This window comes from Paralichthys olivaceus, chromosome 12 (assembly GCF_024713975.1).
Source record: "Paralichthys olivaceus isolate ysfri-2021 chromosome 12, ASM2471397v2, whole genome shotgun sequence".
NCBI lineage: Eukaryota > Metazoa > Chordata > Actinopteri > Pleuronectiformes > Paralichthyidae > Paralichthys > Paralichthys olivaceus.
This window is the reverse complement of record NC_091104.1, coordinates 18,790,344-18,862,432: the sequence shown is the minus strand read 5'-3', so window position 1 is coordinate 18,862,432 and position 72,089 is coordinate 18,790,344. Positions and strand designations below refer to the sequence as shown.

General features: G+C 40.9%; 1 protein-coding gene across 2 annotated transcripts; it reads left to right on the top strand.

Moving 5' to 3' along the window:
* Window positions 1–23,697: 23,697 nt before the first annotated feature.
* On the top strand, window positions 23,698–46,415 carry kiz (kizuna centrosomal protein). Of its 2 annotated transcripts, XM_020084644.2 has the most exons (15): window positions 23,698–23,919; window positions 24,414–24,476; window positions 25,040–25,202; window positions 26,442–26,513; window positions 27,793–28,393; window positions 28,523–28,757; window positions 31,841–31,960; window positions 32,670–32,834; window positions 34,026–34,176; window positions 36,214–36,370; window positions 36,836–36,898; window positions 38,194–38,286; window positions 38,730–38,799; window positions 45,327–45,373; window positions 46,114–46,415. In XM_020084644.2, exons 1-15 carry the CDS (start codon window positions 23,846–23,848, stop codon window positions 46,215–46,217), a joined length of 2,178 nt encoding a protein of 725 aa, XP_019940203.2. In that variant the 5' UTR covers window positions 23,698–23,845; the 3' UTR covers window positions 46,218–46,415. The 2 variants fall into 2 exon arrangements, with proteins under 2 accessions (XP_019940203.2, XP_069392017.1); XM_069535916.1 differs by lacking the exon at window positions 24,414–24,476.
* Window positions 46,416–72,089: the final 25,674 nt, after the last annotated feature.

The following is a 72,089-nucleotide window of genomic DNA, read 5'->3' as shown; positions in this document are numbered from 1 at the left end:
TCTTTCCATTTCCAGAAAAACTGTGTTTTGTTTTCCCAAATAGCTGCGTTGTTGCCATGACTCGGGTCATCCGTCCATCCGACCATCCATCCATCCCCAGTGCATGTGTCTATTGAATGTAAATGACAGCTCAATGTCTATACTGTCACAAAAGGGCCACAGTAAAGTGGAGGGCGATGGAACAACAGTGTGAGGGCTCCTCTGTGGAGCGCTGGCAGTGCCATCTGTGGGGATGGGTAAACAGGAAACACACACAATGATATTATAAGGCGTTCTCTCTCTCTCCTCGCTTTTGTGATTAATGGCAGTGATATCCGTCAAGCCGTTTCACCATATTTAACACTGTTACAGCAGTTTGCAGCTGTTGTATTTTTTCCCCAGGGCGAGGAGAGTGAACGAGAGAGCACGAGCGAGAACGTCAAGGGAGAGCACCACAGTTAAAAATGCAGAATAATCACAGTGGAATATTATTTTAGCACATTATTAACACACAGCAAAATGCATAAAGACAATTTAGTGCCATTTGACATGAAACCAGCCAAGACAAGTCAAACAAAAAGAATCGCATCGCTCCGAACTAAGCCGTGAGACAAGGCCTCTTATTGGTTGGGTGGGATCAGTGGAACTCCAGGTCAGGCAATGAGCTTGGGGAGTCAATTAAAGGAGTTCCTCCTTAATAGGGCTGTGATGTGGAATCATCACAGTGTTACCTTGGCTCTCGCTCGAGGTGGCCAGATCTCTTTTGTGACATGAGCCAAGTAAATAAATAGCCAAATGAGGGCACACAAAAGCAGCGGCAATATCCCAGGGCACCTATTATGCAAGGGGTAGGGGAAAATTATGCCCACAACAAATTACTAATGATGAGCCAGTGATGTCTTGTTAAGCGACATTGTTTTCCCTTAGATCCCTTTGTGTCTGTGCCACGTTCTCCATTTAACGAGACACACAAAAACACAGCCGAGCGGCTCAGCGATACTCTCCCTTTCTTCTCTCCCCTTCTTCTCTTTTTCCGCCATTCGCTCGTCCTTCTTCCTCCTCCTCCTCTCCGTCTCTCCTTTGCAGTTAACTTGTGTCTGTGCCTCTGTTTTCCCTTCCCCTCACATCCGCTGCCACTCAGAGGGCCTGATTTGGCGCATGAGAACATGCTAGAGTGGGGCTGCTCAGCAGGGAAGGGCCTTTTGATGCAGACCCCCCTGGGATACATCCACTGAACCAGCAGTACGTATCACAGATGTGACAGCTTTCATCTAACAGTTAACTTTTCCTAATTAAAGTCCCAAGTCTAATTACACACCAGCCTATCTGATATTTCTGAGGTGGTCAGAGCAGTTTTAGGGGCAGAGCCCATCAAAGATCTGAACACTGGTGATTGGAGGGGTGGGTGTGTTTTTTTGTGTTTTTTTGGGAAGGAAACGGAGCCTTGCGTGTGCCCTGTGTGGGCTCACCTGGGTGTGGGGGGCCGTGAATGCCAAATGGCACGGCCTCATCTCATTTGCAAAGATGCTGCCCCTGAATGTGAATGTGCAATTATGAATGAGGGAAGGAAAAAACGGCTACAAGAAAAAAACATTCCATAATTAGCAAGGCAACTCCAAGCACAAGCAATGGAAATTAGTCCTGGTGTAATAAATTAGCCTGTGCATACATTACATGAGACGAACACCCTTGGGGCCTCGTATTAGCAGTTTTGGCCGCACACGCCTGTGTATTTAAATAAAGCAGTCGCTCCTCCATCGCAGGCCCCAGTCGCACACATTTCTCTTCAAAACCTCAATTTATCTACAACTCGTCCTCCCAGTGTCAGCTGGGTGTGGTCTCTTTGTCTCCATGATACCACACGGGCTACTGCATGCTGCAGCCTCAATTCTCTGCCAGGCTTCATGGGTTTGTAATCACTGGATATTTTCTATTTTACATTGATTAGAGTTACCCATTTCTCCCTCGCTATTTTCTCCAGCTCTGATAAACAAATGTGAAATTAGAACCAGTTGAGATGAGCTGGGGGAAAGAAATTTGCATCAAAATAATACAGTGTGCGACTAACGGACCAAAATCAGATAGCAGCAACAAAAGCTGGCAAATTGCGAATTAAAAGGCATGATGTAAATGGTATTTTGTCATTAAGCTGCAGCAGCCATTTTGAGGGCGGCGGGGGTTGGATGTAGTGTCGGTGGAGGGGGTGGGGGAGAGGGGGGCAGGCCGCCGGTTGTGATGAGTCTTATCCAGAGTTGATTATTCATACTTGTCCTTCTGCTTGAATTAAAGCAAGAGTGCTGGAGCCAGTTAAAGCCAAATACTTGAATGGCTAGTGAACTCTCACCTCCGCACGCATCCATTTAGCTCACAAATGAAAGCCAAGTACAGTCGGTGGGAAAGCCATAATGGGCCTTTCTTCTTGCAGAGTGTGGCCATTACATACTAATTTCTTCTGGAGGCTCTTCAGGAATTTAAACACTTGGCTGGAGCTGCTGGGTCTTGTGCGAGACGAGCGGAATGCCACAATGCCAGCGCGCAAGGTGTTAGTGTCGGTCGCACTCGTGGTCGACTGACCACAATTGTGAGCATGTTTGGATGACGACCTGTGCCTTTTATGCTGTTTAACCTTTGATGGCTTCTTTATTTGAACCTTTCAATTAGTGTCTATATATGCAGAGTTGGTATGGTCCAACTGTCGTACTGGAAACAGTCAAGTCAAAGTAATGACACATTGCACAATAACATGTACAAAATTCTTAAAACATTATAATTGATAATATCAGTGAAATAATATAATACTTTCATTCCAACAATACTTTAAACACAAGTACAGTTTGAAGGTAATAAAAGAATAATCTCTTTTGATGGAGCGTACTCAATACATCCATAACTCCTTATTCAGATTTTCAATCTATATAACATCCATATTAAACATAGTAGTACAACTGCAGGAAGCCATTGTTAACACATGTACCCTTCACTATTCTGACAATAAAGAAACTCTGCTCTCCAACATTTGCTCCAATGTCAGCTGGTTCAAATCCACATGGTGTAAGAACCTGACCTCAACATATTGTGTATTTATAAATCAAACATGTCCTTGGTGAGTTGCTGTGGACCTACCCATCCATTACCATTATCAACCAGCCCACATTGTTGATGAATGGTATTTTTGCGCCAGATTACCCACTGCACATCAGTAGCACCCAGGAGGCAGTGATTTAATTATGCAATTAGTGTGGTGGATGATTAAATGGCTTAATTAATAGAGGCAGATTGGAAATTTGGCTAGAGTCGACAATATTTAGCTAGCTCACGAGTTTGTGTGGATCTTTCAATAATTAGTCTTTAGCCCTTTTGTTCATTGTAATGCATTGGTATGATAAGTGTGGTGATGGTGAAGACAGCCACTGAAAGACTTCAATGCACAACAACAGTTGCATTCATTTGGCTATTGTGAATTTCAAGTGACAGTCTTTTCAACATGGCTTTCCACTATAATGGCCAAAATATTTCTGGTAGCGACTTTTTAACTCGCTAATGACTCCACTCAGTGAATCAATAAATATGATTATCTATCATTGCGACAAATGTCACTGGCTTCGCCTCTCATGCGGGCTCAGCTGTTCCGAGGGAAAGAGCAGGATTTCACACTTCATGGCTGCTTTGGAGTCATTAGATTTCTGTGTTCCCGGCTTTTCTCCTGTGGTTTGAGACTGGATCTTCTGACAGGATTTTCCTCAGGTCGGGGCTTTTGTTGTATTTACTGGATTAGTTCAGCTCTGAGCTCTCTAACACAGCATAGTGTACACTTGCCCGTTTGATTGACGGCTTGCAGGGACTGGGCGAGCAAGTTATTTACTGTTTGTTTGCTCGCGCACGGAGATATAAGGAGATACCAGATCGTGAGGTGAAGTCAATGGTGAGTTACACGGGCCTTTGTCAATCACAAATAGTTGTGGCAAAGGCACAATCATCGGAGCATGTCGTCTCCTGACTCGAGCAGTGCTTGCCGTGAGTGCATATTGTTTGCAGCACTTGACACTAGAGCGTGAGGCTGAGAGAAGCTGCTCACTGGCCCTCAGAAGCATGATGTTGTCTTGTATGTGGAGAAAGACGACCCCGTCGACAAGGATGCTACTCAGCATAATTGCCACCAGTGTATAGCAATTGGTGTTATTTCTTCTTTGACATTGTGGCAAGAGTTTTGCTAAAATAGTTGTTTTTGTTTGCTCCTGTCTGGAGTGCTGCTTTAATGCTTCTTATTCACACATTCTGAAAAGAAACATTGTGACAGAAGTGAATAGTTGACTTTTTAAGTTTAACTCCTTGTTGCACTATAAAAGCAACATGCACTTTGAAGTTTGAGGAGTGCTGTGTAAATCCTTTTTAAGGATCAATTTAGCAAATGGGAAGTTTCTATTAATTTACCACAGTATATGGCTATTGTGCCCTGCCAATCAAACTGCCAATACAGCATTTCAGTCGTCAGATACTTCTGACTGCTCAGAGCGTGAATGCAATACAGTAGATATAATTACACTATTTTAATCACACATACTCAGCAGTCATAATCAAAAGGACAATTACTAAGTGTGCAATTTTCCATTTGTCTATAAAAAATTGCACTAATAGAGGTGTTAAAGATGGATATAATTATTTGCTTTTCATTTTGCATGGTTGCGTTATCGCTTTCTATTTTGAATAGTCTCTCAGTAGAATTGGGCTCTATCCATCCACTTTCAAACTCAGATCACACTGTGGTCACTGCTGCAAATATATAATACATATAAATAATTAAAGCCACAGGTCACAGTGTTTATTTATTCATAAAATAAATAGAATTTAAAAAAAAATTCTCTATTGATTGTTTCCTGCTTTCATAAATATTATTTATAGCTGCATACTTATTATGTCTTTCATTCAGGTCTGCGTTGAAATGCAGTTGATGATGAAGTGAAACTAAGATACATGCAATATATGTGACTCCTGAATTTTAGTGACACAAAGAGAATCAATTCAATTAATATATCAGGCAAAATACCAATTTTTGTTTTTAATAAAATACAAAATACTAATAATATATACTGCACAAAATCAATAATCCAGGACTTCCGATTCTGTAAAATTCTATAATTTCAAATATATTAAAATACTAATACGTCAATTAAACAAATTGTGGGTGGACTACCAAAGAAGCACAACACTTAAACTACTATGAATGAAATAATAAAATATATAAAATAAATAATAAATTGAATGTATCATTTTTAATTGCAGTATCAAAGATCCACAGATAAAAATCGAGTTTCTTAGCATACTATTGAAGTCAGAAGAAGAGGAAGTAAGTGCACTCAGACAGACTCAGATAAGATTATTCCAGTATTATTGTTACAGTAAGGCAATTTTAAAAATGTTTTTATGTTTGGATCAGAGTGAGCACATATGCTGCGAACGCCTTGTGCGAACTCGGAGCAGATTCCCCCTGTGTTGCTGCCACTGTCAGCCGCCTGTCTGTCAGCCTGCCATGCTGTGATTGAGACATCAACCTAATCCATGTTTACACTGTCCTGCCCGTGTCACGCCTAGCTGTTAACCACACAGAATTAGGCTGTGTTTGACATCTCCTGCAACCTGCTACTTGAACCCACCATCGACGTCGGGCTCAAAGAGCAGTTTAAGGTGCTCTGTAAGTATTGTCGAGGGCCGAGAAAGCAAAAAAAATAAAGAAAGCAGGAGGCTGTAAGGGGGGGGGGATCCTGGGCGGATGGCGTGGGGGGTGTTGGGGAGGTGGAAGGCAGAAGGAGAAACGATGGATGGCCACGGGTAAGTGCCACTCCTTGAATATCCTCACTCCGGCTCCCTTCCCACTCCTGCCTCTCTCCCCCCGTCCTTCACTCTCCTCATGTCTCTCCTCCTCCCATCTCTCTCTCCCCCATTCTCTCTATCTTCCGCTGCTTCCCTCTCTCTGTTGCTTACTCAGAGAAGCTGCCAGTGTTTGCTTCTCCTTATCCAGGTTTCTAATCCGCCGCCAGTGAAAAGAGTCCACTAAATAGGTGCCTCCGAAAAAGGGGAGGGGGGGAGCGAGGGGACAGGCAGAACCATTAGAGGAGAGTTTATCAGAGTCGCTCAATCTGTTATCACTCCTGTCCCTCTGTCCCTCCCGCCAGCTACCACCTCCCTCCCTTGTCACCGAGCTACTGATTATAGCCCCCACCAGTCCACACACACACATATAGAGCCCACCTCTGAGTATGTTTGCGCATGTCTGCTCAACAGCTTTGTTGGTGCGCCTTGCCATAAGTGAGTGCGTATGTTATTGTGTAGCGAGGGCCCCATCAATTTCAGCACCACCTGAAAATGGCTGCAGCCAGGAATAAATAAAAGCCCCCCTTCTTTTCATCAAGGGTGTACTCTCAGTTAACTTCTTGTACCTGATCACAAAGGGCCCGAGAAATAACATCCAATGTGGAGTATTTCACTGGAAGCCGGAGAGGAGACACCGAGTGTCTCTGAGGGCACTTTTGAGGAGTGAAGCGGATGCTCTAAAATATGCCGCCGCCGTTTTGTTGGCACGGGTGCCACTGGGACTGAGAGGGGAGCGCTAGAGTTTACCTAAGGGATAAATGTCAGAGGATCAGCTAAATTAGATCCTGCCTGTATTAAGACATCAACGGCTGCTGAAGTGTGTATAGTGCATGTGTGTGTGTGTGCTCCCTCTCTCTCTGTGTGTGTGTGTGCTCTGGTGTGTGGACCCCTGCTCTCAGCTAGACTGCAGTCCAGGCTAAAATGGAGCTCAAAACTGAAGTGGCAGAATAAGCTGTTTCCTAGAGTTCTGTCTAGTGCAGAACAAACCAGTGAAGAGAGATGGTCCTCCTCTCTTATGTCACACTGCGCCACTCGTCGTCGACGGCTAAATGAACTGCACCATGAATAACGTTGTGTAATAAGAGATACTGGCTGTTTTAATAATAATCTTCAGAAGTAACAGTGCAGAAAGGGAGCTGCTAGTGTGAAATACATTTACTGCAACATACTGACACTTGAAGTCAGTTAGCTATAAGACTCTTCAGTCCAGTGATAGAAGGTGCAGCAGAGCTCCTTGACCACTATAGCTGCAGGCAGCACAGGCCTATCTTTATTTGTCACTACGGTTATATAGGTGGACAGGTGTAAGTAGTGCTGTGGCCCCACTGCATGAGACAGGGAATATGTACCCCAGGCCTTGAGCGTAGTATGTTGACTATAGTCTCTGGAGCCCCTTTTCCACTGACCAAAACACCCACTAGCATCTGGCTGTTGGCATCTGGCTGAGGTGACTCTGCACTAGACAGGTTTTTATCGGCTCCAGCTCTGATTGGATGGCAGCGATGGAAACGTGACACCTGGGTTAACACGCTAATTTCTTCTTCTTTATTTTGGCAGTCAAGACGCTAAAGCTCCACAAGTTTCATACAGTTCCATAATGAACCAAAACGTTTTTTACACGTCTCACACTACTGCAAGGTACTGCATGTTCGCACTGTGGTCCGTGATGTTTTTACTGTCCATGTAGACAGTCAGACCTCAGAATTTCAGCTGTAGTTACACTTCTTTCTCTCACGCAAGAACGTCTCTTTCACATATCTTTTACTCTACCTGTCACTCGGCATCTGTTGCATGTGTGAGTGACCTTCCTGTCAAACACCCATGATACCACCATAAACTGAATTAATTATCTGGTAAACACTGATGCGAATTGAAATTCCGAGCGAATTGAACAGCCATGAAAGTTTGTGTACTTTTTGTTTTTTACATCTCTGTAAAGAAAGTGCAGCACAGATTTTTTTCTTTGTATTGTGCAATATGCAACACTGTTTTCAACTTATTTAGTGTGTTCAACCATGTTTAAAAAACCTGCATATACTTGCTAATTTTGGTGTAAAAGTGGTATGAGAGTACAGCTGGATTCATGGCTGCAGCATACTTACTGTTGTTACATGTGAGGCTATATCCAGAACATGCTGGCTATGAATTTTATATGAAAATACAGACGGGAAATGACTGCTGTTGGATACAGTTCCTGTGGGTAATTCGCTGCAATAATATTACCACATTCAGGGCTTTATTAGAATTGTTTTCTTTTTTCAAATTTTGATGTCTCCATCTTGGTTTATGGGGGAGCACAGCACAGCACAATGCAACAACAGGAAAATGGCTGGTTCAGGGTGACATTTCTGCCACTTCGTCCATGTTCCGTCATTTAGAGGTAATGGCCGTGACCACTGCCTCCATGTTTACATAGCAGTGGGCTCCCAGCACCCAGCCTGTGACAAATTATAAAAGCCGGGCCTCTGTAGCCAGGCTGCATTTCATTAAACTTTAACTTCCCTTATCTGCGGCAACAGAGGACGGAATAATAAAGGCTGACAGGTATCTAAAGATGTATGTTTGGACTAGGGGACAGGAACAGCATGAGAGCCTCAGCCAGCTTTGTCACCAAAGATGGGACATATGTTGTGGGCTATAAAAACTGAAGGCAGATGTTGCTGTTTTACTGAAGCTGGGAAAGGCTGTACACGCTGATGGTGCTTTGCACATATGTCCACCATGAATAGCTGTCTGTTTCACTAACAATGCTCCCTGCTGCATGTGACAGAAAAAAGAGAAAAATACAGGTGTTATTTGTCATCTTATTCAATGCAGTGAAAACACAATGATCCCAAGACATATTTGTCTTTTATGCAGCAGGTTACGTGTACATTTTACAGTTTGTTTTCCTGGGAAGACAGTTGACAGTTGATATTCTTCACTTATAGGTGGTCGTGTATGAAATACTACATTAAACAAAAGGCTAAAGATTCCATTGATGAGTTGCCATCAAAACTCAGTTTACTGCCATGGAAGAAATGCATGAATTTTATAGCCATGGCCTTATACAACACTCAGATTATTTTTGTTGAAAAGTTGAATATACATTAAAGATGAATGATTTAAAGATGTTTCCGACTGTGTTGAATAAATGTGTCATGAATTATACTTGAGATATGCTGTCATTCATTATTAGTGACAATATGCCTCAGCCTTGCAAGTCCGTCTCTGTTTGTGTTTTTTCCCCACACTAAGGCCTCTCTGAAATCCACTCTACACAAAAAGACCTCTCAGAAAAGAAACTTGGATCTTAGGCATAAGTTGGATGAGGTTTATATCTCAGAAGGACAATGTGGCAAGGCCAACATTAACCCATGTTAAGATCTTCTGAGAGAAGCAGTTGATTGATTCCATAGAACCTTGTTCATCAAGGCCACCAGGTCTGAACCAAAGATATTTGGAATGTGAGGAAGAAAGAGGTAGTTACGGCAACAAAAAGCAACTGAAGCAGCCTTTGTGAGCATGTGAAAGGGCCTATCTAGAGCTTGCTAGGCTCTCCCGTTGAGCCGCCGAAAGACTACCAAGTAAATAAAAGCCAAGGGTGAGCTCACAACTTTGCTTGCATGAATAAAAATGGCCACAATAACATTACAAGCGCGTACACAAATAAAGCCAGCCATTCATTTTCTTGTAAAACTCAGCAGGCACTTTCACTTTTTCTCTGCTGCAAAAGTATATGAATTTCTTGTGCAGTAAAATTCAAACTGCAAAAATAAAGTCATGCATTTTTGTTTATTGTGCTTGCCGTTGGCGCAAATTTTTTGAGACTGGTGACCTCACCCTGTAATATCCAGTTTCAAGTCTGCCTTGGCTGCGTACACTTTTTTGTAATTTTTCTCTTACTCTCTCCGTAAAAAGGTTGTTTTCTGGGGCTCCACTGGTGTGTTGATCGACAGCTGCGCACATGCCAAGATAAGGTCAGATATGGCCTTCCCCGTGGGTGGTGCTGGTTGCGGTGGAGGGTATCGGCCAGCCCGAGGAGTGGACTAGGTGGCTGAGATAGCCTCCTCCTGCAGGCGAGTGGGTCTGGAGTGCTGCTGCTCTCTCCCCCCGCAGCAGCCATGTCCTATTGGAGTGAGCCCCTTCACCAAAGCTTTGTCTGAGAAGAGAGTAGCCGAAAGGGCCCTCTGACACACTGGACAAGACCCTTCAATATACAAACGCCTTCCCCCATGGCCTCATAACCAACCTCAACTACGCGCACACACACACGCACATTCTGCATACACTCATATGTGGCACCACACGAGTGCCAATGTTGTTTTATCTACTGTTTTTTGTGTGTGTGTGAGTTTAGAGTTTGAACAGAGTGCTAAGCTCAAACACAAACACTGGGAGCTGGAGGCGAGAGCACAGCGCCATCTGCCCCATTCAGGGCCTATCAGGCTTTCACTGTCCATTTCCAACAAGAAAACCTTTGCATTCATTGCAAACCAGGGGAGAGAAAAGAAGCAAGATAGATTTGTACACCGCCTGAGTAAGTTTTAAATAGTTCTTTATCTACAGTGTTTTTTTGGACTGCATCTCTGGAAGAGAAATAGAGATGTAATCAATAATGAACAACCTTGAAAATTGCTGTAAGCAGATGGTCTATACTGAAAGAGACATACTTTCACCTTTTTGTGCCCACCCCACAGATTTTTGTGTTCTCTAATTTCCAATCAGAAAAAGAAGTTTGCTCCACCGCGCCTCTGACTGCATCCGTTCCTAAAAGGAGATTGCAAATCTTCCAGTCAATATCAGCCCACGATTGTCTTTCCTGTTATCATAAATAATAACCCACCTTTGCTTGTTTCTCTGCAGATGCTTCCTGAGTCTCCTCGTAGATAACTCACACCATGTGTCACAAGGCGTGACAAAGCCCACAGTGTGACATATCTGGAGAGAGAACTCAGAACACGGCGAGGGAGAGAAAGAAGAAGAACGGTGGGGGAAGGAGTGTTAAAGAAGAATGTAGTATAATGTATAGCGGCTTTGTCCTGGCAACTGCTCAAATGCGGCTGTGACACATTTGAAATTGGCCCTGGCCTGCCCACAAAGACGGACAGAGGCGCTGCAAGCACTAGCCAATCCATACTCTCCAGACACCTGGAGAATCCTCAGATATTGACCTTCAATTCAGCTGGCATTCAGAGCTGATGAAAAGAGATAAGCACTCTAATCTGTCCGTCGTCTTCGTGCTCCCATTTATTGACTAACTGACACAGACTTATTTTAGCTCTGGCTGTGTGCCGTCGCAACGCGGCAATGCGAAACATAAACCTAATAGATGTTTATTTGAAAGGGGCTAATATGAAAATTGCCACTAAAGACACATGAATCAATTTTCAAAAGCAAACATAATTGGATATTCCGGGACGCTCATTAAATGTGAATTGGCCCCAGTCTTCTTGTCTGTCTGCTTCTCTCCCCCCCTCTCTTTGCTATGTTTCCTTGTGTGACATGTTATTATGCTCCGTTTCCCTCTGTCAGTCGTAGCCATTTAACAGATGCCATGGAGAAACTGCTTAAAAAATCTCAATGGAGGAGCGTGTGTGTTTTAAAAATGAATGTGTCTGTATCCCACAATGTGCTTTTTTTTTAAGTGCATGTGCAGAGATGCATTTACACGTTATACACAGGTAGGTCTATTCCTCAGCCCTCCCACCGAGGCCCTACATTTTCACAACAGTTGTAGGCTGGTTGTTAGAAGGCACTTGACGACGAGTAGGGGAGTAGGAGGAAGTGCTTACCGAGAGCCTCTGTAGAGGATAGCGATGGCTACATACTGTCTGTGTCGTGAAAAGATGCTGCAAGGGTGGACCATTTGGACAGAAACACACACACACACACACACATTAAAATCAAACATGCCTCAACAGACAAATTATTGCAAAGATTCACACCCACCCAACCACGCATGGTCACGTATCAGAAACGCCATCCGGTCATTTTCATATTCATATTTACATGTATATGAGAGCCGGCGCATCCCAGGAATACAGATCTATTTAAATTCAGACGGAATCAGTAAATAGCCACGTCCGGAACAGCCAGAAGAGGAGGGGGGGGGGAGAGAAAGAGGCCAATATATTTTATTTGACTGACATTGTCTAAATTGAAGTTTGACACTCTTCACCACTCTAACCTTTATGCAAATGTGAAAACATCTATATGTGATGGACAGAATTCAATTAACTGAGATGACAGAAAATAATCTAGTGAACTGAATACATCATGCAGTTGAAAGGTAACATAATCATCCCGGTAGGAAAGGGTTGGTGTGATGGTGGGGGGGGGGCTGGTGGCAGAGAGACAGAGAGAGAGAAGGCGAGAAAGAAGAGGAGAGAGGGGAGGTGGAGGAGGAATGGGAGGGAGGGCACGGAGGAAGTAGAAGATAGAGCCCATTTCTCCGCCGTCTTATCGAATGGCACAAGCTCTATTTCTCCAAAGCGGAGTCTTCAGTCCACTAAACTCTTGATCTCAAATGAGAGACCCTGGAACACTGTTGCTAAGCAATTAGGTGGGGGGGTGCTTATTGAGCAGCTGATTCCTGCCGCTCGGTGTCCATCATTACAATTTTTCCCTCACCTCACAGACGCCCGTGCTGATGAACAGCAGCAGCCAGCGCCCACTGACCACAACCAGAAAAAATGCTCCTCTGGCTTGGCAAAGCTACAAATTACACCGCAGCACACACCGCCGCCCTTATTTAAGCCCAATACAGCGAGACTGTCCCAAAACAACTGTTGCTGCGTGGATGCTGAAGATGTGTGGTTGTGTGTGACAGGGGGAGAGAGGGACCAGTAGGTAGAGTTAAAAACCCTTAAAATTCTGCTGCAAAAATCTTACACCACTGCTGTTTTTCTGTACGTCTTAGGACCACAATATGAATAAACAAATAAATATCACATCTTTATTGATTAAAATCCCCTGTCAGTGCAGAGTTAGTATATTACACATAAACAATCCATATTATTATGTGGCAGTGAGGCTTCATAATAGGAATCAGTGCAGAGAGTGAGTGGAGGGGTAGTGGAGCAAGCAAAGGAGCAACCAAACCGCCTCCCACAGTCTGTGAGCACATGAGTGAGCTGTTGGCCAGATGGGGGCACCCTTAACCAAGATATGAGAAACCGTGCTACAAATCAGCAGTGCAGCTTGTCGCAATGGAACCATGATGTGTGTTGGACTGGGAAGGATTGCTGTTATAGCTGAAACTATGCAAAAGTTCAAATACTTCAGAAACAACACTGCAACCAAATACATTTATTTATTTACCTTAGATCTTTTGAATGTCGCCCAAGCTATGCTGAGATCAACCTCAGATGGATTTTATGATACAGCGGACAGAGTGTTTTGAGGCCCAGCGGTGACAGCAGTGTAGGATGTGAAGCCACTAGGGAAGTCTACTGTGTGTTGGATACAAACACTAGGTGGCTCTGTCAACTGCTGGTGGTCCTGAAGGGCCACTTTTACAGGGATGGCTCCTGTGTGTACATAGATTCTACAGCTCAGTCCTAATCTTAGCATTAAGAATTTAAAATAGCTTATTAGTAGTAGTTAAATCATTATTACAGATCATGACCAGGGATGTAATGCAGTTTCGAAAATACAGATTACTGAACTGTAATGAAACAAATGACAGAAATGGTAATTATCAATCAAATCTACCTTTACTAGTTTGCAAAAATCACACAGGCCATCTTGGCTAAATTGTAATAGAATGCTGATTTAATCCGGGTCATTCACATGTGGCTGGAAAACGGGAGCGGAGCTGAAACAGCCGCCGTAATGGACGGTTAAGTGACTCCTCACCAGATCTCTTACATATAATATAAGTTCCATTAGCCTCGCAATGGCTACTGTATGGCATTTAATTAAATATAGCCTTTCAAAAGAAACTCACGGCAAGCAATTTAGAGTGTGGTTACATTTGAAGCTTGTGTGAGGTTACTAGAGCTTTTAACTGCTGCATCCAGTGCATAGACTGTTAATTAACATATTTAGAATGAAGTAGATTTGCCATGCACTAATCATTCTCTAATTCACTAAGAACTGCTGCCTTTCAAACGCCGGACAGTAATCAACTCGCTGCGGCCCAAACATTACGCAATCTGTAATTATGTTTCGCTGAAGGAAACGGGAGAAATATATAAATAAGTGCACATGAATTAACAAAAGGCTATTGATGTGATTGGTTAATGGATGCCTTTATGTGTCGGGAGGGCCAGGTCTATTTGCCATGTACACGCTGACATACACTGTGTGACCTTCAATAGTATCTTAGAGAGCAACGTGGGTGTGTTCTCAAGTGCTCTTGATAAGTTTAAACACTGTAACCCAAACCTTGGGATTTCCTGCTATCGAGAATTATTTCTCAACGGCAATCAAAACATCCACATATTCCACATCACTGCAATGGACATGTAAGGGATAGGCTTCTCCTAGTGGGCCCCACTGCACCGTGGGTAATGTTTTGACTCCTCAGGTGTAATGAGGGAGCAGTGGCTTGTTCGCTGAGAGCGAGAGTGGCAGCACTCCAGCCCTGACCCCCCCTAATCCTGGGAAACATCCCGGGCTGAATCCTGCCTCACTCTGCAGCTTTAGGGTTGAGGAGAGACTGCTGCTGCTCCGTCTCTGATAGGACCAGGACACTCACTGTACCTGAGCCAATCAACAGGCTAAACATTGGAGTCACTCTTAAACTACACTCCTTCTGCTCTCATTCTCTTGGCTCTTTATGGATCTTATAGGATCACCTCTATACACACAGAATGAGACTGACTACAGAGATATAAGTACCGGAGAGTAAGTGAGATCTTGGCTAATGCTTTTCATATAATGGCAAAATTATACAAGGCATCCTCGTTTCAGGACAGCATCAGTTTGCGTGGTCTCCTCTGGTTCTCTCCCAAGGTCCAAAGACATGCAGATACAGACTCAAAATTGACTGTGAGGGTCAATGTGATTGTGAACGGTTGCTCTGTATATTGGTCCAGTGATACGCTGGCGACCTGTCCAGTGTGTACCCTGCCTCTCCCCCAATGTTAGCTGGGATTGGCTCCAGCTCCCCCACGACCCTCAAAGAAAAGCGTAGGCGGAAATTGATATGAAATCTTCAATTCTTCAAAACTCTTCAGAGAGACCAGAATACACAGCTGCACAAAAAAAGAAACTCTCTAACTTTTTCCAATTTTCTCACTGAAGTCAAAGGGAAAATGAACCAAGCAAATTAGGACTGGTGAATTCAAGCATATGAAAGTCAAGCTTTATGGCAGGAAGGTGTTCACTGGACAACGTTCAGCTTGTGTCCAGGGCAAAAAGTAGGTAAAGCAATGAGCAAACCTGCTGTGGCTAAAGCATTTTGTATTGTTAATTACTCTTGCAGTAAGTAATTCGCTTTTTACCATTTGTGTGGTTCCACTTTGGCAATGAGAAGATCAAACGCGCACATATTCTAATTGAGAGAGGACTCATAAACAGAAACCTTGCTGGGGGTTTAGATAGATCATTGCACGACTTCATCCTACAGACCTGCAGTTTAGGCACAAACACACACACACACACACACACACACACACACACATTAGCAGAAGATCACACAGCGGGTAGGCGGGCCTCTGCTGCACTGGTTTGTTGTCAGGTGACTCTCTCTACGGCTTCGACTGCGGCAGATCCCAGCAGGGAATGTCGCTGATTGCTGACCACGCACACAACAATGTCGCCTGTGAACCCACAACTTTATGGCTGCCCGGCTTTGATGCAACATCTAATTGGCTGAGATGAACTGTTGCTCCAGCAGCTTGGGGCCCAGCTCCACTGCACGCCGGTGCACACAGTCACTGTCTGCATTTAATTAGGTCCCCTCTGCCTCCTGTGTGTATACTGTATCTGTGTGTGTGTGTGTGCATGCAATATATCAATACGTACATCTGCCTCTATGTTTGCAAGTAATTCTTCATACCTATGTTTATACAGGTTATTTATGTGCCTGATTTTTAAACGCAAAGACAAAATCATTTGAAATGAGCAAAGAAGAAAGAGGGGTTGTACTTTGAAACCTGTGATACGATGAGCTGTATGGTAGAATTAAGATGGAGAGGTTTGGGGTTTATAGCCTGGTGGTTTGTTTCCTCAGTTCTTAGCGTGGCCCGAGGCAACAGTGATTGGCTCGGATGATGACAGGGTGCAGTCGAGTTGAAGAAAAGAGTGAAGGGTGTCGTAGTGGTTTGTTTTCGCAGGCCCTTCACTTCTCAGCGTTTGGCGATGGGTCTGGAGCCTGTTGTCGTCACGGAGGGGCTGTGCGTGAGTGGCGCTTTGTTTAACTTCCTCTCAGTGCTGGAGGAACCAGCAGGGCCCAGTAATGAGTCTGCAAACAGGACTCACGAGGAAGGGAACTGCGTTGTTCATTACTAATTGCAGTGAGTGATGGCAATATGTTGCCTTGTGTTTTTGGTGTGCGGTTTGGTTTAAAAGCATAAGGTTATGTAATCCATCTTTTTGCTTAAAAAAAAAAAAAATCACAAATTCTAAATACGCAGCTCATATAAACGGACACTAGTGCTTAGATAATACATAAATTACTCACACATAATAGCTACATGAAAGTTGCGTTGGCCGTTGCATGCCAATACACTTTTTCATGTTAGAAATGAGGGGCAATTTTAGAAGCTGCGCTGCTTTGTTTATTTGCATAAAATTGAAGAAACAGCATAAAGTATCATGTGTCTCAGCTTGTGCTGAACTCACCAGTGCACAATGACTGATTATGGCAAATTACTATCCCCGTACGAGCTGCCGAGAATCCGCTCTCCGTGCTGTATGCAGCCCTGAAGCAGGGGAAGAGAAATTGTTCCGCCCAAGTACCATAAAAACAGATTGGAAGCTCGGCACTGTGAATTAGCTGCACAGGAAGCCCCCTAAACCCCCTGTTTTATTCATGAGCATGAAGGCTATCGGAGTCTAAGAAACCCCTGTGGTCTCGCCCGCTACATCAAGGTTGCATGCCGCGTCCATGGAAGGCTGCATTTTTTTTCCACATGCCACATTAAAAAGCATCAGAGATTAACTACTGCCATCGTTTGAGATATATAAACAAATTCTTAACCGTAATGCAGCACGAGAGATCAATCCAGCAGCCATGTTGGAGGATTTTTAATGAGAAAACTGTCATTCCACTCATGGAATCCTGCTCGAAATGTCCACAAGTTACATTTTGTGGTTTGGAGCTTTGTTTGGGCAACCAGGGGAAAAGTCGGTGTGTAGGAGGGGAGTGGAGGAACTTTGCACAACTGTTGAGAAAAATGCATTGTTACTGATAATCCTTTGGAAATTGAAATAGGGAGAGGGCAGTGGCTTCTATGGGAGAGCGATGCAGTGGACACACATACTTCTTGCAGAGCCTAAGAAGTTGGTAGTCGCCACAGGGGGTACAGTGGGTTGGGGCCAAGTGAGAGGAAGCTAAAGAGGCCACATCTATTAAAATCAACAAGAAGAAAGATTGAACAAGAAAATTAGCTTTTAAATAACCAATGTTTACTGTGACACTTGTTACTGCTGTTCCTTTAACAACTTCTACATAGTTAGGCATCTGTCGTCATGACAATACATGAATAACCGGGTGTTAGAATTGGCACCGAACATAAAAATATGTTCATGTACATAGATAAGTGTCCTTGAGCACAGAGAGAAGTGATCAAGGAAACACGGTTTTAAATACAAACTGCCAAGCATGAAAAACGTGCATTTAAAATGTGGCGTTCCCCTTTAATAAGCATAGAATCAAACATGAACAACTTACTTTACCAATGAGAGGGGGATTAATTGGTCTATTTCCCTTTATGCTAATAAATAAGCAATAATAACAAAGTTGCCACTGAGAGAAGAATTACCCAGTGGGAGGCCATTTATTGCTTTTCCATTTTTAACGACCATTGAAAGCTATCAGATGCATCACATAATATCGAGCCACAATATATGTAGATTTCTGAGCCATGTGTCCTTGTTTACTTGATTTGTCTGGGTGCCAGCGTTTCCTAATTGTCCTCTCTGAATTTAGCAACTTGGTCTCTTGTCATTACGGTGCCACTGAAGTCCTAATGAGTGGAATTGTTATCTGAAAGATGGCCCCCTTTTTTCCCTGCTGCGAAAGCACATTAGATCCAGACAGCTCATTTCCATTCCCCCTGTCATCTCTATAGAAATGACGTGCAGTGCTTGAAACTGTTTATTTCCAAATTCAGACCTCCTCCGCGGCAGCCATCGGCTTCAATTACCAGTTTTTCCTGAGCGGAGCCATCAGGCAGCCTGACACTGAGGTCCAACCTAATTCCCACCTTCTCCAAAGTCAAGAGCATAATGTGCAGATAAAAAAGGTGGAAAATAGCCTGCCGCTCATTAGCATGCAGCGCCTGCCTGTTCATTTGCCTGCCGCGAATGAAAGTTCTGACACTCAGCGCCTTGTGCAATACGAGAATAGTCCTCTTCAGACTGCCTTGTGTCCTTACTGCCATGGAAAGGTCATCGGCAGAGGTGTGCGCTCACCAACCTGCCTTGCTGCTCTTCACTGGCCCACCTGAGAGAAGGGTTAGCCAGGGGTATGGACGCAGGGAGAACCTCATTACCTGCTGAATCAACATATTATTGCCATGCTTCACCCAGCCGAATTGTTTACAAGTGTCTTTAGCGCGGGCAAAAGCCTGCTCTGGTGGGCCACGACCGCATTCATTAGTCCCTGACCCTGGTGATTATGTGTTATCTGATACGCTGCTATCTGGCTTGGCTGCATGAGCAGGGCCACTGGCCTGCATTGGCCTGGGCCCATTACAACCCCTCTCTTTCTCCTCTCTCCGTTTTTCTCTCCCTCTCCCCCTCGATCCCTCTACTCCTCTGTCTGAGCTCCCTATGAATGTATCCATTAGCCTGCCGATGTGTAAATTGTTTTCACCTGCACTGCAGGCAGATGGGAAGCAGTGTCTCTGTCGTGATTTCCTATGCATGAGCTTTCTAATCAGTCAGAGAGTAACATGATTCCCTTGCTCCTTGCTAGAAAAAAGGTGAGCCCGTGCGAGCATGCACACATATATTGCATACACACATACATGCACACATGTTCTCACAATCACAGGCTGCAATCAATATGCACGCCGCGTTGTGGGGATACTGGTGCAGTGGTAGCGGTGACAGGGTTCATTATATGAGCTTGCCTTACAACACGGTGATGGCTTAATACAGAGGAGAGGGCCAGGACGGAACTGATCCTTGCCTTTGCTTTTCCCAATTTGAACTGAAATTGAAGAATGATTTGACCTAGAAGACAAAACCCACATAAGCGCAATGACATCCAGTGAAAGTGTCAACTGAATGTGACCCATGGAAGAGACAGGTGCCCCTCACGCAAACAAATAACGTATTCCCTAAAGCCTTAATGTAGATGGTGCATGTGCCCCGAGGGCCTCTCCCGGTCAACTGGGTCAAATGGGCCTTCCAGGACTGGATTAGCTGTTTAGGTGTCCGTCTATTACTAAATGCTCATATTCTTCAGACAGAAAGTTACAGATTTTGGTGACTCACTTTTTTAAATGAAGACACAATGCAGTTACTGGAAAATCTCTTGTTTCTGTTGTTGTGATGACACTTTAACATATAGCATCACCTATGCCCTTTTTCCTGTGTTCAAAAAACCTCTCTACACCCACAAACATTTGGCTTTTGTCGGTAATGAGAATGGATACAAATGGTATTCGCTTACAGGTCAAATGACTGCAGTAGACACAGGTCTTACCCGGCTTTAACTTCAGCACTTTGGCAAGACATCGAGTTGAGAGAGCATCACAGTTTTTGGGGCGTTTGTCTAAAATTACGCGATGGGGCAAAAAACTGAAAGGCAAACTCTTCTACTGGCAATGGGAAACGTCTTGACAATAACACGTAAAGCACCTTGAGATTATATATGTCGTGATTTGGAACTAATAAATTGGGAAGGAGAGCCAATCACCTTTTTAGCAGGTTTAACCGTGGTTAAAGAAATGCTAATTTTGATTATGTTAAATAGGTATTACGTTGATGAGTCCCAGCTGATTCAGCTACACAGCACTGGTCAACAGTTTTTTTATTTTTTATTATTTATTAATATTGAACATATGGTGTTTTTAAGTAGTACAAAATTCAACACCGCACCACAGAAATTCCTGGAATTATTTATTTAAATTTTTACACAATGCTGCAAGGTGCAGGAAAAGGTCCTACTGCTACTACAATCTATGTATGTTTGCCATATATACCTAAACACAACATAAGCTATCCACTGGCTTCAGCATTAATATTAGTTTCATCTCAGTGCAAGACATCCGCTGTACAGCAGTCACTTCATCACCACCAAGCCTGAGATCAAGGTGGGAGAGCTCTGTCTTCACAACACCAGGGATCAGTGTAACCAACCAGGCCCGAAACAGGAGCAAACAACACGTCCTGGCTGTCAGACATCTGACCCAAACAGCCCAGCCTACATGAATCTCACCATCTGACAAACACACACACGCTGCCCTTTTCCACCGCTGTCTGCCACGCCACCCTGGCTATCAGCTGTCAGTCAAACACCAGACTCCACAGACTCTTGTCAAACGGAGAGATGATCCTCTCCTTCCTGTCTCTCTCGCCCGCAGACACAATCTGCCAATGGAGCATGACAGTGTGAAGACTACTAGATGACTAAGGCTGTAGATGCCCGAAAGATAGAATAAAAAAATTAATGAAAATGGAGAATGATTCGACTCTAACTAACGACGACATCACAAGGCGTGCGTGCACTGACAACAGGCCACTGTCGTTAGACCTGGGATTCTTTTGTTGAAACCACACTGATGCATTGTGCTCTCAGACAGCACTCCAGACTGCCATAATGTTTATTCAAATAACCAACAAGAGCAGCATCATGGTGAATCTGATCTCTTCACTTGCCCTTAGCGATACAAGAGACAACATCGACAGAAAAACAAACTGTAAAGCAGCATTAAGAATCGACACGTGGAAAACAGGGAAATTACACAATGTGTTTTCACACAGCTTAGCTCAGCCTCTTGGCGTTCAATTTCTTCTTAAGTCACGACTGAAAAGGCAAGCATTGGAAACTAGCTCCCCTCCATCCCATTCTATTTTGTCAGCTTCTTTTTCCATGAAATTATAAAGAGGATTTGTTGCAGCTTTTCATTCACTTGATAGCACTTAACTAATTGCTTTCCTCTCATAGACAGAAACGTACTCACAACAGACACACAAATAAACGATATGTGGGCATGTGTGCACACACACAAATAATACACAAATATTTTTTTGTACTTTTTAAATTTTAATCAACCCTGGTTTTGAATGGATACAACTAATATCATCATCTGGACACATTTGATATTTTAAATACAACTTTGTGAAAAATGAAACTAAAGCTGTGCCAACTACAAGTGTCCACCTTTTGAAACGATTATTAAAACTGGGTCAAATCTCTTGCGCTGGTGCCATCAGCCAATTATAGAAACAAGTGACCATTGAATTAACACATGAAACTTGAAAGCTTTTGCACTCTGATGTAGAATGCACTCTGGGAAGAAATATGTCAGACCTTATTTTGCAAATTCACAGGATGTCACCTGCATTCTGAGGCAAACAATAGGCTTCACCTGAATGGGAGCAAAATTACATTGTAAATGTTGAAAATGTCAGAGTTCTTCTTCGAAACATTTTCCGTAAATGCTATTCAGACGGTGAATGAATAACAAATGTTCCGACTAAGTTCATTTTAAACTTGTCACAATAGGCGATGCCTATACACTTTTTTTTTTTTCATGGATGAGAACTGAGGATTTGCATTAACCCCAAACACTGCTTCAGTATCTAAGTGATATAGTGAAAAGGAGTGAAGGGAGAGCCGTGCAAATCAGGAAGAACAAGCCACAAAAGACAGATAAAGCCCCAACGCCACAGAGAGGTGAGCCAACTGTTCCAAGTCTTGCACAAGGGGAGAAAGAAAAAAAAGGAGTGGGAGTGAGGGGGAGTGGTGGTGGAGAAGATAATTTAGCATTTGTGTAAGCTGTTTATCAAATTATTAACTGCACAGATGTTTCTGACTAGCTAGGGGCTGAACATGGGCTCTGCCAGGCAGGCGAACAAAGGTCTGAATAAGGATTCAACGGAGATGTGCACTGAATATCAATTTAATTTACTAGCTGTTAATTCTCATGCAAATTGTGACCCCTGTTAGAGCATATCAATGGCCGTAGACATTGTGTGTCTTCAGAGGAGCAGTGGGGAGAATCGGTGCAAAAACACTATACAAAACTACAAACAGGGAAAATAATATTTTCAGTGCAGCCATTTATGTCAGATTTGAAAAATGTATGCATGGCACTTTTTTTGTCTTTTAGCCGATAAACACTTTGAAAGATTATTCCTACTGTATCATAAAAGGAGTGTTTTATTTTGCCCCATTTAGGCAAAATAAGTATTTTTCTCTAAATATGCAGGAACTCTACTGTAGATAATTCACAGCAGAGTTAAAGTGAATATTGTTTAAGAGATATGTAGGTTAAAACACACACCATTCTGTGGACTTGCTATGCATTTCCCTATACAGACTGACTGAAATTACTCAGCGATGAGTTTGGTCACAAGTTGAGTCGAGGAATTTCACCTTAACTGAGGTATCTTTACTTTTGATGCAGTCCCACTCACGGTGCCAGTGTATAGCCTGCATGATGAGTTTTCTGTCTGACACACAAAATATGGGGAGAGCAACAGCAGCATATTAAGTAGCGGTTGTGAATGTTTTTCTATATTGTGAACTGTAATCTGGAGAAAAAATAATCCTGAATGCACGGCATGACACCCAACGAAGGCCGATCGCCGGCATCAGCTGAACTCAGCTGGAACAGCAAACGTTGCAAGTCTCATTTTCTTCATCACCTCCAAAGTGCTGCCTTTCAGCTCTCCACAGCACAAACAAAAAAAGCCTGGCAAAAAATATCAATTATACATGCAGGAGGCAAACAAGGGGATTTATTTCACAACAAATAGCCTCATAGAGAGATACTGAATAGGGCAGATTAGCATTAGAAAGGGACAACAAAACTCCTGGTTCAACAGCTAATTGAGCAATTTGATGGGACTGGAATTGGGGGAAATTGCTTGATGAGGGTGTGCGTTTGGAGGGGCTGTCAATTTCTGAATCCCACCAAGGATACGTAGTGCTGTTGCTTTGAAAAAACAGGAACATTTAAAAAGATGTGCTGTTGCAGTCAAAACATGACATTATGAGAACTGAGAACTGTCAGCGGTGAACTTTGATAATGCAAGACAAGATCGGAAGCCATTGGAGCAAATGAGACATCAATCTGTATCAGATAGAGAGAAGGGAATGGAAGCTTATCAAATAAAGACAAAAAATGTCTTTTGATGACTGGTATTTAGCCCAGTGAGGTTAAAAAATACTTTTATTGTTTCCCAAGGAATAGTTTCCTTTAGTTTGCCTTAATTATTCATTTTAATTTGAATAGCACCTTGTAACTATGTTTTGAAATGTGCTATATTAATGATTCATGGTTATTATTATTTGATAGCAAATGTTAAGGTTTTCTGCACTGTGATGTCCACTTTTCTTCTATTCTACGTACAATAAAAGCTTTAAATAACATTTACCAAAAGAATATAGTGACTGCAGCTTATGGCTGGTATTAAGATTGACTTCAAAAGGTGTATATACGTATATCAGTTTTTTCGCTTTCACTCACCTCGCACTTTAAAAGAGCGTCACCGATGAGAGCCCGCGCCCGCACTCGTACCACGTGCTCACTGTGTTTACCCGCGGGGCTTTCTGGGAAGCGGTGCTCATGGTAACCAACGTAAACAACAGCCTCCCTCCTTTTCTTCCTGTTCCTCCTCCTTCTTCTTCTTCTCGGCGCCGCTTCAGCGCCAAAGCGAGTGAAAAATGTCCAGCACGTCTCGCAGTGAGGACCAGTACTATGAGAAGATAACCTCCATTCAGCAGAGCATGCACCAGAGGTGAGCTTTCACCGGCTTTTTGGTTGACGCGGCCTGGTGGAGACCGCGGGCTCGAGTTTAGGTCTCTGCCCCCCACGGTAGCGTCCCGCTGCCGCTTGCCTCAGAGACATAGTGCTAGCCGCTTAGCTAACCTGCAAAGCCCATACAGCTAGCTAGCTCGTTAGCCTGTTTATCTCGGACGCTACCTGAAGCTAACAGGGGTGATGTTGCGGTGGTGCTTGCATGTAAATGGATGGAAAGCTAAGCTGTGTTAGCATGCCAACTTCCTATGTGTCTAATGCGTTTATATGAAGCTAATAATTCGCAGTGTGGACTCAACATTAGCATCTGTGTTAGATTTTGTTTTTGAGTAAACGCATAAGTACCGTTTGTGTTGCTGATAATTAGCCTCCAGCTAACCACGGAGCAGCAGCGGGGGTGTGAGTGACTGTGTGTGACAGTTTCTCTCACGTGTGTGTGTATGCGTGTGTTTGTGTTTGTGTGTGTGCGCGCAGGGAGAAACGGAGGCTGGAGCTCGAGAGGGAACTATTTGTTTACTCCAGATCAGATAAAAGAATGTAAGTAAGCATTGTTACCACACACACATGTATATATATATATATATATATATATGTGGCCTGTGTGTATACTGTGTGTGTATATATACATATATAGTTTTCTGCTCTCTCACCCTCTTATTTTTCCTTCTTTTTCATATTAACTGATAATTTATATATTGGACATTTTAAGTAAGAAGTGCATACAATGTCATTTCTCATTTTTAAATTAGGTTAGAAATGTAATGTAGTACAGTAATAAGTGTGCTGTATATTGCATAAATGCATAGCGATGGTAATAGTTTATTCTGAATAATATATTCAACAGTGTTGTGCTCAAATGTGTTACTGGTACCTCTTTGGATATACACAACATTTTTGTCTTCATTGCAAATTGACTGTCATGAATTTTAGCGTGCCAGGTCACAGCAGCAAAGCTTAGGTATGATATGAGTGCTGAGCATTAGATTTAAATTTAAAACACAGTTGTGCTTAACCTTTTCTTGTGAAAAGTCAAGCTCTTATTTTTTGACTAAGCTCTTAGATAATATTTCTCTTGAATAATAGTTCTCCATTGCCTTCAGCTTGCAGATAAAGTGTTCCAAACTGCGCAGCTATCTCAAGGAAATCTCAAACAGGGAAGAACGAGCGAAAATGAGAAACCTTGAGCTTCTGAGAGATGTGGAGTGCATAGAAATTAGCATGAAGGAATATAGTCCTGACCATGGCCTCCTTCAACAACAAAAGGTACACGCACAATTTCATTTGTCCACTGGAGTAGTTTTTCTTATTGTGGATTAATATTAAAAACACGCATTGAGGTTGATCCAGGTTTAGACAGGATTTTATCCATTTTAGTCATCATTAATTAATTAATTACTTTTTTAGAAAAACACAACAGGTTTCCAATTGTACTTTAGAACAACAATAAACTCACAGATCTATAATATAATAGATTGTTTAACAAAGTAATGTGAATTTACTCATGAAGCATGTTCACTCGTATCTGCATTAATGCCATGTTTTATTTTTATTAAAAAAAATTAACAGAGTCAAAATTTTTGCCAGAAAATTGCTTGATGTGAGAATAGTAAACACTCAAACTGTGCAATTTATCATGACAAGCAAATGAACGAGGGGGAAAACAATGAGCCAGTCAGATTATCACTTAAAACACAACGACAGTGCTTGACAGCTTAATTTCAAATTAACAAAATTGGCTAATTATGACTCGCTGAGTTAATTGCCCAATATAGAGACTCTGAAGTGCTCCAGAGGTTTAGTCATTCTCTCCCCTCAAGCAGTTGGTTTATTTCCTCTTGATGCTCTATGAGTCCTACATGTTTGTTGTTATTTGGTCGTCACACTGCCCTTTGTTTTCCCTCTGTATTTTTCTTGTTTAGCATTGATGCTCTCAACACTTTAAAAAAAACACAAATTCACAGACTGACAAATAAGAGTATTTGTACATACACATACTGAGGTGCAAAAATTTCTAGAACAATTTTGTTTCTAATCCTCATTTGTATTGGTTGTGCAAGATGTTCAAAGCCAGAACTGAAGGCTCTAGCTCTGCTTCGGTAGACTGCTGTTTAGAGGTACAGCATGTTTGAGCTAATCCAAGTGCCCTTAACCAGACTATTAGGTTTTTTTTAATTGGAACTCGGATTAAGGCAGTTAATCTGGCCAGTCAGATAAAATGTTATGGGCGGTCAGTCACACAGAGGACCCCCACTTGGGAAAATACACTGTGATTGACTGATGCTTGACAATGTCACTTTTGCTGTCAAACCATCTGCTTTTACACCATATTCAACGGCACTATCACAACATTGTAAACAGCACCTAGTGTTGGCATTCAGTGACAGTTTACCTTTCACAAATTATGTGACTATCGTTTTTTGTAACCATTTTTGTTAGATTATTAATCAAGCAGCTGACCTGTCTGCCTCTGTTTTTTTGATATTCTTTCTTTTGTTGTTACAGGCGGACTTTTTCAAAAATAATTCCCAATGTATGGAAGAAAGGAAGAAAATGGAAGTGCTTGAAGCAGCAAAGGTAACAGTGTTATGTGCAACATAAAATGAAAAACCACTAGTAGTAATAACAATACAGTTTTAGTTTGAAAGGAATAATAATCATATATTTTACACATCACATCTTATACTGTGTGTGTTTTTACAAATTTTTGGAATAGTGAGAAAAGGGTCCTTGTTTTTTTATTTTTATTTGGGCTCCGTTTTTGAAATGTTTACAAGGTTTATGCAAATCTCAGTTCTATCAAGCTGTGTTTTCAGGTTTAGAATAACAAAGGGAAGTAGACATTATGCCTGGTAAGTCTGTAGAGGAGTCTACATTTAAATTGTGTATCTGTAATAGCACAGGTGTCTAATCCTAGCTGCTGCATCTGTACAAGCGATGTAGTTCAAGCCCATAGCTGCTTTCTCCCTTCACTTAAAGCAGTTAAAGCTCTTTTAGATGAAATGTCTAAGACATCTCATAATAACTTGGAGCATGCTGTCTAGAGCAGTCACTTGTAACTGTGTGCAAAACCCCCCTCAGCCTGTCGATATTGTAATGAGCAAAATGGTACCGTCACTCCATTATGCATACAAGCCATTGGCTTGCAGTGTGCATGTCCCTCAGGCAGCAGCATTCATTAAGGGAAGCTTACCGGGCTGAAAGCTGGAGACAGATGATAACGGGATATGATTTTCATATTTAATACATTCCTTGGAAGAGCACACGCGTGCCGCAGATTGATAGAAGAATCAATTGCTACTTTAGTGAAACACTTTCTACTTTGCCCTGCAGCTACCGATGGAATCACTCAGCCAAGAAATTAACTTTTCCTCTTTTTTATACCTACTTTGTGGATCTGCTGGGCAGGCTGCATGGTTTACAGTGAATGTTATTAAGCAGCTAACTGTTTGGTATTTAAGACGCTTATCAGAAAAGAAACAGAAGCCATGCTTTTTGTTATTATGTTTGGAGGGAGGCTTTTTTGCTCTTCCCCCACCCGCCCCTTGGTGACATTGCAGACATGAATCAAAACTTGTCTAAAGGATTTCTAATAAGATTAAAAGTTAAAACATTGATCCTGAGACATTCTTCTGAAATAGGTTGTGAAAAGAATTCTGACCTTGGCCCATATAAGATATGCTTATTCAGAATTGTAAAGTGGATAGTTAATATGCTTGACTTGAATTTCTTTCAAAGCAGACTTGTTTAAACCAAGTAAGAAATTTAAAAAAAATGCACAGGAATTACTGTCCCAGGGGGGTGAGGTAATGGAAAGATTCATTTCTAGAAATAATTTATTTTTTCACATTTACAGATTAAAGCTTTACAAAGAAAGCATGTGTACAGCTCCCTCTCTCATCAAGTTCCGAATTCTACAACAGTAATTTTTATGGACCAACAGACCGTCAGAGCGTCTGATGCTGGCACCACAAGTGTACACTCACCCCAAGCAATGCTCCGTTCACCCAATCGCAGTGTGCACTCCCGCGAACGTCTACCAAGTGGCCTTTTGAAGGACTTCAGAGTTGGCGAAGAGGATGCCACCAGCAACCGAACACATTTATCAGATGACATTTCAGGCTCAAACGATTCCCCCGATGGCTGTAATTTGAGTGACAAACATGAAAGAAAGATGGCGGGGCTCCCATCTGTTTGTGCCTTAACAGGAGCATCTAGCAATGTGCCTTTTGGAAGAGATGATAAACAAGAACCTTTACGTCTTGTGACTTTGACTGGGCTTGAGAGGAATCCATCTCCCAGCAGCAGAGTCCCCACGAGGGCTAAAGATTCCCCTGCAGAAGGCACTAAATCCCAAGAGATGGCTCATCAGCCACCTATAATGGAGGCTGAAGAGAGAAGTCTCAGCCTTTTGATGCCTGAAAACCCTTCTGGAAAAGAAGCTCAGGTTACCCCAGGTTTGAAATGTTATTTCTTGTCTATTTTGATGCATTGTTGTTTTTCCTGACATTCTCAGTTTAAAAAAACTTTATTTTGTCCTTTTGAAGATTTGAAAATAAGCCAAGTGATACTTTGTTTACATTCAGGTAGCTGTGGAAGTGTCAGCACATCAAGTTCTGATGTGCAGTTGTCTGAGAGCAGTGCCAGTGACCTGTCTGTTTCTCTGACACAATCTGAGCTGGAGAAAGATCTACCCGAGGATGTGGAATCCGAGAGGAATGCCGCTTCTGGAGGGAGGGATGCTCTTAATCAACATTGTCCAGAATCATCCATCCACTCTAATGAGTCCAAGAACACAGCTGCAGCCCTGACCTTGGAAAGGTACAGTATGTCTAACTTTGTTTGTACTTTGTTGTCAGCAATTTTCAAAGCAACTCTGTAGCGAGAAACATTTTGATTGTTTCATGGCACATAGTTGTGTTAAAATGTCCACAATGCAGTCAGTCCCACCCCCAAGATTTAAAACTAAGCAAGCTAAGAAAGGAAAATGTTCTGCACGGCCATGCTGAACCACAGAGGGCTGTTAATGATAGGAGCAGGGCTGAAGAAACCGCGCAATCCTCCTCGCCACCATCACATCTTAGGCTGACAGAGAGGATTGTGGGAGTCACGGTCCACGCCACCTTGCTCCCTGTAGCTCTGCAGCAGCTGCGGTGGTGGCAGTGATGCATCTTATAGGGAAGAGCTCAGGACCTGTCACCAACAATATTGCCATAATCCAAGATAATGCTGTAACAGAGCAATTTTCTGCTTGAGAGACCTCAGGAAGTCCCCAGTGGAGGAGGAAATTTGTGGCACCATAGAGTGTTCTGGAGGGTGGGCATGTGGACAGCACTTACAGCCACAAATCCTTAGCGTGATGATGGCCTCTGAGTTGAAGGATCATTTTGGATGGGGTTAGAGCCACAGAAAATCCCATGTGAATGTTTACTCCCGGAGCTTCTGCACCTTCCCTACAATATACAGTTTATTATGACCAGCACCTCTTTTGCTCTTGAAAAAAGTAGAGGAAAACTTTACTTTTAGTGTATTTTTTTTAACATAGTCTCATATACAGCCCATATTGTTGAAACATTGTGTGCATTTTCCCCATTATGCTTGTTTATTATTATATGCTTTATTTTTTTTAGATTGCATACTCAGTTGCACACATGGTCACAACACTGTTATTCAGTGCAAACACATTATTTTCTGCAACCACAAACACAGAGAGCTTTTCAGACCATTATCTGGTGTCAAATGCTTTATTTTAAAAATGTCTCTCTCTCTCTCTATATGCATCAAAAGTCAGTTTTCATTTTCCCTCTGATAGTGTAGCATGTTTGTTTGTGCAGGTCTGTGTGGTTGACTATTCTGTTTATGTTGTGACCTCAAGAAGAACCGCAGCCAGCCTGTGCTGGGGCCGCAGCTCTCGTTCTTAACACAGAGGGCTCCTGTGTGCGATGAGAAAAGCAGAGGCTTTGATTTAAAGTTCCAAGAGCATCCAGTGCCTATTCTCTCTCTCTCTCTCTCTCTCTCTCTCTCTCTCTCTCTCTCTCTCTCCCTCTATCGTAAGGTTAGAGTTTATATTGCTTCCTCCATTCAGCTCACAGTTAGGAAAAACAAGTCTTGGCAATTCATTAGATTATCCCATTATATTTTCTCCTCCTGCGTGGCTAGGATGAGTTAGAGTATACACCTGAAATATCCTTCAGGTTTCTTCCTCGAGGAGCATCATAATGGCCTCCCTGTGTCCTGCTCTTAAATATGTCGTCCCTGAACCGCATGATGGTTTTGCTAGATTAGGGACAGCATGTCACCCAATTAACGTTGGGTTCTTAAAAAAAATCCACTGCCAGTCTTATATTGCGCTCAGTGTGTACTACTTTTTTCATTCCTTTGTGTGCTATATTTGCCATCTTTGCCAGCACGGCGAGATTCCCCTGACACCAGTCGCTTGACGGTAAGGCCATTCCGTATCGTAAATCACCCCAAAGCCTATACTGTACGCTGTGGAGCAATAACGCCGTGGAGGCTGACCCCTTCCTCCAAGCTAACACTGTGTTCCTGATGATGTTGACACACGGACAACAGCAGCATCTAAAGTGAGGTTGGGGACCTTGACATGAAAGCTGGCAACAATACAATGAGAGAGAGAGGTTTGCAGAAAAACACAACTAATTCACTTTCTCCCTCTCTAAAGGTCTCTCTTTGAAGAGCATTGACAAATAAAGTGGAAAGAGAAAGATGACTATTTCAAGGCCTGCGCTGACGATAAGGGAGAGGGAAAAAAAGACAGTTTTTGCCTATGCTACTTCAGCCACACTGAAGAGGACTTAGCACAGACGAATGGCACACTACAGAATGTCATGGATATAATTCAAGCTGCTAGCTTAATCAGGATGTTACCAGGAAACAACCTGCAAAAAAGAGGGAGCAATTGTTTGCTGACCCCTAACCCAGAAGCCCATTACAGATTGTCATAAATTCTTTTTTGGCCCCTTTTATGCAGGGGGGCTCAGGATCCCTCTCGGCTTGGGGTTTTTGGGAGAATTCAATGAGGGCCACCCAGAGCTTAATGCTCATGGAAGAGATGGATTCCCAATATCCACATGCATTACACATCCATTTCTCATTTTGCAGCCGCACACAGGCCCAGATTAAAGTATAAATTACTCACCAAAAAGAAATCTAGAGGCCCCTTCCTTTTTATGGAAGCTTTTATCTTACACTGCTCAGTGTGAAATTGAGGCTGTGGTTAATTTGACAAAAAAAACATGCTTATTTTTTTAAATAATACTGCATATTTATAATGAAATTTATTTTCTCCATTTAACTGATATTAGGTAGAGCAGGTCGTCCAATAACCGGAAGGTTGGCGGTTCAATCCTCGCTCCCGCTGTTGGAAAAAAAATTGATGGACTAACAGCTGGTGGGGTGGCAGCTCATCTCCTTGCCACGACCGAGGTGCCCTTGAGCAAGGCACCGCCCCCCTCCCCCCAACATCTGCTCCCCGGGCGCTGACAACGGCAGCCCACTGCTCTAGTATATGTGTGTACATGGCATCTGTCTATGTGTGTTCCTATGCATGTGCGTGTTTCGACAGGTGCCAACTGGATGGGTTAAATGCAGAGGATGAATTTCATGCATGCGTGTAATAGTGTAAACATGACAATAAAGTAAATCTTCTTCTTCTTCTTCAACCTGTCGTTACATGTGGCACCATCAGCAGACGAGGCTTTTTGAATTGCTTAAGTCCTGTACAGTGGGGCCAGCACTTTAATGATCAAATTCCTCCAGCAGTCCTTGTGTGTGTCAAGGAAATTGCCTGGAAAAATGTATTGCAGGTTTTTTATAAATAATGATTCTTATCGATAATGTGACCTCCTCCTTTCATCACATTAATGGGTAATGGTTTTTTTTAGTCTCTCCCAGGAAGGAATCTTTAATCTGCTAGACAGCATCGAAGGACGACTCCATGGTGAATGGACCGGCGTGTATGGGGATTCTTCAATTGATGGGAGACAACTCAATAGACTTATCAGGTACACCCCCGCTGTCTTTCTTCAGACTTTACAATCTTATCTCTCCCTGTCAAAATTAAAATGTTGTAGATATTTATTTAATGACCATGGAGCCGTTTGTGCAGATGAGGAAAACATATTATCCTTCTGCCAAGGGCTCTCACTTTAGATGAAGTGTCATCACAGACATGCGCACGTCTTTATTTCTGAGGGGTTTTCGTACACACAGGATTGTTATAGTAACCACCCTGATGAATTGTTATTGGGCGTCAGGGAGATTGAGGATGGAGAATTTGTTTCATTAGACTGGGCTTATTTTTCATAAGCCTTTTATATTTCATAGCATGATTAATTTACCATAATTGGAGTTCTTGTTGTAAAGTGTGCATAAATGTCTCACAAGGGAAAGCTTTCCTTCTCTTTTTAAACCCAGTATATCCTTATCCCCCAGTGATGCGAATGTGAGTGTTTTAAATGATATCAGCTACATATTTAATAATAAAGAGAGTGGCTGTATTACGTCATGACCCTCAGTGCAATGTTTAGTCTTGCTGTGATATTATGTAAGCAAGCGAGTATTGGCATTGATGTGTGTGATTATACTTGTATAGTCTGCGTGTATGTGTGTGAAGTGCTAGCAGCTGATGAATGTTCTCCCATGTACTTCTGACCTGTTGGCTGAGCCCTCGACTCTGTGGCGGTAGCTGACTGCTCTCTATATATTTGGCAGCCTTTGCAACGTCGGAGCGGGCTTGAATGACGAGGACCTTGGAGCATGTGGAGCCGTTGTCCTTCATGAACTTCAGAGGTTGTCATGGAGCACGGCAAAGGGCTGCCTACTATCACGGGATCTAGTGAGTTCTCACCAGTCAAGCTCAGATCCTAATGAAATAAGGTAAGTCTCTGGGTTTCTCGGATTATCCAGCAACCAAAGATTAGTGTGTCTTTTTCCAAAGTTGTTTTGATTTATGCTATTTTCAGCTTTATGAGACTTGTAATTGTTGGATTGTAAGAAGTATCATAATTGTATTTTCAGGTTTGATCATTTGTATAAAGTTTCACCACTTTAAATATAACTCATAATTTAAATATATATATATATATATATATATATACATATTTATATATGTGTGTGTGTGTGTATGTGTGTGTGTGTATGTATATGCATGTATGTTTAGCCTATATATGTATATGTGTGTGTGTGTGTGTGTAAATATGTAGTTAAATATTGTTTGTGATATAGTGATGGGTTGTGTAATATAGTGTGTGTTTGTGTGCACTGTAATAAATGGTGCAATAAAAGTATAATGCAGAGCACAATGCTCTGAAAGCTATAGAGTTCAGTAGGCCTTTCTCTTCATTTTCTAAAGAAAGTGAAAAGATGTACAGTAAAGGTGAATTCTACTTCTCAGATGAAGAGTGAAGAGCTGCCTGTGCATTTCAACAGTGGCTGAGATATTACACGCTACCATTCGATACAGTCTCCCTTGTCCACAAATATAAAGGTCATCTTTGGTGTCACCCCGTGTGGTAACACTGCATGGGTGAATGTCATGAGTAAATTAAAATGCCCTATCTGTGACTTCCAGTCCTTTGGATAATGAGTTGTACTCTGAGCCAAATCCGTGCTCTGCTTCACTACTCTATTGATTTCAATGAGACCTTTCCTCCTATATACTCAGTCCAAAGAAACACACCAAGCAGTGTCTCTTTCCACTGGAGATCCCTATTGGCTTTTTGACCTTTTATCCAGTTTTCAACGAGGAGATGCCTGTATAGTCCAGTCTCTCTTTTTTCTCTATTAACTAGAATTTATTAATGATCCATATATTCTGATTTACTATAAGATGGCACATGAAGTAGTCTTTTGAGAATGGGGGAAGAAATGTGCAAAAAATGTACTTACATTTTTATATTATGTACATTTGTATAACTTGTCCTTCATCTTTTTGATAATCTCAAACTATTCCATTCTCGAGAAGTATATAAAAATAAAAATAATAATTATGACTTGTATACAGATGTCTCACTGAGCATTCTACAAGAAAGCCTCCTCTTTCTCTCCCACCCCCACCCTTCACTGCAGCGCCAGCCTCCCTCCTGATGCCGCTCGGCTGTGGGATCGCTGGTTCAAGCACGCCCTTCTGCTCAAGGAGCGTCGTGTCCTCAACATTGAACGCTTGGTCCAGCTGTTCACGCCGCTGCTGCTGGAGCGCCATGCCTCCTACAGCCACCAGGTAGCGTCGGAGGCACATACACAGTCTCTTAACACAGCCACATACACACAAATAGGAGGTCAGACACTTGCAAAGACAGACACCCTTTCCCCAACAGTAAGCAGGCGTTAAAACACACAGATGACAACAGGAGAGAAATGTGTTCTTTTTCTTCTTCTTTCCAAAAAGAGTGGTGTTTTTCTTTCTTTTGTTGTTGCCTTGCATGTTTTTTAAAGGGAGCTTTAGTTGGTACTGAGTGCCCTCTTTGTGTTTGGCGTTTGAAACCAAGCCCCGCTTGGTGTGCCTGCTCATCAGATTGCTTCACACGTTGACCCAGACAGAAGGGAGATCCTGACCCATGCGCTAATCACAAATCACAGCCTCTGCTTGGCTTCTTTCATCTCATGTGGTGAATTCATCTGAGAAACACTTGCTTTTAATTTGGTATTAACCAGAAGTATAACTGTCAGCTGGATCCGACTGAATGAGGGGAACCATCTAAAATGTCTTTACAACAGAGGATTGTTTTAGATTTCCCCGCTCATTGACCTTGTGTCGATCCTGTTTAATTAAACAAAGAAAATAATCGGCATTGAAAATTCACACTTAGAGCCCAAAGATGACATCAGGAAAGAGATTTCGTCAAGAATCCCACTTTGTCAGGAAATATACTTATGTCTTATGTACAGGAATGATCATATATATACAAGAAGGTTTTTCTATTCATTTTGTGGGTTCATCTTATTGGGGGTTCTTGTGGCTCTGAGGTCTTGCTCCAGTGCCCCAGACGCAATGAGAGAGGCAAAGAGGGAGACTGTAGAGCCTCTTGAAAATATGAACTGACAAAAGGAGGAGAGGTACTGCCATCTGCATTGTGTCCAAGTGCATCAAGAAAAGCCTGATTGAAAATCTTTCTCTCTCACTCCATCTCCTCCATCTTTTTCCTTCTCACTCCCTCTATTCCACCATCTCTCACTTGATTTCTCTATCTCTCCTCTTGGTCCTCTCGCACAACAGCTTACTCTACACACACAAGAGAAAACTGAAATTTCCATTCACGTCTTGCCACACAGCCTGGCTACTCCCGACAAATGGGAGCATGCAGCTCGCATGCACACACTCAAAGAGGCCCTTTGAATATTCAAGTGCTAACAGTTGCATTCATTGATATTTAAAATGCAGTGGGTCTGCGAGAGCCCTCAGCTCGCGGTGCATTTGACTAAATCTAAAAAACGAACAAAGAAGGATATTGGGGATAAGGATCAAGACAGTTTTATGCTGTGCAGCATCATCAAATACCAACGGGCAAGCTCAGATTGGCATGTGTTTGTGTCTCTTCCCCTCTCAGAAAATAAAAGCGTGTACATTGTCAATCTTCACTGCGACCTACTGATAACAACTTACAATGCACTTAAAGTTTGTCACTGTCAAAATCCTCCTGATCATCTGCTCCATATTAGTGCTCATTAAAAGTTGCAAATGGCCATCTGAGGCTGAGAGGCAGTCTTTGATCACAAAAGAGAGATGATGATGGCAGGATCTGATACGTGGAGGGAGGGAAAAAGGGAGAGGAAGGAAATCGGTGTGTGGCATCTCCCCGCTCCTCATCTCCCGGAACAGCTCCTCTTAATTGTGTATCCTCATCTCCCCAGAGATGAAAATGAGCTAGAGAGGGAGGAAGAGAGCAGTTTGTCTCAATCCTTTCAGCCAAGAGGGGCGATATCTGGAACGTGTTGCACATTAACGCCAGGGTGATTGCATTCTTTAGGCGCTTCTTTAATCTCATGGATGAGAAGAGAGGGAGAGCAAAAAAGAAAAAAATTGTGATGAGAGGGCAAGCGGGAGCAAAAGTGTGCGAAATTATCTTTTTTTAGTTAAACGAGAGAGAGAACTTGAAGTTATTTTCTCTTGGCGTTTGAACGCGCACCACAGCTGCACCTCTGTGCGAGCAGCCGTGGCCGAGTAAATGACTTGCCTAATCTGCGAGAGTTCAATTTGACACTTCCTTCACTAAATGGGAACAATTAAGAATGTGGTTTTAATTTGTGCTGCTCACAGGCCAAAGTGCTGCTGAGGACACTTCTGTCCCGGTCCAGTGAGGAGTGCCCCTCAGCTGAGGACGAGAGCGACTTGTCTTCCTCGTGTGATTCTCCTTCCCTTCTAGTTGACAGTCATGTGAAGCCCGCCAGGCCAGCACAACAGCAACAGATTCAAGGTAACTGAAGATTATCAGTATGGTCACAGACATAGAAAAAATATATAATTATTATTATTTGAATGCAGGGGTTTGGCTAAATATGTTATGGATGAATGGCTGCATTTCCCAACAATTAAAATCCCTCCTTTCAGAAAGTGGTTTAGTTTTATTACAGTAGATTCCCTCAAACATTCCACACAGAGTTAAGTCTGTCTTTGCACAATAATATGTAACAAGGGCATTTATGAGAACAAATGTAGACTACTGCTATTTTTTATGTGCCACCTCTGCAGAGAACTAAAACTTCCCTTTTATGAAAGAAATCAATTTCACCATAGAGCTTTTTATGAATCTCTCACAGGCCAGTTTTCATGCAGCCGTCTATTCAGAGCTGAAGAAAGACCCCCCCCAATCCCATTTCTATCCCTGAGACTCCCTTCCTCCCTGCGTCTGCTTCTCACTATGTGCTTCCCTTTCTTACAGAACTACAAAGTGCTGAAGAGGACAGCCAGGACGAAAGCCCTGTGGAAAGTGTTCCTATTAGAGGTAAAAAGGCATCGCTGGTGCCTCAGCATTCACACTGTCCTTATGTTGTGGTTTGTTTTCTTCCCACTGCAGTGAATAATGGTCTCTTTTAAGCGATGGCTGAGGCAGGATGATCAAGGTGAAGCCAGGGTCAAAGTCCCACCTGAAGAGCAGTGCTAGTTCTCTCTAATTATCTCCGAGAAAACACTAGCTGCATTTTTCAGCCTTAGTCTGATGCATTCGGGCAAAATTGATAATTCACAGGCCCCGGCATAATGCGGCTGCTTTAATTGTCAGGATGCCAGGGTGGAAAGCGCAAGAGATCTGTCATCGCTTCTCATTATCTTCTAAACAATGCTCCGGCAAGGCTGGACTTGAAAAATACTAGATGTGAAGGCATCCTGGAAGCAGTTGGTGTGCCCATCCCTCGGCTGCACCTCTGAAATGTAAAGCAATCCTGTATTACCCTTGGCTGTCAGATTTCCTACTGGGTGTTTGGTGTCTGCATCTAAGGTGCACAGCCAGCAAAATGAGTCCAGTTTCCAATCGCTACACTTAATCAAAAGAGCCATAACCAGCTAAAAAAAACATGACTAAAGATTTTGCCAGGAAAGGATTTTGCTGTGCAGAGGGACATCAATGTTACAATCAAATACCATGACCTTGGAACTGAGAGTAATTGCTAAGAAATGATCGTCTGTAGACCTAGTGGGTATTTTTAGATTAGATGTAAAAGCTGTGGCTGTATAAAGTGCAGTGGGTGGAATAACACTGGAGATTGTCATACACTGTAAATGTCGTATGCTTTTAGAAAATGATTAAAAGCATTTGTGTTTTATTCTGAAACCAAGTTAGAAATGTCAGGACATGTAGCTCCATCCTTTTGATTTGCTCTGTGTGTTTTAGACACATCATTGAGATAACAGCCCATTTATTATGTACTTCTGCTCTGCTGATTTTTGCCAGCGCTAGTCTGTGCTTCTCTCAAATATGATACCTACTTTAGTGTGCCGGAAAGTAATTATGAGTGTTTTTAAAACAGAAAATCAATCATTGCTTTCCTGCTAGGGGGATGCTGAGATAATGTGAGATTCTGATTGCTGTCTCATGGAAACTGTTGCTACATACTGTAGGCTTGAATCAACAGCTTAGCTGATTGAGCGCAGTGTTTTTACCCACTCTGTACGGCAGTGAGACCAAAAGACTCAGCTACTGGAGCGTGTTGTCTCAACAAACACCGAAACCTCTGAAAGTTGGAAACCTGGCTTTTAAGCAAATATTTAACAGCGTGTGTGTGTGTGTGTGTCCTTGAACAGAGACAAAAGCATATCAGTTACTTAAACAATCAGCCATGCAGGAAAGGCTGCAGAGCTCTGAAGAGGAGGAGGAGGAGGTGGATGGCCTCTCAGGTAAGAGATGCAGTCCACTCTACCCAGCAAGTAGCAAGCAATCGGAGCCTAACCATTGGTCAACACTGGCATATGTTCTCACAACACGTTAGGGCACCATAGAAAGCCTGCATGTGTTGTTTACACAGACTTTTTGCCAAATAATGATGTCAAAGCCCAAGATTTCTCAACCAGTTTTTAGCTCAAAATCACATTTTCCATTTCATAAATTCTCAAGATCCCATTGACCCTGGGTTTGAGTTTGTTAGTTGAATTTGGGGTGAAGTATTTCTTGTGCATGGAAAGAGTTCTGAGTAAAGCAAATGTGTGCATATCAAGAGACCAAAACATCAATCTCCCACAAGCCTTACCATAATGTCCACATAGAAATATGCATTGTTAATTATCTTGTGATGAGATGTCCATACCAAATGGTTTCATCTGGCCCTGTTTGCTTTTTTAAGGAATAAATCACGGCCATGAAGAGGACCTGGGGAGGGCCAAACGCTCCTCACATCAAGACCCTTACCCCCGGTAAGAACATTGTTATTATTCAGCGGGCCACAGGAAATAGGCCACCAGACACCAAAGTGGTTGATGTACATTTGCATGGCTGCTCTCATAATTCCCTGTTCATTTCCATAAGATCAATTGGGCGCCACCCATTAACTCGCTTACAAAGACAAAAGGCCCCCAAAATGTCCTCTCGCTCACTGTTTGCTCGGTTGGGACAGGTTTTAAAAAAAAGCAAAAGCAAAACAGCTACCACAAAAAATAAATTGGAGTCATAATCTCACTGTCTTCAGCCTTATTGTCAGAATGCAAACAGATCATGTCAAGAAGAGAATTGGGGACCACTGTTTTGGAAGAAGGAGACTTGAGTGTTGACAAGGACAAATGTCCTTTGATTTTTCACCCTTGAAACACATTTCGGCAGCTCAAATCAGAGTCCTAAGTGGGTTGGAAAAGAACATCTAATGATAAATAGCCTTGTGGAAGCTAACACCATCACAGTTACATTTGAATATCAACACGACTTCATCAAATCTGCAATTGCATGCCGGGTCCTCAGAGCACCTCTTCACTGCGAACCCATTTGGGCTGTCGTAATGGCTGGGTAAACGTTATGAGGAATAATCTTCTCTGATTTCATGTGATTACTGGGCACCACGCTGACACAAGGGCTCAAGTCTGTACCTCCCTGGCCTGGCAAGCAGGCACTCCCAGTCTGCCTATTAGCCCAGGGAAGGGTCTAATGGGCTGGCTCTATTGTGGTCCTCATAGCTGCTGATGTCTGCCACGGCCAGCCCCAGTGACCACGCTCTTTAATAAACATGAGCCAATTTCGGGCCCAGACCCTCTCAGATGGTGCCTGTGGCCCTGTCATTAACGTGCATTGGAAGCCCGCAATATATGTAATTAAACAAAATCTGCAGGAACATTTTTTAGACAGAATGCAGAGAGCAGTGATGAGACCTCAAGTTGTGTACATAAGTAAAATTGAACAAATTGTGTCGTTGTGCATGGATGACACTCTAATCTTACTAGGCGTTGAATGGAAACGGCATGAAGAGCTGCACATCACCATGACCATCATCATCTTTCCTTTCGGTCATACAGCGATTTCTGCTCTTTTCTTCTGCTTCGATTTAAGCATTCCACTTAGCACAAGTCACTTGTTGTTGCTTCATTGCCACCACTAGTGGTGTGGAAGCCCTGCAAGAAGAAGCATAACACCGCAGCATGCTTCCTCTCCTCTCTCTCTCTACCACCCCGCCTCTCCTACCCAACAAAAACAAACTTGTTAATTATTTGCTTTATTTTGTCAGGGAGCTGATGAGTGACATCAAAAGGAGGATGGAACTGGACTCAAAATACAAAAATGGCTTCTTTCTCTGTTGTCTTAGACAATAATTATGATTTGCCAGTTAAGCCTGGAGTACAGCAGAGGGATTGTAGTTTAAAGCAGAGGCTTTGGTGCAAAAAATGCATTTATAGCCCTTTGTGAGGCTCCTCATTATGTGTGGGCCCGATTCATTAAGTAATTGGTTTGCAGTTGTTTACATGAGTATTAAGGCCTTCTATTCAGGGCCTTTGAGAGATACATTGTGCAAATGTTGCATGTTATGAATGCAGAATGAGAGGCGGGGGGCCAGTCCTATTGGCTAAACACTGCACTCGGCTGAAAAGCGAGAGAAAAGCACTGGGTGCTGCTTTGCATAGCAATGACTAGGGCCTTAATAAGCTTTACAGATTAAATACATGCAGTCTATACAAGATGCAAAGAGATACTCTTAACACATTTATATGTGCTCATTTCACTATTATGGCGTTCGAGAGAATTGAGGTCTTTCATATTCTTTTTTTTTTCCCTCCCTCACTCTCTTCCTTACACTCCCACACAGTGTTTTTCAGTCAGACACTTTTATAGAATGTGCTGTTTATTGTATTATAAGTCGTGGGGAAGCGACTGATCTGCAACATTTATTAAGGATTTGTCCATTAGAAATCTTTTGCTGTCTTTGTGAGTGGCAAAGTAAAATCACTTTGTGGTTGAGTGGGGATGAAAGGAATAATGCACGAAGGAGTGAGTCTTAATAAGCAGCTGCACTCCATGTAAAGACCACTTGTTCCCCTTTGTATGCGAGTGCATGCCACTGCTTCCTCTCGTGCAAAGCGTCATTGTGCTCCTTTCTACTGTAGGCATTTCAGATGCCACTCCTTTCTTATTTTTTATTTTGGGTTTTTTAATACCTTTTATTCCCCCCCTGGTTTTGATCCTAAAAAATGCTCTAACACATGTGCACACACACACTCATGCACAAACTAAAATCCTCCAGCCATCAGCCTGTGCGATGATTGTTGTGCCTAGTGCCTGCTTGACAAAAACCTTGACTCAACAATTAGTGGTTTACGGCTTTGCTTTGGACAACAGGATGTGCTCAAGCATTCGACCTCAAATCACTCAAAATCAGAAGCTCTCTCTCTCTCTCTCTCATTGGGAGGCGATGAGTCAAGGAAAAAACATGTAAACGCTTCATCTGACAATATAATACTTAAAGCTTTGTGATTCTTAATGGCAGTATTGCACCGCCAAGCAGGTGGCAGCATTAAATCTATACCTCTCTGATTATGTTATTTCCTCTTAAACAGTCAATAGTCAACCTTGGCTATGACTTGTTATTTTTACCTGATCTCTTTATAGATCAGAGAATAAGACCAAAACCAGGACAAAACATGTCGAACAACTCAGTGACTGTTGGGGAAGGCAGCATTTAGGGGCTCTAACCAGAGGAGGTCACTGTCCTACACTGACTGTCTGAAACCAGAAGAGTGCACCTGATTGCCCTTTAAAACAACTAAGTTGACTTTCAGACACTTTCTGTGCTATATTTCTGTTCATTTTGTGTTGTTAATTAAGCTTTAAGATTTATATGCAGGTCTATACAGCAAAAGCACTAAAGCAACTGATAAAGCTGTTTCAAGGCAGATTTGGGCAAAAACTAAAATAATACATGGATAAAATGTTCAGTTTTTAAATAAATATATTAAGGTGTGTATTTACTCCACCTTCTTTAGAAACTCTGACGTTTGCGTGTGTGTTGGACAAGCGGCAAACGTTTGCTGTATAAAAAAAACCCTAACATGAAATGAATGATCTGTTCCTCCCTCATCCCCTGCCCTGGCTCTCTCCTCCAGACTGCCACCAGTCAGGAAGAGAGCAGCCTGTGTTGAAATCATTGGTCCAGTGCCTCCTCCTCCTCTCTGAGCTGCAGTACTTGCTCATTGCCAGCAGAGAGCACTCACATGTTAGACAGCGCCCACTCACCAGTGTACTCATGGTTGCCTCTCACTGTTTGCCCCCACTGAGGGCTATATCCTGCTACCATTCAGGCCCCAGTAGAGTACATCTAAACGGAGCCTAAACAATGTTTCGGCGGGGTCATCGCTGGGATGGGAGTAGGAGTTGATGGGAATGATGAGGTGATGGGTCTCCCTTTACCTTTAGACAAGCACCGCTGCACAAAAGTGCTATTGTGCTATTAGCATTTGTGCGTGGGTGGCAGGAGCTTAAAAAAGGCCAGGGTAAATAAAAGCAGTTTTCCAGCTATCAGTTTGTGCAAGCCAGTATTAAATGCTTGATAAGCATTATTTCCTCAGATACTCTAATGTGTTTATACTGTAGGATTAGAAGTGAAATCTGTCTTCACTGACTCACAGACATATCTTACTTTGGCAATTGGCACTTAATTTAACCTATTTAACCTGCAGTTTAAGAGGACAGTATGCACTGAACACATTATTGTAAAATAGACGATATGCTGCACTTTTTATATGTTGTACATGAAACTATTCTAGGCAACATTTAGTTTCAGCTGCATTTGCCTTTTAAGCCACAATTTAAAACAGTATTCTCTTCTTACCCAACAAAGAGGTAAGGTGCAGTTGCAGAACAGAGCACTGGAGTTATATCACTCAGTAAAACAGATGCAATGAACAAGAATTCAATCAATCAATCTTTTTTTTAATATCCCATATTCACAAATCACAATTTGCCTAATGGGCTAAACACAGTGTGACATCATCAGCCCTTAACCTTCGCCCAGACTGAGAACAAACTACCAAGTAAGCCTTGAATTAGAAATGTGCTACTCTGACTCTATAAATGTTAAGGATGGTCTTTGGAATTTAACAGTTTAGCAGAGTGTCTTGGATTTCAGTAGGGGTGTTTGTGTTGCCACTTTTTCCTGTCTTCCACAACATTAGTACTATATCTGTGTGTATATATATATATATATATATGCGCACAACGTGCCTCAGATATGATATTGTACATATATCTGAAATTGCATAAATCAACAAACCTGATTTTCTTTTAAAAATTGCATTATTTCTCAAGTGCAGTTGTGCAATGTGTATAAAACTCAGTCACAGAACTCAGTACAGTTTTAAAGGACGCTGTAGAATTGACTCTGCAGGAGACACGAAAAACTGTTAAAACACGAGATAAACAACAATATGAAACAATTGCAAAGGCCAGAGAAAGAAAGAGATCGAGCGAGGCATTTGGGGGAAAGAGGATGTTACAATAGCTGTAATTTGCATCATTTTACACATTACGTTCACCTCTGTCTACCAGAGCTTGTAAAACTGTGGCCGGCCCAGTCTTACATATTCAGATTATTGCCTCAATTAAGGGAAACTCAGCAGAAGATGAACTGGCATAATGTTTATGGAAACGGGATATTAGATTGGCGGTGTCAGATCCAGACTGGGCTCTCTATGGTAATAGCCCTGTCTTGAAATCAGTTCTGTCCCTCACTGAAGTGGAACAGCTGATAGACCATTCCCATCCCTGGGGGAAGTTCGAGAAAAGAAAAGCCCAATTTACTCTCAGTAGCAGCTATTATTGTGGCAAAGGAGAGGAAGTAATCGTATAGATTATTGCTGTATTTTTTGCTGCTGCTGCAAGGTCTGGTCAAGATATGTTGCCTAACAGTTGTAAATGGATGCACTACACCCAGTGGTTTAGTTTTGCTTCAGTAGGGTTTTTTTTTCTTATTCAGTTTTAAAAGCTCAATGTGTATAACAGGTAGATTCCATGTTCCTCTTTTCCTCATGACGGTTTCCACTGTCTTGTCATGATCATGATTTTAAACTGATATGGTGTAAAAACATTTTTACATGTTAACTATATATTAAAACAATCCCTATACACAATAGCATGGGTGGTTCAATTACAATAACTAGTAAATTAATGTATTATATCATTTTAATTAAATAACCTTGTGTAAGGCTATACAGTAAAATATATACTAAATGTATTACCCTGAATTCTCTAAAATCTAAGTTTTTCACAAGGTTTGATTAGAAATCTATCTTCTTCTTTTTTTTAAACTATTTTACTTAATCAGCCTCTGCTTTGGCTTGTTAGCATTTTAAGTAGCAGAGGTTCAGCCTGCTGCCTGACAAGATGCTGGCATCATCCAAATGTCATGAAGGGAGTCCTATTGGCATATATGACTATGAAGGTTATATTCTAATGGTTACACTGGCTCTATGGTATATTGCTTATAGCACAGAGCAATCTGCTCACAGTTTGCAATGGGTATGGCACATCTCTGTTCTCTCATTCTGCCTTGAGTGGTGCAAAGCAGCAATATATAGTTTAGAAGATAGCAGTGGGAATGCAGCCAGAGTAATTTGGTCCTTATCCTCAATGTACAGTCACATGTGCCAAGACTTAGCTGAGTGAGAGATGAGGAGATGATGGTGATTGAGAGGATGACAATCACAGGGGTCATGGGTTGGAATTGATGCGGATGGAGGAACACACCCCACAACTGTTTTTTTTTTGTTCCAATCTCATCTGCTTAAAACTGTGCATCTTTCTTTTTTTTTCTTCTTCTTTCCAGGGAAAGCGTCCGCGTTGCTCTGATACAGAAGGTCCAAACAAATAAGCCATATGTATATGTATGCTAACCTGGTAGATGATGAGGATATATTGTGGGGTTTCTGAATGGGCTCTGTGATGATGTAAATTAAAGAGGAGGCCTTTAAAATTGGAACGGGGGCCTTATTACATATGCATTGAGGTAGATCAAAGCCTTTTCGGAGGGCACGCATTTACATAGCGATATCACCCGAGCTATGGGAACCTGGCAACCCTGTCGTTGGACTATTTTTGAATAAAGAGGGCCTTGTGGAAGTCCTCTGGCACAATTACAACATGAGTCAAGGAAGTTCCCCCTGCTACTGTCTGAGCTTACCCAGCAAATACACCCGCCCCATCCAACCCCCGTCGCAGTGTTTTTCACGAGTCAATTTTTGTCATACAGATGTAGTATTTGTAGAAAATACATTTTATAGATTCTTCTTCTTCTGCTGTGTTTTTAATTTAATTTTATTGATTTAATTTCCTATTCTCTGTGTGGTTTAACATTTAATGTACGTGCTGCCTTTTTCCCTTATAGCTATTTTTGATACAAAGCAGCGTCTCATTTTTCAAAGAAAGTCTTAACAAAACTTAACAAGGCTCTTAACTGTCTCTGTGTTTCCAGGACAGAAAATACAAACTCAAAGCCTCATTCTGCTTTACAGTCAAAAGGTGAGTATAGACAAAGTCATTTTCAATTTCACACAGATACACCCTGTGGAAAAAAAAAGGTTAATTACACTGCAACACAGAGAGGGTTCATGCATTACCAATTACCAAATTATTGTAAATTTCTGAACTTCACAAGTGAATCAACTGTTTGAAGATTTCTTTTCTATAAAAACAGCTATGCCTTTTGAGGATGTGTGCAAGAAAAACCTGACCTTGAAGCCAAATCCTGAAAGCTTAGATTTATTTTGTCTACAAGCGCAACCTCTGATTAATACTTAAATAATCTGCTCTTGCATTAGGGATCAAACCTTAAACAAAAACCAAATGATGTAGTTATGTCTATAATTAGAATCCACTCTTATTCTTCTGCAATAGCAACTTAAGATACAGGAGACACAGTATGTGGTGAGTATATATAAACAGTTACAGTTCTTTAGACTGGAGCTGCTGCACATAAAACATAAATAGTACACATCTATGAATGGGGCTTGAGCAAGTGGGTACTGTGACACAGTGACACATGAATTAACTTTTTTTACAGCCATAATCAGATCACGCAAAACACACCACACTGCTATGAATGAAGACAACAAATAAGACTGTTCAGGTAGACTGATAACTGTGAAGTGTAACTCAAGTTAAACTTGAGCTTTACTAGAATTGGCTGGATAAAGAACGCATGGATGTAAGGGGTTACACTGCATTTTATTGTTGTTTTTCTGTGTACCTTATCTCTTCAGCTCTCTGGGGGGAATCGGATGACAGCAACTCAGAGATTGAAGCAGCCTTACGCCCTCAACCTTTCAACACAAACAACGATGACATTGATGACTTCTATGATTGATATTGCCCTGGAGATATTTTTTTAAATGCACTACAAAATTCCAGGCAGTTTGGCTCCTAGTAATTCACCCCCTGACCACCATTTTAGTGGTCTGCATTGTAAATCATATGCGTACTGTATCGTAAAAACAAATAATAAAGTTGACAGCTCTCACGCTGGGTAAAGTATGTGAAGAGTTGTCCAACACTCTGATGTTAACCCTGCTTCAGTCTCTTTATCTGAACAACTCTCCCGGCTCATAATAACAGCTCGAAATAGATTAAACTGATCTTTTAAAGTGATTTGTTTGCACTAGGCTGGAAATCATGCATTTTGAATGCCGCAAGCATCTCCGAGTGCTCTACCTCCAGCATGCTCGAGTGTAGTGATGTGAGTCACCTGTGAAATGACAAAGCACAATGGCCACTCTGCACGCCGCTGTGCGACCTGTGAACCCGCTGAAGAGGCCCATCTCCCGGGGCACAAAGTGTTGCGCCACCAACAAACTCAGAATATTTTGTCCCTCCAGCGAACGCTCGACATATATTTTCACCGCTGCTTCTTTAACTCATGTTAAAGAAACACAAAGATAGATTTCCTCTGTATTGCGCAAATGATTCACTATTGGCAGGATCGTTGCTGAAACCACACAGTAGAGTCTTCTGCAATTTATCATTTGCAGCACATTGAACATCCTGTGTCTATTAATAACTCTGAGCTGCTGTGTGGGAGGCTACATTCCCAAGTTTACATTTATACTTCATTATGTCTGTAGTGTAAATTTCCAAATCTGCCATTCTGGGATGTGGTAAAAGCCCCTGGCATTCGGTGTCAGCAGGATTCCATTAGTCAGCTTTAGGTGACTTTACATGCCTGAACCTTTTAAAGTAGGACTCCACATTCATTACCAATAATGGCTTCAGACAGCCCTGACCCACCACAGAAAAGGGACTGTGGCAGAATAATTTGGAGTTTGCTAAAAGGCTCCCTAACATAATATCTATGTTAAGGAGCATGTCAACAGATACTTGTGTGCGACAGATAGCTCATGGTGGAAGTGGAGTAATATTGTACTAATGTGTACTAACACAATAACATTTTTGAAAGGAACTTTTTTCTGATTCCATGCTGGAGTGACAATGGTGATGATGAGGATATTCAGCTCATTCTCTTTTAAAGGCTTTATTCTGCAGTGAACAGGAGTGAGCCACATGACTGACTCCATTGCAGCGTCAGCATTGCCTCATTACTTAATCTGTCATGTTCAGGTTGACATTTGCTCCACCCTTACAGCAGTGGTTCACATTTGTGTTGATCAGATGTCACCAGATAAAGAGTGATGGAAAACAAATCACACTTTTGTTAGTTGTTCCACAAGACAATGCTTTCTTATTATTATACTTAAAACAATTAAAGTGTTGGCAGTTAGACCCTAAATTTAATTTATCATGAACATTTTTTGGGGATGATGCCAATTCCAGTATTTGCGATATCGTACAATATTTTCTATATTGACATATTGGCCAATATATACATTTTAAGAAAATTGACGATGATTCCTAAGATGTCGTTATCAAACAAAGTTCAAAGTTTGCTTTATTGTCAATTCTGCAAATGTACACGACTTATGTAGTAATGAAACTGCGAGACTCTCAAACCTGTGGTGTTAGTAAACATTGAATAAACAATAATAAAACAATAAACACTAAATTGTGGAATCGGGATGTGGTGTAACCGTGTGTAAAACTATAAACAGTGCATAGAAGTGTAGAGGACCATGTATTGAAACTATGGACAGTGCATAAAGTGAAAAACCAGTATATAAATGTAAAAACACAGTACAGTGCATGAAACAGTGCATGGAAGTGAAGTAAAAATCTAAACCAGAACTCAAAGAGACTAAAATGAGGTAGTAAGACATAAGATAAATAGAATAAATAAGAATAAAGTGACAGAACTTAATGCACATACAGATAAAGAATTACAGATACAGATCAGTAGGTATGGCAGTGCAAAAACAGAAGAGGTTATGAAAAACAGTAGTGACCCTTATGACAATGAAATATAATTGAGGCTTGATATTTCACAGTTAAACCATAAACTTTATTACAATTGTTTATTCTGTAAAAAAAAAAAAAGAACAAAGATATTTCTGTTAAAGAGTCATATGTGCCGATATTATCAGACAACTCAAATATAGGTCAGGCTCTGCTGAAAATGAACAACACGTAAACATGTTCCAATAAGTCTGTGCTTCAGGGTATTTTGATGTTGTTTCATTTTATAGCTCACAAATGTATGACTGCATTTCAAATAATTACTCATTAATGATGTTATTGCATGACTGTAATAAAGTGATATTTTTGTCAAAGTTGACATGGCTGACATTGGAATAGGTGAAAAAATATTGTATGGATGGGTGGGTGTGGACTGTTAGCTTCTTGTGCATTTCTCTAAATTGAGAAACTCAAGGCTTGGTCTCTTTATCGGATGTGAAGGTATCACAAATCCAGACTCCGCTGTCCTTGATCACAATAACATGTCAGCTGAAGTGTAATATTCAAATTACTCCCACTGGTTCAATGTGAAACCAAAGGGCAGAGAGACGACTTGACTGCAAACACATTCCCTTTTCAGATGGAAATAAAAAGTACAATTGTCACAAGGAAACTTAACAGAATATCTGTGTTGAGCAATGTCAGGCTTACAGAATGTCTCAATTCATTTCTCTGTAGCAAAGGTTGATTCTCTTTCCTTGAGAAACTTGGTAGAATTTACGACACATTAACTGTCACTCAGGCACCAAGAGAAAAACTCTTCTCTTCCTTGTTGGCTTAATAATTGAATCAGTAACTATTGAGGCCTATGTTTTGGATCCGATCGATTTTTGAAGCAATATGTGAAGCTTTCAATGTGTTTAATGTGATAATCTGTAACTCAGTCATTTACGTTCAGTAAAAATTGAAAAATGCATTTTAGTAAAATAAGTGAGAATAACAAAAACGAGCATAACAACAATATCCATTCTAACACTGTGTGAAAACATTTTTTTGAATGCTGTGACTCAGCTCATCAATTTCCACATCTGTGGCAAAGGTCAAGGTCCTACACTGCACTCTGGTACATGCAGCCGAATCCAATACAATTTAAGTAAATGGTGACCGAGACTTCAGAGGTAATAAAACAACAGAAGAAGCACGACATGCCTCCATGCTGCTCGTGTTGTGTCATCCAAGTGTCCGCAAGCCCCGACATTCATATTTGACCCAAAACACCATGTATTAAGCCTAAATGACCTCTCATATCTTCCTGTGAGGTGCATTCGCTCTGTACTGAAATAGTTGCCCCGCTTACAAGCAACGCAAACACAACATCGCTGCACGTGCCCGGTTAACACACAGAAAGCAGTTTTTGTTGTCAACTGTTGTTTTGTGCCTTTTTAGGAAAAAAGATCTGGCACGGTTTCGTCATCTCGACTGTTTTGATAGTATCGGGTTTAGCAGCAGTATCGGAAAACACCCAAACGATACCCAACCCTAGTCATTTACTATGTTCTGATGTAGTCTTGTTGTATTGAACATAAAAAGTTAGGTTTTCACGATACTCAAAATAGCACAAATATATTTCAGAACAAGACCTTGTAACAACCACTGATTTTGTCAAGTATGAAAGCCTGATCCTTTTAAGCTGGCATGTTATCAAGTACCGAGTTTAAAGCCATTGATGTTCAGTCCACATCAGTTTAGTCTTTTTTTTTTGGAGTGTCTGGAAAGTTGAGAGGAGGGTCTCGCTCCCTCACAAGCCAGATTGACCTGCTTTTTGTCCAGACAACAGTGCGAAGGGTCACAGCGCTCCCTCTCTCACTGGTGTCTTGCATTTGAGTCTCATGTGTAGAAGTTGTTCCCTCAATGCACTTGAGGTAGTAGTGTCAGAAATACTGGATTTCCTCCTCCATATTGGTTTTCGTGTGTACTATTCATAAACGACATTGGTTTGTAACACACGTGTTTCTTTTAAAAGATAATCTCACGCTCGATGTGCTTTCATTTCTGTATTGTGGATTTCTGTGTGGATGAGAATTTTATGTAAACACTAAGTGGTTGGACATAGAAATAAGAGTCAGTGGCCAAGTTAAAGACATCCGTCAACATCCTGGCTTTGCTCTCGTATGTTTTTGTAATATATTCCTGTTTGCTGGACAAACCGAGGCTCTCGAGCATGCGCCTTCCATCCTCCCCTTCCCCTACTTTTATTTTTGTCAGTGAATAATCATTAAAAGCAAGGTCATTTTGATCTTCTGCCTCAATAGGCCTCAATTAAATATTCATTCATTCTGATGTGGCCTCTTCAGCAGCTTCTTTGGTATGTGTGTTAAAGAGACAAAAGGCTGTGCTTTTGATTACACAAGCTTGGGCTTTTTCAAAGAGATCGGGCGCCATTATACAGAGTTAAACAATCTTTTCCACCAATCAACAGAGTTGTTGGTAAAAATGTTTACTTTGGATAGGATTAGTGATTTTGTCCTTGAATGTTGAAAAAAAAACAATTAATTCAGTTTGCAGAGCTTAATCGAGCTGCGTCTCTGAGGCTTCTATTTCATTTTTCCTGCCGCACTGCTTCATCTTGAATTTCAGTGATTTAGCTACAGCTACGCCCCATTTAGTTTCCTCCCTTGAATGTAACCTGTGTTTATTCAACCTAATATAGTAACATTCAATTACATGTATTTTTTTTTATCATTGTCACCTTTTGGCCAAGTTAGCAATGTGGCAATCTGTGTCATTTATTATTTTGAACCAACGCTTTAGTGAATGGATTGACTCAAACTTTGAAACACTTATTGATTGTCCACAAAAGATAAATCCTAATGACTTTGATGATCCCAAAATCTATCACCACAAGCGGGTCAAAGTTTCTACAATTCTTCATGAATATATCTAAAGCTAATTGCTGAATTTCATCAGCCAGCCTCAAACCAATTTCCTAAAATTGCCACTGTACAAGGGATAAAACTATTTTAATGTCGTGGCATCATCTCCAAAAGCCTCAATTAGAGACTTTAATGCAACCCGAGAGTTTGAAAACTAAAACGGGGCCAAAAGATCGCTTTTAGGGGCTCGACAAGTCCAGAGTAGAATGGACATCAGATGTTATTGTAGCAAAAGTGTTGCATTTTAAAACTAAAACATATTAGTTCAGATGTGGCCTTTAATGTGTCGTAGTAGGAAGATCACAGTTTTTACTAACATTAACTATGGCTCTGTTCTGTCAAAATGACTCCCATTTTACTAATACTTGCACCCTGTAACCTCCACTATTCATTTTTCCAAATTCTGAAGGTTAAATTTAACTTGTATGAAGTGTTTTCAAAACTGTGTCCAGTAGAACAAAAAAGTAGTCTCCTCTCTCTGATAACAGTCCCACAATGCAGTGCACCACATTTTATAGATTAAATAATTCTACACCACCACTTGAACAATGATGCAAACTAACAATGATTGTGTTTGAAGTGTCTATTATAACTGCCCCCCCAATAACTTTTGTCTTATAAATTGTTTTCCATGTTTCTAATGTAGTTGTCATTGAATGCTAATGTAGTATATCATGATCACACTCTTATGACAGCAATATATTACACCCGTCTTCAATCACATGTACATTGATTTAGTTATATGTACTGTAGTAATAATAAAAACCCTATGTCAATTTAAGTAAAACATTTCATTATTTCCTTTTCTCAAAACATAATAAATCTTCTTTGAATTAGGAGTGTCCAGCCTGCCAGTATAAAGACACATGACTTGACAACATTAGAATAAATCACCAAAGACACAAATAAACATTTTTATTCTCATTTTTGATCAAGTCAGAAAAAATGTTAGAGCAGAGCTGTTTTCACTGAACAGTGCCGGATAAAGCATACAATGTTAAATAATCAAAAGAGCAAAAGACTCAAAACACAAAAATACTCAGTGACTGTTGATCTAACTAGTTGCATAAAATGTGTCCCCTTCCCTTTGAACAAATGCTAGTCCTCTGCTGTCTTATTTTTCCTTTTCACTATATGGAACATATCTCCAGCGCTGCTGTTACATTTATCACTTGATTCAGCAAGTATCTGAAAGCGTTGTGGGTGAACAATGGGTCCAGGGATGATTTGCACATGAATGATGTCTGTGAATGAGAGTGGGTTACAGAGGAAGGCTGTCTCTCCACAGTCGGGGCAGGAAGGTTTGCTCCCCTCTGCCCCCACTCCAAAGACCAGGTGAGATTCTCCGACACAATGGGCCAAGTGAAAATCTGTTCAGCACGGACACCTAAAACCCTTATTATGGTGATATGTCAGGGAGGATTTCACTGGATGTGTATAAAAGCAGAGTTAGTCCCGTCTACAGCTGGAAACCATGTCTTTATGAATTGATGTTACATGTTCCACATGCTTTGATCCTTTGATAACAAGACTATATTTGTGTCGTGTAGAATCGCACATGTATCACAGTCTTCACTTTTGTGTGGAACCAAGGGAAAGCTTACAGAGACTCTGCACTAAGGCTGCTCACAATAGGTTGTGGCTTAACTTCCTATATCTCAACAAATGTACCCGATTTTCTGAAAAATGTGCTTTGCATTTTCGACTTTTCATTTGAAGATGTGTGAGATGACAAGATGAGCATCAGAGATAAGTATTTCTCATAATAAATATGTTGACTAGGACTGGTCTAGAATTTAAAAAATTACAGTTTTCACATTTTCTAATGCTGATACATATATGGCTCTTTTATTTGGTTTATTTAAGTTGACAATGACATATCAGTACTATAGCAGGCTATCAGGAAATCTAACTTGAGGGAAGAAGGTAGAAGGATACGGGTAATGGGTCATTAAATGTAGGTGCCAATCCAATGATTTTTCATGTGTGATTCAGGGGGTTGGTATCGATCATGAGGATCCAATTAAAAATCCGAACCTATCTATTAAATGTGGTTTCAAAGGGGTGTAGGTTTTTTTAAACCAACCGCAAATAGGGTTAGAAACCTGTAACTACCTCCAATGTGTAACTGAAACACGTGTGCCTAGCTCAAATACTACTAACGGTAACTAAAGCTGCGTAAATGTAAAAATAAATGCCTCCAAAGTTTATAAGATTGGAGTTAAAGATATAAAACTAATATAAAGAGCTCTTAGTTAATTTTACCACTGATTGTAAATCAATTATATCATACATTTTGCAGAACCACATGCACTTACCAATCAAATTCTGACTACATTCAGTTCACACTTATTGTAAAAAATGCATCGTGGCATATTTAGAAGTGCAGACCAACCATGTGATTCTGCAGAGAGGTCAGCTCACCTCATGCAAATATACAGTGACAGTGTTACAGAGTTCATTGTGGAGGACCAGATCAGTAATTGGCTTGTTTTGTTTGTTAAGTTGCTCATTTACAGAGAACCTAGTTTTCTCTGCAAGATCCGCAGTAAGTTAAAGTCAGGAACATAAAATGTCCTGCATTGTCACTGGGGTGAGACATTGTCACATAGCAGTTAATACTTTGAAGGCTACAATAAGAGGGATATATTTCCTCTCTACTACATATATAATATGATTATTGTCAGTTACAAAGAATACCTGAATAGTCTGTCAGCTATGTCATCTAAAGAATAGTCTGAATACCTCTTCTGGCAGACAAAGCAAATTCCATTTTTGGCTGTGATTGTATTGTGTTCTTTTTCACGGGTGAATTTGATTATTTAGATTTTTCATCAATGTGATGCTATTACAGTAAAAATAAAAAGAATCAGAAGGAACAAACATTTAATACATGTGATTTACTGCATTAGCTCCGGTTTTAAAGGCATCACTCGTACCTGCCCACATGAAATAAACAAAAGGAGTAAGAGTTTAGGTGTCAGAACGATGTCCTCCACACATGCCTGGTGTGAACGTACCCAGTGTGTCCTAGTTTCACTCCTGCCTCTTGTCCATTTTATGTGATCCTCAGGCTGGGGGGGGGGGGGGGGGGGGGGGCAGCTATGCTGAGCCATAATGAAGAGACCCAAACTGGAGATGTGGTCATAGAGCTCCAAATCTAGATTGCCAGATTCCTGCCCGAGAAGTTTCATATCACATTATAATTAACCACATTTAGGATGGAGAGCAGAGAGCTATTCCCATGATTCTCTCTCTCTCCTTCTTTCTGTCACAAACTCTTCCTCCATCTCTCGCTGTCTCTATTTTTCAGTTGGGGTAATTAGTATGGGAAGATGGAAAGGCATCATATTCTACAAATTCCTGTGAGATTGGCTTGCAAAAGCTGTTAAAGCCAAGTAGGCAAATTAGTATTCATGCAGGTTTTTCCTTTTGCAAGTCATTTTTCCCTGTGGGACCAAGTAGTAGATTGGGTAGACAGGCTATGCTCATCCTTGATTATGTGAGCAGAATGCCACCACAGAGCCAAAGCCCAGCAGGAGAGAAAAAAACACATTCCTGAGACAGTAAATCAATTTCTGTGACCTGCTAAATGTAATTGACTACACTGTAATTCTTTAACCCTGTGTATGAGGCAGAAAACACATCCTGAGGTGGAATGATTACCAGCTATTATACAAATCCATGGTTTCTGTATCAGTTAATAACCATTTACAGCTAAATTATACATACGCCATGATTCAGTGGCAATAAACAATTGCTTTAATGCACTAGTCATGTCTTTATTTAGTCAATCAACTGGATCTCAGAAAATCACCCATTATTCAAAGTGGGAAAATGGCTTGGTAAAGAGTTTTTTTTTTTTTTTGCTTTTAGATGCATGGAAATTTGTATGTAAATTGAGATGTTAATATTTCAGCTTGTGCTGAATACTGGATATGGCCTTTAATGTTATGGTTCATACACCATAGGATTTACTGAGAACATTTGATGCTGTCATACACCACATAAAATGCTTTGGTGATTATGGATCCACATTGCTGTGGCTGCAGAGTATTTGCACAGCATAACAAAGGTTATAAATATTTGATTATGTCAAATATTCATGTGATGACTTTGTTTGAAGGTAGATTATGCACTGTTCTGTTTTTGTTTATTGTTAGATAAACACATCCTACATACAGTACATACAACAATATTTTCCTGAACGTGCAAACACAACATTGTATTGAATCTGTACTTCGGTTTGCACAGTCTTTGAAACTTCATTTGACAGCACATGTACCCATATGGCCACATCTTGACCAGTTGCCAGCAGACCCAGAACATGGGCTCTGACTTTGTCCGGATTAATTAGCAGTCCATCCTCTTCAGTCCATTCCCCAGTTCCTATTAGACCCAGCTCAGCAATCTGGTGGAAGGTAATTTGGTGCTCCATGCACACAGGGCGCAGCATTGACACCTTATGCTTCATGATTGAAGGCAATCTCCTGGGGACAGCGCTAAATTTATTCATGGTGCGCTCTCCCACAGCCACTAGAGACGTGTCTGTGCCCGCCTGCCACACATCCACAGATTTCCTGCTCTGCATCTTTCCCCCGAATGCACAAATAATACTAAATGATCTGAGGGAGTTGCTGCAGGGTCTTGTCTTCCTATCCACGTTGGGACCCGGTGATCTCTTGGTAGCCTCTGTACCACACATCAGTCTCTGAAATGAAGACAATGCATAATGTCAGGCCGGTGGATGTTATTGCATTTGCAAATCTTCACCCTTGCAAACCCCTTCTTTTCTCTCTTTGTCCCTGGGGAGAACACATGTCAGCAAACTTACACACACACACAGCTGTGCTCGGTGCTGCTGGGTCACAGGAAGTGGCATTAACGTAATTCCTTGTTGATGGCGGAAATCTGTTGATAATAGAGATGTTAGCAAAGGTGATCAAAGCAGATTAGCCCAAGACACAGTGGGGGGATTGTTTGGACTCCCCGTCATTAACACAGGCAGTTATCTGGGAGCCGGCACGCTCACGAGTCCTCGCTGGGGGAATACAGGGTCAGCCATTAGCATGGAGTAGAAATGCTAATGTTCGACTTGAATCAACAGATCCCTGACTGCCGACCACCGATCATTTACCGCTGAGGATTGAAAGCTGTTATTAGCTAGCGACACAAACAGGTGATCTGTGGCTCCGCTGAGATTTGTGGGTATTTTCTTCAGGACACGACAATCGACTTAAAACATAACAATGGAATTACCTTATGTCATGGACACATACGCTGTGAAATAGGTGCACGGCTGAGGCATAACATGTACGACCTTGTGTTCCATGTGACACAGTGCAATCTAAAGCATCACATGACGTGCTGTTTGAGAGACAGGCAGGTAAAAAAACGCAGATCACAGTGTCGCATTTGTATCTCTGAGAGCTTTCCACGTCGCCTCAGCTCTCAAAGTGATAAAAGGAAGTATGAGCTGCAGGAACACACGTATGAGAGCCATCACTCCTGAGGCTGCAAACTTGTTTGGAGTTATTGTATCATCAGAGCAGAAGAGGCAGAACAAGTGCCCTCAAGTCTTGCACTGCTTGAGCGGGAAGTGGTATTTTGACAATTAGCCCTATGAATTTGGCTCCCTCGGCATCAAAACACGAGTGCTATCAATATTTGCTGCACAATACACACACATGCTCTTCCCAGACTGAAGTCAGGCAATCTCCTTTGATAAGTGACAATAATATATCGCCCAAAGCAGATATGTAACAAATCTCAGCACTGGCTATGAGCACAGGGACAAAGAATGGAATCATTTATCTCTGTGTGTGTGTGTGCTGATTGACTGATTGTCCTTGCTTTGTCTGTGTAACAGGTGATATGTTTACCAAAAGCCATATAACTATGGTCAAAGTAGATTTTTAACCAAAACGTGTGGAATTTGAAAAACAAAAATAAAATGTAAAATTATAAATGAAATAAACAGAATGCATAGTAATATAAAAAACAAATAAAGAATGGAAATGTATAAGTAATATAACACACACACACACATGTGCGCACACACACACACACACACACACACACACACACACACACACACACACACACACACACACACACACACACTGTACAAAGATTAGCTGAATGAGTAAAACAGAATACAAAACTACAGCAACTTTGACCCGGTGGCCAATATAAATGTGGATATAGTATAGATATGAATTGAACCTGTAATAATATAACTTTGATGATTGATGCTCATATATGAATATGTGTGTCTCAGTTTTGACATGAATGATATGTAGATAATTCATAGTGTAAATGAAAAAAATTGAAGGAATATGAATAACTAGAATGGCGCTTGGATCTTGTATACCTCTACCTGTCTGTTTAGCTCTCATGTAGAAAAATAAAAGGATAACGGAAGTAGTTGTTTAATCAGCACCAGACTGTACAGACGCAGTGGTTGCAACACCAATAACATTGTCTGTTATATAGTATTTCCTGAGAAAATTGTTTAAATAAGTTAAAGGAAAAGGCCCCAGAAAAGGCCCTTTATATTCAAATACTTTATATTTACATCGAGGGGACCCTCTCTACGGAGGCCGCAATGTTTTTTACATTAGTCCAGACTGGACAAACTAAACACCGTTTGAGTTGTTATGACAACTGAAGCCACCACAGGTTCTTTTTCATGTTTGGAAGGAGAGGGTGAGGTGAGGGGAGTTCAGCTGCAACATGCAACTTCAACGCTTGATATCACAAAATTCTACACACTGTAAGTGATTCCAAAAAATCTGGATCTGCCTCTTCACATCAGAATTCAAAGGGTTCTTCTTTACAGCTCATGTTTGGTCCAGAAAAAACGCAGACAGCAGTAAAAACATAACCTACTCGCTGGAGGAAAAAATATTGAAAGATTGTAACATAGTAATATTTAAAATGTCAAAGGGGGAAGGGAAATGAATGTAGCTTTTTGCATACAAACACTGATATGAAGACAGCGATGTATGCCATTCAGGTAGTTCTCTTTTGAATCCATCCATAAGGAAGGCCAAGCAGTAGGCCTATTCATTAGACCCCTGCTTTGTTATTTACCTGCTCAATACTGTATTGAGATAATGCCCTTCAAAGTCTTCCATGAGCAAACATGAGTTTTTTTCTTCTATCTGGTTCATCAGTCAGTAGGAATAAAAATAGCCCAGATTTCTGCGATCAACAAACTATTCACACTTCTTTTACTAAACACCAGGGAAACAAACTTTCAAGACGTTGACTTGCAGAAATAATGTTACATTCTTTATTTGCAGCTTTTATATTTGTTTCAATTTGTTTTCGCTTATTCACACACATCAAGATACTGCATTTGTCTTATACTGAAAGTACAAAGCCGCTCCACTTCACCACTTCAGTCATTACAAAGGCTTTGTTTTTGTGTAGCCTTGATTCAACATTTCTCATCATGTAAATATAAAACACAAAGAATAATTGGAATACAAAGGGACGTGGAACATTCTCTCGGTAGAAAAGAACCTTCACCATGAAGTTTAAATATTGATACTTTTACATAAAATGCTCTGAAGCTCTCTATGTAGCGACACATTTCCACCAGTCAGATCATGATATATACACCAACAGCTTGGTAGAGCTCTATGCCAAAGACCCCTTCATCAGACAGCCTCTTAAATCCCTTAAATCCCCAGATGAATTCACTCAAAGTCATATACATCATGTTAAGAGGGACACTGTGGGGTTTATTTTGCCTTTGAAAATTTGGTTTTTCAGTGTCGTCTTCATTACCATGGTATAAGTATGAAAGAAAGTCGTTATTAAACGAGGCAGCATGTGAATCTGCTGGATTTAACCAAATCAGGCCTCAGGGACTTTTTGTAAAGGAGCAATTCATAGTTCCATTCCTCTGATGGGGGAATTATGTTGGTGCATGAAAAACATCAGTTTACCATCAGTTACTCTCGTGAAGTCATATGCTAATTATTAGTGTTTTAAAAGTTACCCCAAAAACATAGTCAGTGATTCTTTTCAGATTACTCAACAGTAATGAGTTACTGTTCATTACTTTTGTTCCCCAGCACGGTTACATCAAAGTTGCCTTTAAATGGCTCCAAAGCAATGGGAATGGATACAATCAGCATTCACTCCCGGGTCAAATGACTCTACAGTAGAAACAGGTTTTTATTGACTCCAATCGGTAACGATGGAAGCACCTGGGTGATTGTGCTAATTTCTTCTTCGTTTTTAGTTTGTGTACTTATAATGTTTTAATGTCTTGGGGACAACTGTTAGGGGAACAGTCAGTGTCACCACAGTCATTTGGGTACATGAGAATTGTATTGACTTGTTGAGATAATTAGCCTGGACCAAGATTTTGGAAAAGCCAACTGACAGCTGATCAAACAACTGCAACTCGAGATACTAGCATCGGCTTCAGAACAAGTTGAGCCAGGCAGATTGTGAAGGCAAAGTTACATAGCAAGAAAACTCCCTGAGCTTTAAAATACAGCAGGAAAAAAAAGTCATAGAATATGTGGGCAACTTTAAGTAGACCATTAAGTATAAGAACTTTCAACTGCCTTAATAAAGCTGCTGTCCCCTACTTTACTGCTGCTCTGTGAGCCAGCAGATATGAGCCTTCAGACACTAATCACCATGTAATTTGTTGCATAAACGCTGGGATTATATACTGTGTATATATCAAGACACATGGGCCATTAAAATCCTTAATGATTCCATGTTTGAAATATAAATCACATTCAAAGGAATAACATAATTTTTAACATTTTCTTTTAAATCAGGTTATCAGATTTGTCCTTTGCTTCCTGTAAAAGCCACCTTGATAACCTTGCCAGTTGTGTCCAATGGTTACAAACAATCTTTTGAGTTGCTGAGAGGAAATTCTGATTCCAAACTGAGGTATCCACATTTAGAACTCAAAGTTATTATTAAATTAACTGAATTCTTGAAGGATTTACATGGGTCTATTGGCAAAATTATAATATTAGTAATCATGTTTTCATTAATGTGTAATCACCCGAAACTGGGAATCATTGTGTTTTCACGACTGAAGAATGAAGGGTCCTCTTCTATTGAGTCCAACATGCTGCATCTCCATGTTCCTACAGCAGAATGGTCCACCAAACACTCTGGCTCTCCAAAGGGCCTTTCATTTTTTACATAAACTGAAGGCCACTGTAGGTTCTCCCACATGTTTGGGGGGTGTATTCAGTTGGTTGCAATTTTTTTTTTAATTTAAGGTAGTAAATATAACTAGAATTGCTCTCAGTTGAGCGCATACCAATACCAAGGCCTCAAATTCAATCAAACTGCACTACATTGCAAAAACTCATAGATATCACTTCTCTAAATGTGCCAGATTCTTTTCAAGATAGATGCATGATTCCCTGGTAAATCTGTGAAAATGTCAAAAAGCGCCTGATCTCCCAATGTTAAAAGGAAGCCAAAAACAATTCCTGGATTGAGTTCACTGGGGTCTCTCTTGGCCCATGTTCCATCTTTCTACCAAGTGTCATGGAAATCCACGCTGCAGTTTGTGCATAATCCTGCTGAAAGCAAAAAAACATACAATAACAAACCTAACCTCCTTGTAGGAGGTAATAAGTGATACCAATCGTAATGAGTGCTCTCAGGATGTACGAGGGCAATGTGAATTGGTTTTTTTTGGTTGCTGACATTGCCTCTACGTTAGAATCATTAAGAATCACAATTATATCATTAATAATATTGGCAGTGGGTCTCAGGTGTTACATACCTGTATTAATGCTCAGCAATAACCTTGTACCATCTCTATCAGATGTAAGCAAATGTAAAATATTTCAAAATGCGAATGTCAAAAATGATTTATCAACATTAGTAACATTCTTTACCTAATCTGGACGCCAATGCTGCTTTGACAGTAAAGAGGATATTTAATGACTTCTTCAATAAAGTGACTAAGAGAATGAAAACAATTCCAAACACGTTTTCCTTTCATAACCCGACTGAAAGCAGAAATATTTAATCATTTTTATGATTTTATTTAGTAATGAATTCAAAAGTCATATATGGTAAAAGGAAAATCGAATACAGGATCGACACACAGTGATACAGTCAGTAAAACATATATGTTTTAGCTTTATCTGGACATTATGCTGGTCCTTTGCAAGTATGTAAGTGCCCTTTGATAGAAAGAGCCACACAGAAAACCTGAAAACATTTAGGTATGACTGGCCACAACATCTTTGCACATTATCCTGCACGCCAGCCCTATTTTTCCCACATCTGAATCAAATGCTCCACACATACGCAGTGGTAATGTGTTACAATTATCTGCTAGTTAATTTTACTTAAAACGTTGTTGTTTCAACTGAAAATAGTAAGTGAATTAAACATGTTCTAAGTTTTTGTAACCTCACTGAACAGTTGTGTTTACTCAGTAGAACTCAGGAAACTGATTGACTTAGAAAAAGAAAGTAAGCACAAAGAATGATTAGTCCACAGGAATATTTTATTCTAAATAATAATAGGACAAATGGGACCATAGTAGAATATGCTTTAATTTTTATCTATTATGTAAATCCCTACTAAAGTATAATACCATTTTGCGATGTGATGTCATCAAGGTTAGAATTCAAACACAATGCTTGATCTTTTGAGACTCGCTTAATATTTGGTAAAGGAAGTTACAGTTATTGATATATGCATCTATTCTGGATGTCTATTCCACAATGCATCTTTTACAACAGCAACTGCACCTCCCATTATGAAAAGAACTCAAATACTACTGGCACGTGCCAAATAATATCTGTAATGTCTTGGATCACATCTTAACTTAAATCTACAACAATCTCTCAGAGCATGCTGGGAGGCGCTCTGCCCATATACAATATAACACTGGATACAATTTCGTTGTGCTAGTGTACGAAGTACGACTGTGCAATGACAACAAATTCTATTGAATGGTTCCTGCACTGCTCTACTCCACGTGTGTGCCACTGAGATCTTATTCACTCCAGGAACATGAGTGCCTTTATTCAAGCAAATTATGTAAAAGTGCATTTCTCACATTATGAGTCGAATCAATTGGATAGTGAGGATTAAGTTAAAGAACAATGATTATAATGTACCTGTTTATAAATGTTTACTGCAGGATGCAGTACAGATATCCCTGACACCAGCAGCACAAAAGAAAGATAATCATACAACACACATATAGTAATTAAGTTGACAATACAAGAGTGACTAAATGTGCTTACTTCATGTAGATAAATCTAAACTCTGTTAGTTGATTATTTCCCAGAGCTTTGGCCTTCCTCACTCTACCCCCACTCCTCCTCCTCTAACTGTCTCCCAGGCAACTCACCTCTGCTGAATGATACACGATGTATGTAAATACATACGTACTCGCTTCATTGTTATATTACCGTGTTTGTGATTTGCACAATGACGTTCTGTGGCTTCACACCTTCGCTGCTGCTGCCTTGTCTTTTATGCTCCCATGCTGCTTTAACCCACTGTGAGCAACAATAAAATATCACCTCCTACACAACCAGATTGTACAGAAAAGGGTTTTGCATTACAGTTTATTGTTTCATTATTAATGACAATGACGTTTACCATTGTCTTTAAATAAGTAGTTTTGCATCTGACATGACTGCACCAAGAAAACCTGAAACCTTTTACACGTCACAATCTGTTTACACCTCCTACTGCAGCATGTGTGGGGAAGAAAAGTTGCATGAAGCCATTTGAGGCTGCAGAGGGAGCTGTGTGAAGTCTGATTAGCATCGTTTGGGGCTGAAGACGAATGAATGACTGGAATAAATGTTGTTGTGGTTCTGCTGCATCTGTTTTGATTATTTTACTCTCAAACTAAACAATGACAGAGAAAGCAACTAATAAAGGTTGAATTTTCATTTAATAAAGGTCAACACTGTATCACCAAATGTTTCATTTCCAATAAATCATATTAATTTCAATGCATATTGCACTCTGGTCATTCACAACAATTAATTTTTCATATGAATTCCAATGTGACACAACATATTATTTTCATTTTCATTTGTGCTGTGAAGTAGGTATTCTAACATTTAATGATAAACTAGGTGTTATTGTACTTACCTACACAACTAAAGCTTTGCACTGTCTCTCTGAAGCAAAAGAAAACTGTAGTTCACAAAGGAAGCAGATTTAAAATGGATAACATTCAGTTTATTCATTGTCAACAAGTGGAAGTAAGGATGTCAATAAATGTAACTTGTACTTCCATTTTCTTCCATCCCTCTTTTTTTACTTCAGATGTTATGTAGTTGTGAAGCGGTGTGATGTGTGGTACTGAGCCTGACAGTATGGGTCTCTCAGACTGAGCGAAGGGCAATGCGGTCAATCAAAAAGCCACCTTTCCTCTCTCAGCCCTTGCTTTGGGGTCTTCCTGACGGTAATTCTCTGATTTGACTTTGATGTGCCAATTCGTGCTTGATGAATAATTGTCTGGTTTGCTGATAACTTGTGGGAGTCAAGTGTGTTCTGGTGGCACTCAATGCAAATGGGAGATATTTGGGTCCTTCAAATCACGACAGTGGGCCCCCTCTACATTTGCCTCCCCGTTCGGTGAGTAAACTGACCAATTAGCTGTGTTTGAAGAAGCCATTTTTGATTAGAGCAATCAGTAAACAGCAAGGCCTCTCCATGATTGTCCCCCTGATTAGATGAGTTGTCACTTGAGAAGTTGCTGGAGAGTTTAATTTATGGCCTTATATCGCCGGAAAGTATGGTAATTACTAAATCCATTCTCCCCAGCTCAGCAGTTGGATTAAAATTCATCCATATACTGTCAGTGCTGACAACCTAATTTTCTCCCACTAAAGTTTATCAGTAATCTCTAAATCAACCGAATCAAGCACAAACAAGACAGGCAGCATTCAGGCAGGTGGACGGCTGTGGTGTGAGTGGTGCTGACACCAAGACGAGGACAAAAAGACGAACTGCATTAAAAATTCAACAATGTGTTTTCTAACAGATGTTTTGCTGTATTTCACTTATTGTACATATATTGTATAACAGGATGGAAACAGATAGCGATGTATGTATGTCATATTAGCTCTGGCAATGTGGCTCATTACTCATGAGTGGTCACAGAAAAATCTGCATATGGAAATACGACTTATTATTCACGCCCATCTTTGAGTGTCTGCATTAGATCCTAATTAACATTATAGACCGGTTAATGGCTAAAAGGGTGAAGTAAGTGATAAATTACTATACTTCTTATTCAACAAAATTGCTAGTTCGTGTTTTTGACATCAAAGCTCAGTCTGAATGGAATTGTAAACATGATATAAGCAGGTAATTCTATGTTGAACCACAGCAGACTTTCAAAAGAAACTTTCAAAAGTTTAAGAGGTGATGTAAGATCCAGCTCAAGAAGCAAAACATTGTAAAATGTTTTAATTAAAAACATTGTTACGGTTGTGGCATTCATTATTAAATAGAGCTTTTCATTTCTTCACATTACAGAATACACATGTGACATAACATGATGTAAATGTAAAAAATCCTTATTGTATGTACATTATAAAATGTACAAATAACTTCCTAAGATAGTGGAGATCCTGGAGTCAAGGCTGTAGAACTTAGAGGAGATGAGACAGAAAACATTACTAACTGGAATATCATTCAGTAGAGCCTTTACCTACACCAGGGCCCAACAATCCAAATTCAAATTTCACACACTCATAGAATTGAATGGGTTCTTTCCTTTATGACACTGTATCATCATAAATCACATTCTGTGTGAACTCCATTATCTCGACCAAATAAGTTGTAATTTATCCAAATACCAAAGCGTCCAAGGGTCCGTGAATGCACCACCTAGGAAGATATCAGAGGACATTAAGGCTAAAAACATGGTGTAAATGAAGCCGATTCCAGTCCAATTTGAATGTCGGGGCTTACGGACACTTGATGACACCATAGGAGCAGTGTGGAGGCCTTTTTCAGTTTTTGTCCCGTAGATAATGACTGAATTTTCATTTTTGGGTGACCCATCCGTTTAATTATCAACAAAAAGAAGCCGACCTATTGTACTTGTAATTCCCAAGAGAAAAAGGTTGTTTCAAGGGAAGTACAGGATGAAATAAGGAAGGACAAACGGAAGTATAAGGAAACAATTAAAGTTCAATATAGCAGTGGAGAACTTAGAGCAGCCTGGCAAGGAATTAAGAATATGGTCTCCATTATCCATTATGCTAAAGACAAACAAATCCATTAGTGTAAACGAAATGGAGAATTCTGACTTCCCTAACACTTTTAACTCTTTCTTTTTCCGTGTTGAAAGGTCTGTTTTCTCTAAAAACGTCCAATGTAAAAAGTCCCTTGGCCCACCGAATGAAATGGTGGTAGGAATGAATCACAGCTTTATTTAAGAGGGTTAGGATATGGAAAGCTGCTGGTCGTGATGATACCTACAGATACCTACAATCTGGAAGATGTCAACCATCATACCCAATCCCAAATCAAAACATTCCAAAGAACTAAATGAATTCAGACCTATTGAATTTACATCACTTGGGATTAAAATATATATTATTGTGTCTTCTATGAACGGATAACCTTTGCAAATGCTTATCAGCCAGATAAAGGTGTGGATGATGCAAAACTTTTTATGGTGGACACTGTGTACAAGCACCTAGAAATACCCAGATCTCATGCCAGACTTTTATTTGCTGACTTTTCTTCAGCTTAACAAGATGCAGCCTCACATCCCGATTGAGAGACTTGCCTCTTATTTCAATCTCCCCGACCAGCTTCTCATGCTGATTTGAAACTTTCTCACTGTCCTCTTACTTCAGGGTTTACAGTCTGATCATGGTCCTGCGTTACATGAGTTTGTAAAATGGTGTGATGATAATTACCTTGACCTAAACCTATCAAAAATAAAGGAAATGATTATTGACTGCAGTCAAGTCATACACTGAACATAAAGCTAGTGTTATACAGGGAGAAGACATCCAGATTGTACAGTCCTATAAATATCTATGTGCAGTTTTTGACTGTCAGCTTAAGTTGGATATTAACATTGAGTCTATTGTCATATGTGGACAACAGAGAATCCATTTAGAGGAAGCTGAACTCTTCCAATGTCAGAGGTTTTAAGTAACTTTTATTTTTCATTTATTGAAGGTTTTTTAACTTTTTCTTTTGTCTGTTGGTTCAATGGATTATCCATTAAAGATCAGAACAGCCTGTGGAGCATTGTCAAGGTCTGCTCCAAGATCATTGTCAAGCAAAGAGACTTGGGTTCCTTCTGGGAGAATCAGGTGAAAAAGAAGGCAAAGAATATTATCAGCCAACCTGATCATGTTTTGAGTCATGAGTTAACTGTGATGCTTCAAGCCATTGTTATCATGTACTACTAATACTACTATAACTACTAAACTCAGACAGGAGTCATTTAAAATTTTATGACTGTGTTATGATAACACATGTAACAAATGTCTATTTATTTTCTAATTATTGTCTTTTTATGGCTATTTATTTTACCTCCTTAATCTTTATCTTGCTTTTTGAGACATATCATATTGGATGTGTTTTGTTTGATCATGAACGGGGTAAGATGCAAATGAATCGCCCTCCTTGGGATCAGAATTTACATAGGCCTACTATATCATACATCTGTCTAGTTCCACAAATGTCTGTCTCTCTGTATTTGGAATTCATATCATGCAAACTATTCAACTTTATACTTGGCCTGTTCTTTTGTAAATTGACTGAGAAATAAAAGTGTTGTGCAATTTGGAAATGTTCAATATTTATAAAAACTGAATAAAAAAACATGACCAGTGCTCAGTAGCAGTCAGTGGGGCCTAAGTTGAACATGTCCTCTTAACTGCAGATGAACCAGGTAGGATGAAAACAATGTTTTTTAACTTCAACCTGCACACAACGTCCAGCACACAAGCAGTAAAAAAGTGACAGTATATTGTTGAACTGTTGGTGGAGGACTCGCGATTGACAAGGAATAATTCTGAAGTAGCTCTGGAGCATTAACACAGACCAAGAGAACAGCCAATTCCAAACAGACTGGTCAAAAACAGCCACTGCACCAGTGGTTTATCAATTTACAACAGCAGCATGGAACATTATAGCTCAAAATATCAAGTAGCAGTCATTCAAATTCAGCAACAACAGACAGGAACATGAAATGTACCATTCAAAAGCTTAAAGGTACAGTCTAACACACTGGACCTTTAAAGCTTTGGCTTTTATTGTAAATCATTACCTTTGCCATGAAAACTGCATTTGACTGGAAATACGAATATATGTCAACACATTCATATCTGCATTTTGCATCTCCTCTGTGAATTTTAGCAAATCAGGATGCATTTAATCGGTCAGTGATAAAACCATGTAAAGCTTGCAAACATGTCATCTGACTCTGCAGGGAAATGTTTGCAGACATCACACCTGTTCTTGGGGATTCATGCAGATGTTGCTTCCAGCCTTAATGGGCTAATAGTTTGCAACACTGTTTTCCTCAGTGATCATTTCTCTAGTTTGACACTAGACTATCTCACTGGTGGGGAAGTTAAAACAGGGCCACCCATGCCTCCTATAGAGGCTTTATCTTAAAGTCTCATTCACTGACATTACACAGTGTCGTCCAGCGCATACCTACAGCCCACCACAGATTGCAGCGTATTGACCACCAAATCCCCAAATGATGCCTTAATCAATACAGCAGACAGAGTAAGTAGACAGGGGAAGGGTGTGTGTGTGTGTGTGTGTTTGTGTGTGTGACACAAAGCCAGGATTAGGCCTGATTAGGGCAGTTTTAACATGTCCTGCTGATTAGGGGCCAGTGAATCTGACCGCTAATTAGCTGTGAAGTGTGGCTGGCTGCACAGACAGGACAGCGTTGGGAGGAGGGGGTTGGCTGCCCAAACCCACTCCCCCTCCTCCCTCCATCTCGCTCTCTCTCACCGTGCCTCCTCCTTTGCTTGTCCACTCACACACACACCCCCCTCACAAAAGGATCCAGGGGCTCTTTGATTGGGTGCGCTGCATTGTGGAGAGGGGAGCTGAAAAAGAGTCCCATTTCCCCTTTTGCTGTGCCACTACCCCCTGCAGGGTGGAGTCAATGTAGCCTTTCTGTGCCTTCGTATGACCAGCTGGCTACAGCGGGGCAAATAAACACTCCAGATCCACTGGCCAGTATGACTCCCATCTGAAAACACAGCCTTTGTCCCATGTGGATTGAGCTGTAATTGGTGTCCCCCGAAACAAATTCTCAGTGTGATTGTTATTTGCACTGATGAGGTTTTAACAGACAGATAATACACAGAAGATACAAGTTACAAGTAAATAATGGACTAATGTTAGCCTGCTGGAATAATAGAGGGAGTTTAGTCAACATTGAAAGCAATGTAGACGTCTGGAATTGACTAAATCCAACGTTTTCATTCATACAAATCATTCAAAATGAAACAAATTAGGGAATTCAAAATAAACATTTTGTTTAAATTCAAGCATTTTTGAGAAAAATACAGTTTATCTCATGTAACCACCATAATTACCACAAGTCATGTTATAGAACTATGTAGACCACATACCTCCTCCAAGGCCCAGCAGTCCCCTTAAGTTCAATCAAGCTGCACTGATCACATATTGTTAAAGAAAATGAAAAAATAAATCCTGGAATTGCACCAGAAATATAATGGCTTCTTCCAAATATTTTGGAAATATGTTTTGTTGTTTTTGAGTAATCTTGCTCACAAACAGACCAACCAACAAACTAGAATATCATTCAGTAGAATGTATATTTCCACTAAGGCCCAACAATCCCCTTATGAAACTACATTTAAATGAACCAAATCTGGATTTGTCTTTGGATCTTTGCACACAAAATAACAATCCCCTTCATTTGCCTGATTTCTGTTACAAGATCCATGAATTCTTCTCTAAGAAATCAAAGAAAATGTAAAAAACTGCAATTTCTCGCAATGTTAAAGAAAGTTAAAATAAATCTTGATCTGTACAAAAACTCCATGATTTCTTTCCTGACCATATCACACCCAAAACAGGGGTAAAAACATAACCACTGTAGCTGAGGTAATAACTTGAAGAGTTGGGCTAGATGCAACATGTGACCCGTCATATTTGACCTGTGCTGAACTAAAATATGAATTTGTTGACTCAACCTGTGTTGAACTTTGGATCATTGGAATTCCGCAAATTGTTTTGGCTTCTATCCCCTTAAAATGATGCAACTATTGTGACCTTTTGTCACAGATTTATTGATTTTTTATTTGTTGGATCGCAATAATTTAATCTACGTAAAACCAAGCTTTAGACCAAAGTGGTAACCTTTTACTAAACTTAACAAAAATGAGTTTAACCCCCCCACAGGCCCATTCCAGAATGAACCAAACCAAAATAAAATCCTCCCTTTTGTTGCATATTTCACTTTATCATACAAAGTAATTTGTGTATTTGAAAGGACTTCAGCTGCAGCTCCCACATTGCCCCTCCCTGCCTCCACCCTGAGACCCCCTGACCACAGCAGCAGCTCAAGAGGAAGAGGGGAGCCATGTAAAGGAACATGGGATTTGGGGGCGTAATCCTGTTTGCACTCGGGGGTCACATGCTCTACGAGGCCGAGATTGTCGGCTACAGTCTGGAAGTTTATTCGGGGGACAAACAGCAGTCTAATTGTAATTCCCTCTGGAGAGCAGTCAGTGTCTCCTGCTGAATGCTGGAGAGGAGACAGGTTGCTGCAAGATGATAATTGAAAAGAAAGTGGGTGGTCCTCTTTGGCCCCCACGGCTCTCTGGGACAGTTATATTGAGACTCCTGCGTGTTTTGGAGGAGGGCAGATTACGGGATGTTATATTTGAAAAAACGATTATGTCCTTCCGGGCTTAATTTGACAGACAAGGCTATTGAGTTGTGGCTGTTTCTGTTGTCTTATTGCCATTCATGTCAATTTGTGCCAAATGACATGTAATGAGTGTGTTTATGTGTGTGTGTTTGACTTTGGGATCATCGCCCCTCACTGAGTAGTTTTTTTTTTTTAATTAGAAGCATGTTTTAAGCATTATCCTCGAGACTTTTTTCCCTTTTATGACTTCTGACTCTCTTGTGTATTCATGTGTTATTTATCTATAGCATGAATACCGGACTCTATATCCCAATACAATTACTATACAGTCAGATTCACTTGTGTCTATAAACAGAATTGAAATAAGAAAAAGTAACAAACTTGCAAACACACACATGCAAGTAGACAACTACCTCCTGGCCGACACACAAAGATCTTACCGGTTGCGTACCTTCATTGAACTGCTCTCCAGCCCTGGCCCTATTAACCAGTAATCCGCAGACTGGCAGCTGGCCATTACCGTGGCAACAGTGAGATGGGAGAGAACTGCTCGCTGGTTCAAAAGTAAAGAGGAGAGTAGTGAAGGACGGAGATGAACTCTTTTATCCTGTAAATGTGTCTTTTTCAAATTTGTGAATAGAAAATTCCACGTGTTAAACATTTTCACTTCACCTCTTTACTTATCTGGAGGTGACAATAAAATGTCTTTTATGCATGTCTGATTTCCTTTTTCTGTTGTTTCGGGGCAGATTAAACCCATTCCAAGGATGGAGGATGATCATATCATGTGCAGCCCTGTTGATGCAGCAGACAGACAGACGTATGGAATTTATTTTGAATGGCACATGCAGTAGAGACGCCTGTCCTTCATCTCATGATAAATGTTGGTCAATGATGTATATGCTGTCGTCCTTCTCTGCCCCATTTTACTGTGAGGCCTTTTCATTTTTATGCTAACTAAAACATGCAATAATTTTCAGAAGCATTCCTGGAGTAACAGAAATAAAGTCACAATATGTGTTACAGTAATAGTGTTGATACTGTCATAACTTATAGTGGAAAATATTTTGTAAGGTTTGTATTTGAGAGGCTTTCCTTGTAGAGGCTTTGGCTTATAGCAGTTCTGCGTAAGTGTAAGGAAATAGCATCTAAATGGAACTAACATTCAGTGAGAAAGCCTGACATTTTACAGCTGAAAATGTGTGAGAATGTTGAATTTAGTGGTGTTAAAGTAAAAAAAATAAAAAAAATGGTAGTTTCATCTCAATGTTGCATATAGGTATGGAGATCCTTCTCCAACCTCTCCCATCCGTGGGTCTCGACACAGTGACACCTCAGTAGGGGCTGCGGCGGCCTGTAATAGATTTTTTTTGAATTGGCTAAACTAATTTTGGTAAAGAGGAGTTTGTGGGACTTAATGAGGCATAACTAATGGAGGTCCCACAATCATCAGTGCCATGCTGGAAGCGCCGTGGCCGGGCACAGAGCGGCCATTGATTCTTGCTTCAAACCTCTTGAGTTCCTAATCAGCTTCTTTTGGTTGTGCGTCTCAGGCCTGACAAACCTATTGTTGGCCTGTGTCACTGGAGGTCAGTAGTTATTAGTGGCGACTGAAAACAGTTTCTCTAACTACTTATGAGCGAATTGAATAACATGCGCAGGGGAAGGACTTGGAAGGGGGGGATTACTGGCAGCGCAGTGAGTCCGGCCGGCGCAGGGGAGAGAGAATGTGACATGGTTTTCTAATAAGGGATGCTGGCATTACCCCCCCCCCCCTACACTCACACACACATACACACCTAACCTGGTCCTTCATCCTTAACTCCCCCCACCCCCCTCTCTTGTACAGACTGTTGTGAATAGTCTTCAGAAAGGTTGCTTTGGCCCTGCAAAGCCTCATATTGCTAAAATGGTATTCATAGCAGGCAATGGAATTAGAGCAAGTCCTGCAATAGCTGGAATAGCATATAATGTGTGTGTGTGTGTGTGCGTGTGTTTGTGTGTGTGTTTGTGTGTGTGTGTGCACTTGAGTCCATGTTATCGTCAAACCAAAGCAACAGTAAAAATGTGGTTT

Excerpts from the sequence above, each read along its gene's own strand:
- kiz (XM_020084644.2), top strand. The coding sequence starts at position 23,846 with ATGTCCAGCACGTCTCGCAGTGAGGACCAGTACTATGAGAAGATAACC. Across the intron at positions 24,477-25,039 it reads TCCAGATCAGATAAAAGAAT|CTTGCAGATAAAGTGTTCCA; the intron begins GTAAGTAAGCAT and ends CATTGCCTTCAG. Across the intron at positions 28,758-31,840 it reads GCAGCCCTGACCTTGGAAAG|TCTCTCCCAGGAAGGAATCT; the intron begins GTACAGTATGTC and ends GGTTTTTTTTAG.